Genomic DNA, 72089 nt, shown 5'->3' on the forward strand with positions numbered 1-72089 from the left:
TTACGATCCAATCGAAGGACGCAGACTGCGCTTGCTTGCACCGGCAGCACCGCGAGCTACTGGCGATGCTGCCGTGCTGTGTTTGTGAGATGTCAACTACCTCGCCTGATATACACGAGGTCGTGGATTCGAACCCGACCCTGACGCCGGTACACGTGGAGTTTGTGTGTTCTCTCTCGCCAAGGTCGTGTGGAATTTTCTCCGGGGCATCCGATTTTTCCCTCCACATTCATAGTATTTGGCTGCTATACATTTCCATATGGTAAGCCACTTAGTTGAGCTATCATTTGTGTTTCCTTTCCCGCACCTCTACTAGCATGGTTGACTACGTAGAGTGCAAAAGAAGTTGAACATACATCATAAAAAGCGCCATTCCCAACAAGTGTCGGAAATCACTTTGATAACCACGTGACAGACATCGCTAATCCACGCCCCATTGAGCTGAATCCTTCGAGCTTAATAACCAATTTCCAACCGTCGAGGGCGACAACAGCGATGCCGTTTTACATTCCGTAGGCATAGCAGACACCATCGTTGTGTCGTGCAGCTCCACATATCGGGAGCTTCTTCAGGTCTGTATGCCTGTATTTGAACTTCTTTCGCACCGTACGTAGCCAACCGCGCTAATCGGAGGTGGGGGGGGGGACAAAGTGCACCAGGTGACGTCGCTTGTGTGAGCACGAAGACACGTGAGCTCATTTACAAGATTAACATCCGCAAAAGAAATCGGAAATTGTCCTTACAAAACCCAGAAAATAAGATACTCATGTCTACTTCATTCAGAACAACAGAGCAATTTCAAAATGTATTTTATTCTTATTGGTACAGTTCCTCTCATCATATATAACACTGTTCTTATTCATAGTTAAACGGCGAACCTTGTTGATATTCTTAACTGTAGTAACACTAAAATTTCGATCTGTCATGGAATCGCTTAAAAAGAAAAATGTATAATCGACAACGTTTCAGGCAATGGCCCTTTTTTCGCGCCTCCGTCTCAGTTGTTTGCTGAATTTGGCGCGTCACAAATGTTGGCTGTATTGATAGCACGCAGATGATCTATGTGCGATAGAACATTGTCCGAAAATATCGGCCAGGATATATTTTCTCTTTTTCAGGCCACGGAGTGTCCAGTTTTTGTTGTTGTTGATTATTTGTGCTTGTGCACCACTGCCAACACAACAGTAGCAGCAGCATCAGCGCCAACATAATTTGTGGGTGGAATGGCTCAATTCTAAATCTGGCTAAGGGGGCATCGCAGAAGGAGCTGGCTTTTCATTCTCGCTGCCAACGCCTTCTGTAACTTCGAAAATGTATCACCAAATGCCACCAATTTACCCCGAGAGCTTCTCGCACTCATGGTGCACGAATGTGCATGTGTGTGTGTCGGTGTGTGTGGGTTGTTCTTCTTGCTTTCGGAGTCCCTGACCCTCTGCTCACAATAATTAAGGACCTTCATGATGGTGGGTGGGCCCGGATAAAGCTACGTGGCCGGCAGTCAGAGCAATTCCCTGTTTTCCTTGGGGTACGACAGGGATGTCCTCTGGCACCTACATTATTGAACATATTTTTTACTACATAGTTTGAAGGAATCTCCATCTGGTACAGCTACAATGGGAGAAGTTTAACATACATATGTAATGAACGACATCCGAGACACGTCGTGTAGAGGGCTTCTTGTTATTTATTTTCACACTGACCACAACACAGGCCGATACACATATATCTACGTCTCGACTTTAGCTACGCACAGCCGACCTCTCTACATAGTCCCGTCGCCTACATCCAACCACACGGCTGGCTGACTGGTGTGACGATGACGGCGATGGGAGCCGTGCAGAGGATCTTCCATGCGGCCAGACGACGGAGAGAGATGACGGCGAGCAGCAAAGCAGCCAGGACCCGGGACCCACAACAACCCTGAACCCTCGGTTCCATCCCCCTTATATACCTCTCGGCGTGGCCCGGCCCCGCCTCTGGCCACGCCTACTTCCAGAACCTTCGAGCAGGTTCCTGGAGCTTCCCGACTAACCACAACTTTTACCTTTAGCCCAGATACACCCCCTTCTGATTAGTTGTTACGTAACCTTGCCCATAGCCGCGATTACCCTTCCAGGCCGACAGGTGGCAGCCTGTCATTACACGTGTACACAGATTGCCGAGCCAAGCGACAGCCGCTTCATCATCAGCATGGAGGGTCAGCCCTCAGGCCACGCATGGTCTGTTGTTGACCACCATCCACAGAGTACGTTGTGGTGACGTTGGCCCCAGTCACCCGGCTAATTGTGGTGAACCATTCATACCAATGGCTGGACAGAGCAGTGACGGTGGATTTGAGAAGCTTTCACCCATTGTTGCAACTGCCACGCCGGAAGGAGGAATCGAACCGGTGAACGCTGGATTGCAAGTCCAGTGTGCTCACCGTAAGGACAACGACAGCATGCCAGTTTATCTTTTTTTTCAGAGTGAAGCTCCAATTATTGGTGTTCACCTGTATGCAGTGGAAAAACGATAACGTTTATCAAATTTCCGGTGAGAGTATGTGGAATGATAATGGTGACACGGGTCTGGCCAGGAGCTGATAAAAAAAATAACATTATTCTGCTGTCCACCTCGGCCAAAAATTGTGTTCGCTTCATTTTCACTGGCCAATGATGAAAACAGGTGAAGCGTAGATGTAAAGAAGCAAGTTGGGAAATTAAAGATTGCAGAAACGAATGAGACACTGGTCTGAAAAAATATATCTAATAATATTTGTAAATATATAACCTGTTATACCTGGGAATACAGGTAGAGCAGTGGAGTTTGATTCGCAACCACGGCTAACGGCAGCTGTGAGTGACACCTCAACCGCTCCAGCACCTTCCCTCTCCTCACCCCCAACCCTTCTTGCCCAACCCACACTGGACGAGCACAGCGAAGTATGGTCAAACACCCCCCTGGACAGACAGTTGAAGGGAAGGCCCCTCATCCCGCAGTGGATTGACAAACAGCTGTGAGTTGGGACAGTTAACCCTTGCTTTTCTGCGGACAGATTGTTCAGGTTACAGATGAGCAATATTCATGGAAACATAAATTACATGTCTTGATACACTCGCTGTTCACTCCAGAATCAGAATCTGTATTTAGACTGGAGGAATCCGATGGGCTAGGAAGCTCCTTTTTCTGGCCGTCGAGGATCTGCGTTATTCATTGACCAGACTCCAAACGATTTGGCAAACAAACCCATCACTTTAAGAAGCTACAGAACCAGATACAAAATTAGGAGAAATAACGATGTCAACTTTAAACACTGCGCACCACTACAGAGTCCTCGCTCACTCTCGGAGAGAGAGGACGACTCGGAGATGCGAGGAACCACAACCAAGTGAGAAGGTGGCAGCCATACGGTGAGCCCGTGCCAACAATTTCTCAAGTTCTGCAGTTTCTCTATATATTAAGGTATAATAAACCAATTAATGAGTGTTTACCGCGCACCTCATTCCTAAATCTGTCCCTCCACATGGTCATAAATACAATAAACTTGAAACTTAAAAATATATTTACACGTCTATGTTTTATTTAAAGGCCACAGTGTGTGCTCTCCAACACAAAGGCGGTGCTGGTGTAGCGGTAATAATTTGGCACGATTGTTCATCACGTGCCAACTTTATTAATTGGCCCTGTTGGGTGGAGGAGGGAATACTACACACATTTTACTCGCACGGCGATCCGACCAAAAAATCGATGACGAATCATAATAATCGTCGCGAAACTCTGTTACGCGTGAAATGTATTGACGAATGTGCTGAGTTTGTTGTTGTTGCATTACTCGTGTTATCGTTTTAGCCGCACCTCCGATGAGCACGATTAGTACGAACGGTGCGAAAGAAGTTCAACAAACATACGTACATTACCCGGGCAACCCCTTGCCTCACATTACCTCAGTTAACAGGAGAGAGTGGACTGCACTATCCTTATACAAATACAATAGACAGCGTTCTGCCAAAGCAGCTAGCCAATCAATGTATGACGAACGTTGCTGGCAGTGACACAAAGGCATTCGGTGAATGTTGGAATTGGTTTCTCCTCACTGCCCAATGCGTGCTCAACAGAGCTCAAACGCCAATAAAACCCCAACAAGGAGCTGCTAGAATATCCAAGGGCCAAACCCCAAGCAGACAGCAAGTGTAAGGATTAATTATTCACAACCGTTGTGGGAGAGCGCTATCGACATCGAAGCATCGCCAACCCAAACACATCGCCACCACTTCGGAATGCCCGGTGCGATGTTGACAAGTGCATCTCTCTGCCGATGTATCATTGTGTTTTTGTTGTTGTTGTTGTTGTTGTTGGTTTGTTTGATTACGATACAACAATGCGCATTTGCGTCTGGATATTGACTGCCGGGCAGGCAAACATTGAAAGATGTATGGTGGCTCGGATCCCGGCTATAGCACCGCAGCCAACACACAAGGGGGAGCGTGCCGGAGGCGAATGCTGACACGGCCGCGGGAGAAGTGCTCCGACCGCCGCCCACGTGCGAAGCCAGTGAATCTTTCCGCTGTCGAGACTCCCGCTGGAATGGGCACAGCAGGGAATGATGCCCTCATCCTGGACATTCCCTGCGAATGCGCGAAGTGCCATTGGCTTCTGATTTGTCTCGGAGCGGCAGGCACATTGAGAGGAGCGGCGGTGGCGGCGTGGAGGCGAACGGGCGTCTGGCTGCATGCGCGAGATTCCAAACTGCAGATGCAGCCAACTCTTAAAGCACCCCCCTCTCTCTTCGAATCATCCAGTCCCAGAACTACAGCCGCGGATTTGGTAAATCCTGCCTTGAATAATGCACGCACGCTCTTTCGAAGTTGTGAAGTTGTTCTCGGGTTTGAGAGTCTAAAACCGTGCAACCGTCCTGTGAATGGCATCCAGTGGTAGCGTGTGCATAACAATGCGCTGATTCATGGATTCATATTGATTCTCAAGCTCTCTTTACAAGCATCGAATTGCGTGCGTGTGTAGGAATCGATGTCTATCGATTTGTTGTTCAGTGCATCAAGGGTCCTAGGCTCCCCCCCTTCACCAATCCGCGCTGACTAGCGTGCTGAAGTACTGTCAAATAATTCCCAAGAGCGACGCAGTGTGTGGGAGGCCTTCATCCAGCAGTGGATTGAAAGAGGGGCTGTAAGTCATTAATTTACTAACACAGACACGAGACACACTCCACCGCCTGCATATTAATACACTTTCGCTGTGCTCTTGGGTCCATGCGTATTGCACAATATTATATTCAGGATTTTAAAAAGTGTCCTGTAATGTTAGCACACGTTATTTAAGGCATGGATGTTAAGATTTACCAAATTCATTCCAAGTGCACTGTCATTTGTAGGATTTCGTCGGAGATGCCCGGCGAGGAAGACCTCCCGCGGACGGCCGTCGGGCACATGGTGGTGGCAGTGTGCGCCGCTCCGTGAGAGTTCCTCGGGGATTCGTCTGTCTCGTGAGCTGACGCCCAGAGCACGCTTGGGATGATTCGGGGGACGGGGGAGGAAGGGGGGAGGATAACGGGACAAAATAAGATGCTGATGGGTAGCAAAAGGCGTTCAAAATAAGGGGCAGTACAGCGGCCCATTGTCACCACGCATTATTCTGTCAGAAGTTTGAATGGCAGTGGAAGGCACAAAATAACGGAAAGGTGAATGAGGTGACCTGCGGGTTTAAATTCAATGTGTTCTGAGCAATACCTGTCGTCTGCCTGTGAGGCGTTTTAATTTTTTTCTATTTTTCGTGGGTCATTTTCCTCGATTTGATCAAGATCCTTGCTCTTGGCACAATGTGACGAGACGGAGAACCCAGTTGGGAAGTTTTCGCAGAGCAGTGCGACCCTTCGTGGAAGGGAACGAGCCACGGAGGAGGATGTCAACGAGCTAGCTGAGATCCCTTCAGGCGACCTGGTCCCCAGAACTCTCCCACGTGCTGCGCCGTAGAAGAGTACAGGCAGACCTCGCTTCGCGCTCAAGATGCGCTCCTGCAGAAGTGAGTGCTCAGAATCAGCGATAAATACGGGGATGCATTCCGGGCAGCGTTATTTATTTTGTGCGAGCAATATATGAGAGCTTCATTGGGGTGTCAGTAATAGCGCTACTAATACATAATGGGACCTTATTTCATTTCTACCTACGTGACTTTACCGAAAGAACCAAAGAGTATGGATTCCTGCAGTCACGAAAGCTTCAAATCAAGATTGAACCACTTCTACGGGGAGGGTTTTCACACATCTGTTAAAGCTTTCAACAGACTATGAGACAAGAAGGCTCACATGACTGAGTCTCTCACCTTTCTGAAGAGATGCCGCGACAACAAGGTAATACCGACCACATTTCCACTCACATTTGCTTCTGTCACTTCAACTAACGCCAAACGAATCTTACTCAGAGCTAGCCTTTCTCTAATCTCAGAGAGGATAAGACTACTCCGTCTTGAACTTGATAATTTAGACAAATGTCTCCTACAATCACACTTAACATTAACAGATACAATGTCCGCATTTTATTGGAACTTTGTAGATAACATGACTGCTTCTTCTGCCGCAACAATGTCCTCCAAATGTAAGGTTACCCTTATTGCTAAATTCAATAACTTGTCAAAAAAGAAACCAGATCCACACATTAAAAAGCTGGATGTTAACAAGACTGTTATCAATCAGAGTAGCAGCACAATCTCCGATAGCCTAAAATCGGTACTAGCTAGAGGGCTGAATGTTGCTGTCACCCCCAAACACATCCCAGTGGATGATATCATTGCCCAGGTAGGTGTAGTCTTCAAAGGCTTGGGACACATCCTGACAGATGTGGCAAGATCTGAAATTGCCACCATCCTTAAAAATGCTAAGAAACCCATTAGTAACATCAGCAAAGACGAGCACTCTGAACTCGCCAAATTGAAAAAGAGAGAGGACATAGTCATCCTGTCCGCCGACAAGGGCAATGCTACTGTCATCATGGATAAAACCACATACAACAACAAAATCCAGGACCTTCTTAATGATGGCAGTTACACCAAAATCAACAAAGATCCTACCAACCGCCTCGCTACAAAAACCAAAAATATCATTACCAGTTCGACTTCTCTAATCGAACCATGAAAATGGCTCTCCCTAAAACCTTCTGCTACTAGACCACCCAGATTATATGGTCTTGCAAAAACCCATAAAGAAGGCACTCCACTTCGGCCCATCGTCTCCACTATCAACTCACCTCCCTACAAACTGGCCCGTATTCTGTCTGATACCTTGCTTCCATTCACTGGCAAGACAACCTCGGCAGTACGCAACTCAGCTCACTTGGTCTCTCTAATCAAGGGCATTTCACTGTCCCCAGATAATTTGCTCGTCAGCGTTGATGTAGTTTCTCTGTTCACCAAGGTTCCTGTACCTGACACCTTAGCAATAATTGAAGATTTAGTCCAACATGGACTGAATCCTGATGTTCCGACTCTGGTTAGGCACTGCCTTACCAATACTTACTTCACCTGGGATGGTACTTTCTAGAAACAAAATGAAGGTACCCCCATGGGTTCCCCCTTATGACCAGTGATAGCGAATGTTTTCATGGAGAAATTGGAAACAGATGCCATCCAGACATTCACCCTACGTCCTTCCTTGTGGAAGAGATATGTAGATGACACTTTCGTCATTTGGTCACATGGCCTGCCAGCATTGAACCAATTTCTCAACCACATCAATTCCATACACCCATCCATAAAATTAACCATGGAAGTGGAGAAGGATGGTAAGTTACCTTTCCTGGATGTTCTGTTTGAGAAGAGACCTGACGGCTTGTTGGGACACTCTGTCTACAGGGAAGCCACCCACACAGATTCATATCTGAAACATGATTCCCACCACCATCCGGCACAGAATAATTATCTCATCAAAACACTACACCATAGGGCCCACTGCATTTCCGACCAACACCACCTAGCCAGTGAACTGGAACACCTACACCAGGCCCTTAAGATGAATGGATACTCGGACCGCATTATTCGCAAAGCTGTTTCTCCAAACATGGAGAAACAACCTCCTGAGAAGCCGATCCAAACCATCACGTTACCATACATAGCAGGTGTTACCAAAACTATTTCCAAAATCTTAAACAAACACCAGATCCAGGTCCGATTCAACACAGTACACAAAATTCGTGATATAATCCCATCTGTGAAGGATGTCATTCCTGACATGCAATATCCTGGAGTCTACAAACTGAGTTGTACCTGCGGTAGCAGTTACATTGGGAAAACGAAACGACACGTCTCAGACCGTGTTAGCGGGAAAAAACAAAAGAGATTTGGTCAGGCGTGGTCAGTGTGACGCGTAATGTGTGTCGACCTCGTTGCAGCACTGATGGAGAGTTGGCCACGTGGTCGGTGTGACGCATAGTGTGTTTCGGCCTCGTACAGTACCGATGCAGTGTTGGCCACGCGATCAGTATGACGCGTAATGTGTGTCGACCTCGTACAGCACTGATGCAGCGTTGGCCACGTGGTCAGTGTGACGCATAATGTGTGTCGACCTCGTTGCAGCACTGATGCAGTGTTGGCCATGCAGTGTTGTGTGACGGGTACTGTGTGTCGGCCACGTATAGCACTGATTACTGCGCCGTACTTTATTGCCGGGCGCGTGAGTGCGTATGGCCCAGTCTCTTTGTCATTGACCTTGCTTATATATTCACTCTTTTTTTCTTTGAGACAGCTAGGCACTCAGACGAGATATACCACGTCATTTATCGCTCGTCCAAATCGCCCTCAAGGCCGAGGCAGGCACCCTGATGACTGCAAACACTGCCAGATTTAATTTCACATTTGTTTGCTTATTTATTTATTTCGTTCCGTCACCCTAAATAGCTTTTCTCTTAACCTTTAAACTGCACAGCACTTTGAGCGCCTGCCGAGAGTACGTTCTACGTCCTAATTGCAATGCACTCCGAACATTTAAATGAAAACACCAATGCCATAATCCCTGAAGCCTTAATGAAATATTTATACACTGCAAAGAAAAAAAGTAGTCTAAACGTTTAATGTTACGAAACTTATTAAAAGCAATAGAATGTTGCAGTGCCAATTATGTATCGCTGAGTGCTAAGTAGTAATGTACCAGGGAACACTCCATTATTAAGTCATAGGAAGTAAGTATTCATAATGTGGTAGATTGGTACATTTTTATTCATTAATTACAATCGTTTGTTTTTAACACGCATTACAGAGTTTTGCTACCTTGGTTGAATACATTATTTAGTTTGGAAATGTTTTTTTTATACTCAAAGGGAAGCATTTTCATTGTATTGCGTGCAACTGTAAATTACAATGGAAACTATCAGTTAATTATCGTTAAATAGAGGTAAGGGTATTTACGTGATCTAACCCAAAAACCTCTATTAAGGATGATATTGGTCGCGGAAGCCTACGTGTTAAACAGAGGTAATGGTAGTTTGACTGATTATTCATACCTTTGCTCAGCGATGTTCTGAATTTTAATCATTTGAAATCAAGCCTTTTTTAAATTTGAAGCTTATGTGACGGCAGGAATTCATACTCTTTGGTTCTTTCGGTAAAGTCACGTTGGTAGATAAAATAACTAATAAATCCCTTCACAACACCGCTATTAACCCCGAGTGGTGCAGTATGGCCAAATTGGCCACATGAAAAACGTGGCATGGGGAGGCCTTAATCCAGCAGTGGACTGACAAAATAGTCGAACATTTATATTTATTATCTCATGCCCTATTATATATTTAATCGGTTATGGTTATTTATTTACAGTATATTTTAGTATGCAATAGGAGGCTAAGCTTTCTGTTGGAGCTGATGCCACCGCCCATGAGAGGCGGGTTTCTTGGTTCGCTGATGATGGGGTCATTGTTGTTCTTGTTTATTATGAGACTTCAAATGTTAGGCTGGCCCTGCTCTATGAATTAAACCATCAACTTCTAGTCCGAACTTTGTAAGGACCTAAATTTGAACCATTTGGTCTAACATTGTTGTGTTTTCTTTTTAATCAAAGATTGTACGAAATGCCAGCTTTGTTGATGGCTTGGGGAGGCCTACATTCAGAAGTTGATGATGGCTGATGATGCAAATAAGCCTTTCTACTAAATTGCTCGTTTTTTTTTTTAATCAGTTACTTAGTTATGGTCGTCTCTTGACGTACTGAGATCACATCCACTGCTGGATGAGGGCCTCCCGACGCCATGTGGGCCGTGAGTGGTATTTGACCATACTTCACCACACTGGATCAGTGCCGGTTGATAAGTGAGGGGTCCGGGTTTGAGCTACAGTGGATGTATCTGCACTGCCATATACTGCCAACAGCGCCGACAGCACCCCTTGTTCAGCACGGTGGTCGACCATCCAAGCACGATCCAGGCTCAAGGCTGCTCAGCTTTTGAGGTCTAACTGGATTGGGTGCAAGCCGGGTGATTAAGTCATAGCCAATATGGATTAGGCACGCATGTTTTGGTATTTTAAAGTTGGATTTAAACAATAAACAACAAAAACTCAACATATTCGTAAATAACATGTGTGTTACCTCGAAAGGAAACAAATATTTAATCGGCAACGTGTTGAGCAATGGACCTTCGTTTCTAATGGCATGAAAAGCACATACATTATACATGTGCTATGAAGAAGGGCCATTGCCCGAAACGTCGCTTATTATATGTATTCATGTTAATGCGACTCACAGGCCTTGTGGATTACACCCGTTGGGGTGCACTCCCTCGTCGAGGAGGCCGCTCTTCTTCTAACTTACAGCTACATGCTAATTTCTCACATTAACATCACCAGCCCCGGCCACTTCTTTATGACCCTTGGGATACACCCATTTCAAACCTTTTAAAACAGTCTGCCTCAGCAGCAGACCACGCTTTCCCACCTGATGATGGACGCTTGTGTTGTGCCCAAAACGTCGTGATTTATCTTATTTTATACCTGCGTAACTCTACCGAAAGAACCAAAGAGTATGGATTCCTGCAGTCACGAAAGCTTCAAATCAAGATTGATTAATGCGTCGTTTTAGTTCTTGTTGTTTGTGCTTGTCCACCGGCCAACATAGCAGCAGCATCACCAACATATTTACGTAATGTGTTTAAATTATGGTCAACAATCCAGAACACGTTCCGAGCAGCTTGACAATTACATACACAGCGAGGCAGGGCCGTGATGATGATGATGGATACATGAAATGTCCCAATGGCTCTAACAGAGGTTTGCAATACTCGGAGAAGTGATCGCCGTTTCTTTCAATACAGGAGATGCGAACTCGCAGCTAGATCGATGCGTTAACAACTGCAATGCAAACAGGAGAAAGTGGGTGTATATGTGTGTGTACATATGTGTATGTGTGGCCTTCATAAGTTCTCGCTAACAGTACTTGCTCCAACAGTTTGTCAAGGTATTCATATTATTGGTTCTTTCGGTAAAGTCACGTAGAAGGGAAATAATAAAAATAAAACAATCACATTCTCACCACGTTTCGATTGCAACACAAGCAATCATCATCAGGTGTGAAACCCACAGCAAGAAATAAAAAAAAAGTGGCGGTTTTTTCTTAACGTCAGCACCACGGACAGCAACTGGTGGTTGTTGAGACGGCCGAGTCCATCTATGCTCGGAACGGAGGAGGGGGTAGAGAAGGAGAATGGAATGCGGTCTGAAAGTCACCGTAAGCGTGAACACAATCAATTAAGACCCTAAATGGTTTATCACATCCTTCAAATGATTGCTAAGCCAGAATCCATTTTCTCGGTTGAAATTGTCTCTGTGTTTATATATGTGGATAGCCTCATGAACGAATCTCTCATGGTAGCCAGATGGCTTGCAGAGAACCTCCGTCTTGGAGAAGTCAATGTCATGTGATCCCACTGAATTATACCCGTGATCTGCCACGGCTGAGATGTTTGTCCTACCGTGTTTCAAGTCTGCTTTGTGCTCACGGATGCGGCCCGAGACATGTCGTTTGGTTTCTCCAATGCAACTACTACCACAGAAGCAACTTAGTTTGTAGACGCCAGGGTTACTATATGTCTGAAATCACATCTTTTACAGACGGGACCAGATCACGGATTTTATGTGTTATGTTGAATCGGACCTGGATCTTGTGTTTATTCAATATTTTGGAGATCTTTTTTGTGACCCCTACAATGTAGGGTAAGGTGATGGTTTTGAATGACTCCTCAAGAGGGTCCTTCTTTATGGTTGGAGTGATGGCTTTGCGGATTGTGTAGTCGGAGTAACCATTAGCCTTGAGAGCTTGGTGTACGTGCTTGAGTTCACTGGGAATGTGTTCCTGGTCGGAGATGCATTGGGCTCTATGGTGTAGAGTCTTGATGAGGGACTTCTTCTGGGATGGATAGTGGTGGGAATTTGGTTTTAGGTAAGCATCCATATGGGTAGCTTTCCTGTAGACAGAGTGGCTCAATGAACCATCAGGTCTCTTTTTTATTAGGACATCCAAAAAAGGTAGCTTGCCATCTTTTTCGACTTCCATGGTAAATCTGATGGCTGGGTGTATGGAATTGATGTGGTCGAGAAATTGGTCTAGAGCAGGCCGGCCATGTGGCCAGATGACAAAAGTGTCATGCACGTACCTCTTCCATAAGGTCTCAAATTTCTCCATGAAAACGTTGGCTACAACCGGAGATAGGGGGGAGCCCATTGGGGTGTCCACAGTTTGTTTGTCAAGGCTATAGGGTGGAGCTTCGTTTTTGTATGTGTGGCGCGTGGTATTGTAGCGATTTGCGCGCTGCACTACGAACCCAGGGACCCAAGATCGATTCCAACTCACGGCCAACACCAGTGACAATTATCTGAACCGGTCCTGGGCCTTCACTAGGTCGACTCAGCCTCAGAATGAGTACCTGGTGCAGTGAGTAAACATTGGCACTCGGGAGACAAAGGCGGTCGAACATGGTGCTGGCCATCGACCCCCTCGTGTGCCGTACCAGCCTTCATAGGTGCTCGCGTTCAAAACACTTGCTCCAAAAATCTGTTAAGGCGACAATGGGAATCTTTTAACTTTTGTCTTGTAATCGCTTATGGCTTTGCTCCCATGGTCAAATTCCCACCTCCACAGGGGAACATATCACACAATCTGCCATGTAAAGACACATTACATGCCATATGCGTAGGTGTACGAGTGTGTGTGTGGGGAGTGGAAGTGTGTTGGTTAGTGCACTTGCACTCGAACCTAGTGACCCCAGGTTGATTCCCGCTCACGACTAACGCAGTGACGAATGTCTTTACCGGTGCTGGACCTCCCTAGGTAGATTTAGCCTTCAATGTGTACCTAGTGCAGTGTGTGAACATCGCCGCTGGGCTTTAAGGTGATATTCGTGTATCAATAGAGGGAGCAGTGGCGCAGTGGTTAGCGCATTGGGCTACAAATTCGGAAAACTGAGTTCGTTTCCCGTCTACAGCTAACATCAGTGCCGAGTGATAACTTGTAACTAATTCTAGGCCACCCATTTACTAACCCACATCGACCAAATCGGTGAAGTATGGTCAAACCATCCCCCATAACCGGCCCTCCAGGAGAACAACTCGGTGCTAAATGGTGCGGTGTGCCAAACATGGAAACTGGGGAGACAAAGGCGGCCGGGCCGTAGTGCTGGCCACAACTTCTCTTACGTGTGATGCACTTTCTGAATATGTGCTCGCTAACGATATGTGTCCCAACTGTATATGTTGGCTAAGTGCGAAGTCTTTGCATTGTATATGTATCATCATCATCATCATCGAGTCAATTTGGTTTTGTTTAACCTGCAGGTGAGAACTCAGGAGACCAGGATGAGCCTCATTAGCAAGAGTGACCACCGCTGGATGAAGGCCTCCCCAGGACGCCGCCTCCTCCCATCACCTCCCGAGATCTTGCAATGCAACAGCAATCCCCCAGCTTCCCTTGCACACCAACTGATGTGTATGTTCCGTGCGAGGAGGGATGCGTCTCCTCTTAATGCCACCATGGACGGTTGAACCAAAATGAGCACCCAGCATGACTCCTTGCAAAATGTCAGATGCCCTTTATTAGCTTGAGGTTCCTGTGTTTCCCTCAAGGGAACTGTGCAAGAGCAAAACATTAGCACACCGGTGCAGCCGAAGCACTGTGCGAGAAACACACGAGTGATGTTTTTGTTACCATATAAATATACAACCACTTGTCCCAATGGTGGTTATAAACGCCTCACCACGCCGAAACGGTCATGGAGGGTTGTTTGACCATTCCTTACCACGCTGGACTAAGATGGTGAAGAGTTGGTGGCCAATAACCGGTTCAGGTGATCGCTCGCCAATGATGTTAGCCATGGCCGGGAATTTAACTCAGGTGAGTGGGTTCATAGGTCAAGTGCACTGAGCACGTACGCCACCACTCCACCACAGCTGTACAATCATAATAATCAAAATCCCTTTCGCGTTTTTATATTATACACTTTAACATTCATAAGGCAATGTCATAATCAACAATAAATCACGGTTTATATAAATTTGCTTGGGGGCGTAAAAACGATTTGACGATGAGTGCTCGCCTTTCGTTGGCCCGAGCAGTAAGCCAGAGGACATTGAATCAATCGTCACATTTCCCAGATTAACGCCGCGACATCACTTACTCGAGCGCCGTGCTCGGCGTCTCGTTAGGGCCCCCTTGAGACTCTGCTCCCGCAAGCCTCCGTGAACCGCCGGCGTTTGGGAGCAGTGCTCTCTTAAAAAGGGCCGAGCATCAATCAAAAGGAAGGTCGCCGACCTCGTCATCTGGGCGACCGGGCTTCTCGCCTTCTGTGCCAATCAATCGCTGGAAGGCCGCGGCGGCCACTTGAACCGCCAGCCACTCGGCTCCGCCGCTCGGAGAGAAGGGATGGAAGCCTCACGGATAACGAGGAGGCCTGCCGCCGTGCCATTGCTCACGGTACAATCCGACATTCATCTTTCACGACGCGGCGATTATCGCGATATCCGCTTCCCAGTTTTTATCTAATTGAATGCACACGCATCTTTTTAAATTGTATTGCATTGTGCCAGCAACATTTTAGAATTGTACTTAAAAATAAATGCGTGTTTTTAAGTAGTAAATGCATTGTGTGATTATTGAAGGGGTTGCCTGATACGGAATAGCTCCTAGTAGGTAACTATTCATATGCCTATTTATAATCTGGTCATTAGAAAACATTTTTTTTAATGTAATTCCCATCAGGCCCCATAGTTTAAGTGCAATCTCTAACCTCTATTATGTGTTATGAAGAAGGACCATTGCCCGAAACATTGCCAATAATGTTTTTCTTTTAAGCCAACAGTGTCGTTGTTGACTGTGTTGAGTTTTGTTGTTGTTGATTGTGCTTGTGCACCACTGCCAATGCAGCAGCAGCATCTCCAAGTCATGCCATGTTGTATTTTAGTTTGTTTGTACTTCCAGTACAAAAAATATCACTTGCTTTAGTTTAAATTTTTTACAGCCTCATCGTTCATGCAAATTGCATCACACACTTGCTGAACAGCCACATCCTCTAGCTGGAAAGTAGCAGAAAGGCGATGAGCCAGCCATACCAACAATTGCCCAAGCTCTGCAGTCCTCTACATATTAAGATGCTTTCAGACAAGTCATGCGTGCTTATAGATGTGGGAGGAAAGCGGAGCACGTGGAGCATCAATAATTACGAAAATTATTAAGTCACTAGCCTTTCGCCCGTCCAAGGACGGGTGTATTTGAGTAAATCTGAAACTTGCAAGCGAAAAGCAAAGCGCGACGTGAGATATTCATTGCATAAATGCGTGTGCAATTTGTAAGGGCGCGGTAACATAGACCTATTTCATTTAAAGGTGATAATCCCTTGTTCATCACGACGTCCTTTTTACTTCTAAGTCTCAACAGCGTGACGGAGATCGCATGACGTGAGGGTTCTGCCTTTGTAGTGAGGGTTGTAAGTTGACGCTGAGGAGGGAGGAGGAGGCGCCTCGCCCCCCCCCCTTCCCCATGTGGAGTGACGTCAGCCGCTAATTATTATTAATAATGGGGGGGGGGGGTCCATTTGGAAGACGTCACCGCTTCATGATTATTAATGAGGGGGGCTGTTCGATGTGAAGTGACGTCACCTGCTCATGATTATTAATGAGGGGGGGATACATGTGGAGGACGTCACCGGTTCATGATTATTAATGAGGGGGCTGGCCGACGTGGAGTGACGTCAAGCGTGGGACACACAGACATGCTTGGCTCATTCTAGTAGTAAATATGACCAACATGCTGTTAATTACACCGGGAAATATTTTGGAAACAGTGATAGCTTTTTAAAAAAATCCAACCTAAATTATTGAGTTTGTATGATTACTTAAATGTTTCTTTAGGAAATAAATGTTTAAACAAACATAAAATGACCAACGATCATAACGACATCGATGATATTCTGCCAAAAACGAGCAATACGAGTATCGTGGACATATCGCAGCATCACCGTACCGCAGCAACCACATTGATCTGGCAGTACAGCGCTGTGCCGTGCCTTGTTTGGTTCGAATGTCTGAGCAGTACAACTTCTCCTGATTTTTCATGGGGTCCCACTGCGTGTCATTCGACACAATGTCTGACGTTTCGCTCCACGCTCTCGAGCTCCTTGGGGATCTACGATTCCGAAGTTCCAAGAATCGTCGGGGACACCCTCGTTACCGAACGACACGCAGCTCACAACGCCAGAGACCCACTTCGGAGTGCTGCACGACAGATTTGATTAGCACGGCTGGCTACGTACGGCGCGAAAGAAGTCCAACATACAATCTGATCTCCTATAATGCTGCGTGTTTTCATCACGCGAATTGGATATAACGTGATGAATGTATGAGGGGATTTTTTTTCTTTCTAACACGGTGTCGAATTGGAGAAACGCGATTGAGCGAACAGAACTACGTCCGGCGAGTAGGAGGAGTAAGGGCTTGTACGGCGGCGCCGCCTCGGCGGAGCATCACACAAGGCATTGGGATGCTGCTGGATCCTTTGAGATGCTACCCACGCGCCTTCGTCTTTGTTAAGTCTGCGCACGCATCACGCGGGTTGTTGGGGGCTGTGCTTTACCCTGTAATACATCATTAATTATCAGGTATAAAAGCGATTTTTGCACATAATGCGGTGTTATTCAGGAACGCAACAATCACGTTGTAGGAGAACCGACTGCACATTGCAATTGACTCCGTGCGCAACGTCATTAAATGCAATCGGAGCCCTCGTCAAGCCTTGTTGAGCTCGTTAGATTTTATTGTTTTGTAACTGTAAACAACACAAACACGACGACGACACCGAATGACTCCATCACGACAATCTCGCGACTCGCTTTTTATACTCAAAGGTTACGCAACGAAACGCACGCCTCTGTAAACCTTCTCGGCGCTTTGATGCACTCCGTAACAAACACGAGCGCTCGCACAACTATCCTGCAAATGGCGCAACGGCAAGCCGACTCAAATGTTTCACAGTTTTAATCAAACGTCGTCATTCCTACGGTTACAGATAACGACATTACGGCATGGTGAGTAATACGTAGAGATGGAAGTGCAAACATGAACGCACATTTGCGTCGAGTTGATTGCAGCCGTGACGTCATCGTCGCGGGTTCCGATGGCCACTTCAGCACCCCGCGTGCGGACGGTGAAATCCATGTGGATGTTTGCCAGCTCTGTGTTCGTTCTAGATGTGGTTGGAAACAACGCTTACTTGTTATTTAAGTTGAATAAGTAGTCGAATGTTTGTATAATTATATAAATCTTGCATATAATATCATAAAATAGTACAAATTTAAGGTATTAGTATCGTTACTAATATTATCATCATTATCTATATATGCACAAATTTTAATAAAGGACACGCGTCTTTCCATTTTGCTGGGTTTTGGCAACAGATGGCAAAAGTGTTGTTGTTGTTGTCTTTAAGAGACGGCGAGGACACAAGCATGTGCTGTAGTGAGATGATCAACACGGCAGCTTGGCAGCAGCAGCAGCAGCAGATCGAACGGAGCCTGTAGCGCCAGGGCACATGCCCGGGGTGTGGCCGGGGTGTGCCCGGGGTGTGCCCGGGGTGTGCCTGGGGTGTGCCCGGGGTGTGCCTGGGGTGTGCCTGGGGTGTGCCCGGGGTGTGCCTGGGGTGTGCCCGGGGTGTGTCTGGGGTGTGCCCGGGGTGTGCCTGCCGCCACCCAGCAACCAAAGGGGATCATGCATCACCGTGACTGGCTGATGGGATGTGTAAAAAAGAAGCGTATTTTCTATGTGGAGGGAGAGATATGGAGATGGTGTCTTTGTCTGCACATGGAATGTTACTTGTTTGCTCCACAACAACGGCGCTGATTATGTTTGTTAGTTGTGCAATATCCCTTAGGGTCCTGCAGTCGTTCTCTGCAAGATTGATTGATGTTTTTATATTTTGTTTTTGTTGCTACTGTTGATCCTGGGGTCACGCATCCTTGAAAAATAGCCGGGTAATGAGCGAAACGGGACCATCATCCGTGTCACAAATCGAATAATGTTCTCCCCGTGGTCGCGTTGGGTTTTCTCCGGGTCCTCCGGGGGTTTCCATCCACATTTAGAATCAACATCGCGCATTTAGAGTATTTGGCTGCTATACATTTCCACGCGATAAGCCACTTGGTTGAGCTATCGTTTGTGATCGGCAGGTTGCTTCTGAAAAGAGCTCGACAGCTCAGTGGGCCTTGCCTGGTCAAATAAAAACAACTCGAGCAACAAATGTCGTGTCAAAAAGTGGGAGCATTTCGAAGAGAAGAGACTTGCGGCAAGCAGATGTCAACACTTCCCAATTTGGACGCGGCGCCTTATAAACGGGGCTCAATATTAATAATGGTGAGAAACATTGAATATATTTACTCTGGTGACTATCAATACAATACATATAAAATACACATGTCCGTGGTCCGAAGGTGCGAGGAAGGGGATGGGGGGGGGGCAGCCCCCCTGCCACCCAATCCTACTCACCCCCCTTGGATCCACAACTAGAGGCAAGGGGAGGTTACTAAAGCTATTCAACTCGCCCAACCCTACCGTCCACAAAGCACGAAACGTGCACATCCAGCGGATTCTCGATTTTTTTGGAAATGGGGCGAGGAATGGCCCAGATAACAACAAAAAACAGATGATAAAAGGCATAAACCAATTAGAATGTACCGTACCATGTATATATTGTTTACTTGTGTAGAACGGGGATACATTGTAGACTGTATCGTAGGTGTTTAGCTTGTTAAAGTAATTTAATTATAAAAAAAGTGGAATGATTCACTTCATATAGCGTCGTTCATGCAAATCGCATCTCACAATCGCTGAGTAGGAACCACAGACAAAGCTAGGAAGCCTGGCAGGCGGTGACCCGGTGCCGCCACTTTCTCTCGACACGAAGATGTTTTCAGCCAATTATTGAGCGTTTGTACTTGTGGGAGGAATCCGGAGCACGCGGGAGAAACCCCACGCACACGAAGGGACAACACGACCCCACAGAGAGGGGACAGATCATATCAGCACCCACTTTGCTGTACTGCGTCCTGCTGGCGAGCCAGGGTATTGCACGTCGATTCTCAGAACGGAGTCTCGGAACATTTTGTAATTTGTGCAACGATTCGTCAACGCTCGCTGCTGCCTCCACAGTGCTGCTGCTGCTGTGTCCAGGCCAAGTGCGTAGCCACCACCACCGCCATCCGGCTACTGAGCCGCGAGCAGCTGATATAATCCGCGCACGTACGGGCCAAAGAGGTGCGAATGAGCATGGAACGCCACATAATTGCTAATTTCTTCACAAGCACGGTTAATCCGCAGCCCAGATAATACGCACAAGGATAATCCATGTTCACATTAAAATGTCAACATTTTTTAAAAGTCCATCAGATCGTGCCGACTTTTATGCATTGGTCGAGAAGGCTCATCGGCTGATGAGCGAATTTAGTTTTTTTCGCATTGCAGGTGAAGAGATGCATCGGCCTTAATAATGGATTGAGATTGACCATCAACGCTGCGCGAGATGATGTTGTTGTAATGTTGGCACTGAACAAGGCCACATCGCTTCAGTCGAGTGTTCTCGCCAATAACATCTGGCAATGCCAGCGGCGCTTATATAACTGGCTTGCTGATCGACACCCAGAAGGTTGAATCTTCATATGAGCACGGTTGACTACGTAGGGTGCGAAAGAAGTTCAACATACATTACATACAAACCTATCTGGCGTTTGCCTGATTTTAGAAATGCTGCTGGAAACATGTTATTCCCAAAGGCCACTCGGATGATAAACTGGAAACAAATTTTATCTTCGTGCGGAGAGTAGAATGTCTATTAAACTCACACATATTCTCCCATGATCCTCTGCAAAAAATATCCCAATTGCGCTATCAGCATCATGTTACGAGATGCAGAAACCAGTTGGAACTCTCGTGGTGAGCAGTGCATCACCTCGTGGTACGCAAGCACAAATTTAAACAAATTCAACACATTCGCCAATAACATTGTGTGGCCTTAAAATGAACAAAGAAAATAGGGGACGTTTCAGGCAATGGTCCTTCTTCATAGCACAGAGAGGCCAAATAGAGACTTCACTATCACTGCATTATTCACTCAAGACAGAAATGATCATCGCATTATAATCAAACTGATAGTTTTAATTTCCAATTCTGGAATGTATCCAATTGAAATGAAAAAAGCATGTAGGGTGATTTGAATTTATTTCAATTTTTTTACAAATGTATATATTTTTTTTCTACCAAGGCAGCTTTTGCCCTATGGTCTTCAGGGAAAAGTATAACATGATTTGTTTTTTTTCCTGAACGAGGACATCTGGCAATGAGTCACGACAATTTCGTAGATAGGTGACCTTTGTAATGACATTTGAGAGCCCACTGAGGCTAGGATACCTCGTTTTCAAAGGAGCTTTAGGTTTAAATAAGTACAGTACAGCACCACAGTACATTCGTGTCTCTATCCGGAGAATAAACGCAAAATCTCAGTTAATGTGCATCTCAGCAATCCACCGTGATGCTTTGAGGATTGATAACTCTACAAAGACGCACGCCAAATTCAGGACGCATGCACACACAAAGATCCCCCTTATCCTTTACAGACTGTTGGGGTAAGTGCTGTTAGCGAGCACCCATGAAGGATGACACGGTACACGAGGGGGTGGGTGGCCAGCATCGCGCCTGACCGCCTTTGTCTCCCCAGTGGCGCTGTTTAAACACCGCACCAGGTACTCATTTGAGGTTGATTCGACCTCGGCGATGCACCAGAACCGGTTGAAATCATCGTCACTGCTGTCGCTGCAGGCCGTGAGCGCGAATCGAACTCGGCTCGTCGGGTTTTCAGTGCAGTGCGCTAACCGCTGCACTACTGCAAAGACAAAGATCCCCCGGATAGCCTTAACAGACAGTTTAGGCAAGCGCCGTTAGCGTGCACCTATGAAGGCCGGCACGGCACACGAGAGGTTGGGTGGCCAGCACCACGCTGCACTACCGCGCGCACGCACGCGCACACGCACGGGCGCGCGCGTCAAAGCCAGCCCGTGCCACACCCACGCGTCTCGCGAGCGTTCATTAATTTTCTAAATGTAGCCACGACGCTCGGTGCGTGTGGCGATGTGGGTGTGCACACGCATACAGCAACCACCGCGAGAGTGCCTGCAAGGCAACATTTTGCTACAACTGAGTTGGTGATTCTGCTGCTGGCACTGATGGGTTGCAACGAGCACGACACGTGCTACCATCTTTGTGCAATTAAGGGCCATTGCCCAAAACGTCGCCTATTATAAACGTCTAATTGTAATGCACTATGAAGTATGTAGTCAGAAACAGAATATGTATAAAGCTCTTTTTCGCAGATGTTCAGTAGTTTTCAGAAATTCAGTAGTAGGTGCCATTGGCCGAAACGTCGCCTACAAAAGACATCTTTCCCTTGACGGCCACACACACGCAGCACTACTGACAGAAGGTGTAGATGACTATATTTTGTTGTTGAAATAAATATATAATTCTACCCACGTCAACGCATCGTAATTGAATCCACCCCCGGTCTGCACAAGCGCAGGCGTGGGGGGGATGTGTGTGGGGGGGGGGGCGTGTATGGGGGGGGGGGACGTGTATGGGGGGGGGGGGCGGGGGCTGTCCCACTGCGTGCGGCCTTCCGCTCTGGAGCGTCCCACTCACGGACCAAGCGGCACGGCCGCGCCGTTTCCCCGGCAACGACCAAACTGCGCACGGCTCCCTCGTGCCGCTGCCTCGCCCCTTATTCCCCCGCACCTCCGATTAGCACGGTTGACTACGTACGGTGCGAAAAAAGTTCAACATACACTTACCTCCAAGATCTCCCGACGTTATTCGAAACGAGTAGGCCGGTGTCACGGTCCAATTTTGCCTATTTTTGTAATATCAGTCATCGTCCCCTACTGCCAAACTAATATCCCGCTCACAGCCCAAGGTGTGAGTCACCGTGTGTATCACCGGGGCACCTGCCTCTTTCAAATGTTTGGGACGAAATGTGAAACAAAGGGAGCTGCCACGTGGTGTCGTGGTCAGCAAACAGGACGTGCGATCCAGAGGTCAGCGGTTTTATTCCATCTCCCGGCACGGCAGTTGACACAAGGGGGCAAATCCCCACCCCACCGCCTCTATCCGCCCAGCATAGGGGTCGCCAACCAACGTAACGAGAAGTTAGTTTTTTCCGAATTCGTAAAAAAAAAAATTCCAAGAGCCGCAATGCAATGTGAATAACGTCACAAAGTGGTCCTTAAAGAGCTGCAGGTTGCCGACCCCAGACCCAGCAGCATGAATGGGTAAAACCACAGTTAGTCGATCGGTAGATCACCTGTGCCGGGGAAATGTGTGGGTACAAATGTGAATTGCACAAAATATTGAAAAGCTCAAGCTGACTCGAGGCTGTGCTCTAGTTTGGTAATACTTCTAAACACACTTCCGTTTTTGTGTACCCAGACCAGGGACACGACATGTGGATTTGCTCTGCGCACACGACAAATGGGTCGGGTTTTAATTTCTTTCTTTATTCGGGGGAGGTGGAATTGACATGCGTGTTGAGCATTTTAAAGAAGATCCCATCAATATCCCTAGTCACAGACATATTACACTGTGTTATTACTTGCGTTTGTGTTTTAGGACTTGTTGAAAGTTGTTCTCGTTATACTGTACAGCGTTCTGAACCCTCGTTGTAGCTTTCTACATGTTAAAAGTAAATAATGCAACAAAGAAATGAATGTAGTAGGAACGCCACAAGAGCCCCGACTCAATGGGAAAGGTTTCTTGCATCGTAATTGGTGAGCAGGCTGGGGCCATCTCAGCGCTCTGCAAAATGGCAAACTAAAATAACGCCATCACAATTATTATTTCAATTTGCCGTAGCGTTTACCGTTATTTCTGATGTTTTTTTCCATCGTGGCCGAGCAATGAGTGTGATCTCAACACACGGCTGGACATCTGTGACAATGAGCTTCATATCTCATCGGATTTCTCCAGGATACATAAAGATTCTGATTCTGACATTCACGTGCAGGGAGGCAATGACAGCTCATCATAGAAATGTGTCTCCCCTTCTGTGGACAAACACGACGTGCTTAGGGCCGTAATGGAGACATAATAATCACGAGCGCCACGTGGACAGTGGACAGATGCAGAGCAGCATTTACCCAATTTCGGAGCCGCAAAGGGTCAAAACTCATAACCACCTCAATTATTTTTACATCAGCGGCTGTCATTGACTCCTGGGAACAATGATTGCACACATGCGCGCACTTTTTATGACTGACCGCATCACAAAAATAATACTCGTGCGTGCAATCGAAATCTCTCAGACGCAAACACCAAAATTAGCTGCATATGTCAAACACGCACGCGCACAAATTCAAGCATGTGCACTGACACACGGCATGCTGAAAACGGATGGAAATTCAAGGTCGTACAAATGTAGGTGTAAAATTGGAAGCTGGTAACGTTGGCAGATAAACATGCGATGGCACCCACACGTCAAGCTCGGGTGTTTTGGAGGCTCGAACGCACGCCCTTAATCATTTGCAAGCGATTGCCGTTTGCGAAAATTGAGTGCAACGGCTGTGCCATTAATTTTGCCGACACTTAAACCACCGATCCGAATTGCATTGTGGTTTATTTTCTGCCAGCAAGGTCTATTAACCTCCTTACCGAGTTGGCAGAGGCGTGGAGCATCGGTTGAAATGTTTGAACTCACGATAATGTGGTCACAGCGCTCCAGAGCCGCTTGTAGGAGTTTGTTGCTTTAGATGTCCACGTGATACGCCACTTCCACCGCACCTCCGATTAGCACAGTTGGCTACGTACAGTGTGAAAGAAGTTCAACATACATACACTTCGTTGAGCTATCATTTGTGGCCAGGTCGCTTCTGAAAAAGAGCTACATAGCTCAATGGGCCTTACACGCGTGCCTCATCGCAAGCAAAACAATTGCATTCCCGCCTCGGGCCGCTGTCTGTGTGGAGTTTGGAGGTCCTCCCCCCGTTCGGCATGAGTTGCCTCCAGATCCTCTGCTGATTTCCTCGCACAGATAAAATATAAAGTTACCATGTAATTGAAATTGGCCAAAAACAACCCAGGGCTGAAAAATTACGCCAACCTACTGTGAACACTTGGCAGGACCCTCCTTGAAAAGGGTCTTGAGACTCAGTGAGGCTTCTACAGGGTAAACATTCGCAATAATAATAGTTTCATTAGATGAAGATGATCACGACATCATTTTCCCTACCTTTGTAACTGTATTTCACGTCTACATTATGTAATACTGTGTCCGTAGCCAACCGATTAACATGGTTGGCTACGTAAAGTGCGAGATAAATTCAACATACATGTGCTTTTCCATACTTCCAGTAAACATAAGGACTTAAGAGTTATTCAACTGCAGTTCACTCAACACAAGCCTGCCACAAGTCGTTGTGATCATTGCAGCCTTATAACCCAGAAAGTGTGTCACGCTTGTGCTGTCAGCTACACAGCAAATAAAAAAATCGTTAAATGAACTTTACAAACGATGTCATATCGCCAGCATTCTGTCAATCACTACGGAAACCATTTTTCAAATATTGGATACCAGCTATTTATTTAGAGGTTTAATATTTTTACTTTAGTTTTTTTCATGAATGTTTTGTCAGTGATAAAACATTTTTTTTTTTTTAAATAAAACACGAATATAGTCCAGACACGACGACATTCATGAAAAGCGGACGAATACAACGATCTGGGCATTTTATATCGTACGGTAAATCGTTGAATCGCCATCATCGCGGCAACTTCTGTTGGGAACTCTGGCAGGCCCCCCATGTCACCTGCAGTTGGCAAAGATGAAAACTCGTGCTGCAAGAGCTGCGGAACAGCGTTTCGTTCAATAAAATGTGTCCGTTGGACAGAAGGTGGAAGGAAATTTACTGCGACTAGCAGTGAGAAAGGATATGACGTCACGCTTTCATGATGAACACAAGGGCAGAGGGTGGCCCAATAACGCCTACACCAAGGTGTCCTGTTTATTACCGCAGTAGACGACTGTCAAAGCCACCAGAGAGGCTTCATCTATAACAACTGGATCGAGGTGGACAGCTGGACAGTGAAGGAAAGACGCATTTTGATGATTGTTTGATTGCTTAATTCCTTTCCCATTCCGATGACGTACACGTACGTATATGTACGTCATCGGAATAGAAGCGGAACAAAATTTGATAAAACAGGTTTTACCCCTTTTTTCTGCCAACAAAACAGGTGTTAAGATGTTAAAACACCACGCCTTTTGGCGTCCTCTGGTCTAACACCGTTTGAGACGAGGCTCAAAAGAAAGCTGTTTCTGGTGTGGACCAATCAGTTTCAAGGACAATGCATATATTATCAGAGTACGTTTTTTTTTGCATACTGACCGCAGGTATTGTGGTTAATGCAGACATGATTCCTTGTAAAAGGTTTCAGTTTGGTGTTTTAACATCTTAACACCTGTTTTGTTGGCAAAAAAGGGGAAAAACGTGTTATCATATTTTGGTACTGGCAAAGGAGGTCCCATGATGATGTTTGAATTGTTGTATAACTTGTTAAATTGTTATTTGTAAAAGGGAAATGTTAAGGAAGTCACTTGACGTATGTATTACATCATTGCATTTTGTGAAGTTATTGTCTCTAAACATGGCAGACACGAGTCTGCTGTCGTCAGTTTATGAATCTAGAACAGTAGGCAGGATCATCAGTGACAATGCCAAGCGATAGCACGCTCTAAGAGGCGTGATGCTGGGAGATGCGGTGCAGTGGTTAACGCGACCGCAATGTGAACCTCCGCGGCTGAGCTCGATTCCCGGTCTCGGATAACCACATTGGCGAGTTATATCTCCCAACCTTCACTGATCTGCAATGGCCCGCGTGGTGATTTGTAGGATTTCTCCAGGATAAATAAAGATTCTGGTTCTGGAGTATGGTCAAACAACCCGACATGGTGTGGGGAGGCCTTCATCTAGCAGTGAATTGACGTGACAAAGGGCTTACTTTTAAAAAAATGTATTATACTTACTATTATTAATTGTAGGTTTAGAGAATTCCCCAGTATTGCTGGGCAGTGGATACTGGACACACCGCCGGTTTGGCCAATTTAAGGAGTTCTTTTGAAATAGTTTAATCATTCAAAGGTTTCAGTCTCGATGTTTATCCAATCTTGCCCTTTGAAATAATTACTATTACCTTGAACCTGTGCAGGGTTCAAGTAGTGTTTGAATGTCAAGTGATAAGGTTCACCTCACTGGGGATTTGTGCACGTTTGGTGGGTTGGGTGCGTCCAACACAAGGTGCAGCTGCATCACAAGTGGGTGGGCCGATTGTTCCTACGCGCTGTGGCCAAATCGCAATGGGCTTTTGCAAAAACAACTCTAAATTTCCTCCCGCGGGGGTTGAGAGAACAAAAGCTTCCTTCCCTACGAGCGAACTCTATTAAGATTAATAGCGGCGCAGAAAGAGCCTAAACGAAATAAATCACGGGAATACTGATGGCCCTGAACCGTCTCCCCGTGACTGCCAAAGGGCACCCTTATTAGCGGCGAGGATTGGAATAATAAACACGCCAAGGTCAGGGGTCAACAGGTTGTGCTTACTTCACTCTGGAAATCGCAAGGATAATTCGCATTGTAAACGCTACGTGGGAGGGACGGGTTAGCTCGATAAAAAAAATTTTTATTTAAAACTATGACTTTTTCAGACTTTTCGATCGTTTACATCATGCTCCAATTCAAAACGCCTACGTGCTAACTAGATTAATGTCACCCGATGCCACGTGAAACCAGAGGCAAAAAACTAGAGGCATGTAAGCAATGTCATGAAAGTTACGTGACTTCCTCAAACGGCATGTTTTTATTCGGATCAATCTGAAAACTAAATAAATTGCCTGAAACTTCATATCAAGGCTTGATTTTTTTGTATTTCACACGGATTCATCTGCTAATTGGAAAGCCGTCCCTAAGGAGTGCATTGTAACTGCTAAGAGCTTTCGTCCACACAAGCAAGAACTGCGACGGGTGAATCGCGAAATTCCTCCGAGTCGTGCTCGCTAATTTATGAAGGGATTTGCCTCGGAGAAGGGCAGGTCTCCGAGGGACGGCTGGGCAATGTTTTTCCCCGAGAAAAACCGTGGGGAAAAAAATCGTAGATTCCCATCAATTCCTCCGATGCGATCGCACTGCAACTGCGGAACTATTTTCATGGGCACGGTGATAAAGAAACGTTGTCATGCACACACAATCCCCAGATGGAAACAAAATAACAAACAGATCGGAATGAGACCGTTACAAATAGCTGAAATGAACCACTGCTGCAATTCCCATTTCCAGCAAACGGCTTAAACCTCAACGAGTTTCCAAACCGCTTTGATTAGGAGCTGCTTCGCTGCACTTGACATGGCATCTTATTTTCAAATGGCTTTTGGCTCTCACGCACTGTCTTTTTTTTGCACGTAACTTTAAGGGAATCTTCACCGAAAGGGATGAGCATGAGATGTCGGCATCTATATCCGGCGAGAAAATTAGGTAACTAACCAGGTGAGGAGCACAAACATGCAATGAAAACGGCAATATCTGGTGCCTTAGTACCATAACGAACGACGGTGGCAACAATTGCATTACCGCGTACAATGCGGTGCTCTCCAATCACAATCATTCACGTCCTTGTCTCCCAATAAAATTGTTCTATTTTTCAACAAAGACACCTTACATTTATAGATATACACATTTCCCGTTTTTTTTATTATGCGGTATAGTATTTTTTTTTAGCTTTCCTTTTCCCATGCGGGAAAATTTTGCAGCAAAATGTTGTGTTTGAGATGTTAAAACTTCAAGTCCTTCATGGAAATTCGGGCCACGTAAAATGGCACAATCACGGACCAGTGCCTAACGGCACAACGTCCACATCTTCAGCAGGAGACTCCACACAGGAAAAACAAATTTCTTCTGATTTCAAATCTCGGCCACTTAACAAATAATAATTTAAATGTCACCCCGTGACACTCCCCTCTCCTGTCCCCCCCCTGCCCCCCCGGCATTCGGAAACACATTTTCTTGCTCGGCCATGGCTCAAAACATAATTACCTTTATATTGAGAATTGCAGCCAGGTGAGAGGTAACAAGGATGTAAAGAGGTTAAAAAAATATCTAAAGGTTAAGGTCAGCAGAAATGGTAATACAACCCCACAACCAACCTCGAGGCGATCCAATGCATTGAAGAAATTTGATTCGATTCAGGAATCAATTGTTATTGTTTTCATATTATGAACAATGCAATGGTAGCCAGTGACTATAGGAGTCGGGTAAAGCCAATACAGTCCAGGCAACATTGAAGGTAAAAATAAAAATGTGCAACCCTGCGATTGCTCGCTGAAGCTGGCCAGACCTCTTCCAAACGGCCCGCTGGTCAACTCACTGCGGTGTTCACCCAGTCAGGCCCGCTGGTCAACTCACTGTGGTGTTCACCCAGTCAGGCCTGCTGGTCAACTCACTGCGGTGTTCACCCAGTCAGGCCCGCTGGTCAACTCACTGTGGTGTTCACCCAGTTAGGCCCGCTGGTCAACTCACTGTGGTGTTCACCCAGTTAGGCCCGCTGGTCAACTCACTGTGGTGTTCACCCAGTTAGGCCCGCTGGTCAACTCACTGTGGTGTTCACTGCTGGATTGGTGGACGGGGGAACGGGGGATTTCTGAACTCATTTTGCAATCGTTTCAACTGCCGCGCCGGGAAATCGAACCGACCCAGTGACCTCTGAATTGCCAAGTTGAGCGTGCTGACCGTCACACCGTTGTGGTAGCAGCATCCGTTACAGTCTTCCCTCGTTATTCACCAACTTGCTATCCACGATTTTGGGTACGTGTGAAGAGCATCTGGATCTCTACACGGCTGCATGGAGAGAGAGAGAGAGAGACAAAGTGATGAGATATATAATAATGAAATAAGGTGAGTTCATCTCTCTAGCACAGTTGGCAACGTACTGTGCAAAATAACTTCAACATAAGGTACATAAATGACCAAATATAATTTAATATTTTAACATTAATGTTTATTTACTTTGTTTATTATAACCAATTGCTATTGGTTTGTGTTATGATAGTTTCCATGTATTTAAAAGCATATGTACGGTTTTATTTAAGGTAATTCGTCCAAAAGAAAGTGTATTTCGCAGACCAATATAATTTTCCGCGAATTGTGCTAATCACGAGCCTCTCTGGGACGTATCCGTCGCGAATAACTTGACAACATTTTGAATGAACCAACACCAAGTCTGACGCACACCACTCGATGCTAGAAATCGACATGTATAGATATATGAATCTATGACTCATCATTATACATCCCCCGGTCAGTTGACTCAGGGAGTCACGAGAAGCCATCGCATACAAAATGTACCCAATTGAAAAACATCGATTCTCACACTTGCGATTCCGTGCGGGTATCGTGAGCTTAAGAATCAATATTAGTCAATTAATGGATGCCGACATGACACCCTCGCTAGTCGCAATAGGTGAAAGAGACAAGGAATACGCATACTCGAACCCACTGCAAGTGAGCAGCCGATTGAAAATCAATTTTAAACGGTGTGTGGTGAACATTCTGATTGGCAAGTCCAATTACGAAAATTAACAACTCCAGGTTAATTTGACCGCCTTAACTAGGCATCAAACCCATGCCCAACACCTCCGCAGGACCAACATCGCAGTACGGCACACGCACAACATAACACTTACAGGTATATGTACACAACTGACCGATTTACGAGCGTAATTGAACTTTTTTTTACACAAACTCCGATTAAAAGAAATGGGGTGCTCATTTGCCCGCGGCTTCCCGGGGTGCATTTCTCCACGAGGTTTCGCCGCGCGTCCGGGAGCGCTGCCAGACAACGGATGCCGCCGCCGGGCCCCAGGGACTTGCCCCAGATGATATTTGCGGCTCTGCGTGGGAGAGCGTCAGAGAGCACGGGGCCTGGGAGCAGATGCTGCTCTGGCGCGACCTTGCCGCTCGCGAAGATCGCGATGGGAATAAACTGTGACGGCTGCGGAGCTAGCGGTTTGCGTTATGAAAAACAAGAATAAAAATAAGAATAGGTTTGACTGAGCTCAAAATGCTCCGATAGCTGCATTGTCATTGTGCTGTTCTCCTCGTGGCGTTCTCTGGTGCGACACTGGTGAGACGAGGCTGTCGGAACGAGGCTGGCTCCGGTATAGGCCAAACCGTTTCAAAGACAATGCATACATTTATCAGAGCATGTTTGTTTGCATGCCCACCACAAGTACCTGGGGTTATTGCAGACTTGACTCCTTGAAAAAGGTCTTTATTTGGCATCGTCCTCATGCATCTCGTAAATACCGAGGAGCCACAGGCGAGATGGAAGGCAGCCTCGCGGTTGTCGTCCTCTGTATATTAAAGACGTTTCTGGCCAATTAATGAGTGATGAAGCATTATTACGCTTTGCTTATCCTGGAAAGCCTCACCGCGTCTCAAGACTCTCGGGGTGGGGGGGGCGATGTTGTATTTGTGTAATCCTAAGTGAGTATACTTGCAGGTACTTTTTCGGCACGGCGACGCTTTGGCCAACGCCAGCTCCAATGGGTTTGTTTTCTCTATCGACGGGAGGGGACCAGAGCGCCCACATGGAGCCCACGCAGAATAAGGCGAGAACGGAGAAACGCCGCACAGGAAAGCACCCGAGTTAGGAATCGAACCCAGGTTAATTTTTTCTATGAAGTGCCAGTGTTACCACCACGCCACCACTCTGCCAGCCTTCTAATGGGGCACCTCAATCCAGTCGCAGCGAATACAGGAAGAGAGGTCTACAACTTTGTTGTATTTTTTGGAAAAAAGTGGCAATTTGTGCTCTTAATTCCCACGTCAAATTCAGGGCAGGGACTGCCAGACGTGGTGACACGCTCCAGCACCGACTGCATGCCCATCGCCCTGGTTCATCCTCATCGCCACCACCACCATCACCATTTGCTTTACATTTTCAAACTAAGGTCGAATGTGTGAATGCATCAGCTCCGTCCATCCATTACCACAACTCTCGTGTGGATGATCCAAAGTGAACGAAACGTTGGTATGAAGTTTGTGCCGCGACAATTTGACTCGCCCGATTGTAAGCCGGCCAAATGTATTTAAAAAGAAAACTTGAGAGACACAAACAGGAGCGTAAATTACCGCTGTTTAGACTGCCGCTTGAAGACCTTTGAGGACAAACGTACGTTGAAACGCGTCGCATAGTCCGCAGCTTGTAAATCTTTAAAAGGAGAGCGAGCTTACGCTACTACGTTGATCTCCGATGTGCTTTTGGGCCGCGTGTTATGCAACGTGATGTCCGACGTTTCTCTGCATTTGCCGGGTGTTCATATGGTTTGAGTCTTTCGTTAAAGTCATGTAGATATGTTCTGATGACGACCGCTTGTGTTGCGATCGAAACGTGGCAGTTTTTTGTTATTTTCTTTGAACCTATCTACGTGACTTCACCGAAAGACCCAAAGAATATGAATTCCTGCAGTGACGAAAACTTTAAGTCAAGATTTGCCGCGTGCTTCTTCAAGAGCCCGTGGAGCTCCTGCAGCTTCCAGCACGTGCAGCGAAACGTCGAACATCATGCTGTACAACACGTGGTCACGTGCTCCCAGTGGTAGCGCGTTTGCCGCTTGTTGCAGAGGTTTGTGGTTCTAACGGGGCAGCTGCCTTGGTTACGACTGCGGCGTTTGTATAAGCCGTACAAATGCTATGCGCCGTCTACTTCGATCACAGTCGATAATGATCCCCTGACATGATTCGCAAGAGTAGCACCATCGTGTGCCACCGGCATTATGCTCCAAATTTAAAAAAATCGAAAGATTACACCGCAAATTACTCAAATGAGACTCCACACACACAAACACAGCGACGTGGTCCCCCTACTGGCAGACGAATGCCCGCCTGAAGGCCACCTGCCGTGTCACCTTGTGCCACGCAGGGACAGCTTCTTCCGCTCGGGGGTGCACTCCGAGCGCGTCGAGGCGAGATGCGACGCCGCGAGTCGCCGCATCTCGCCTCGTGTCGGAGCGATGCGAGCCGCCGCCCACCCCTCGGCCGTGGACGAGGGGGCAACGGCGACCGCCGCAACCCGACGGCGCCGAGCTTAGCACGGCTGCAGCGCGTGCCAGCGGGCGAACGGGCGGCCCGCCGCGTCCCCGCCGGCCCGCGCCTCCTGCCAGTGCTGGCGGGCGCGTGGGGACGCGGCGGCGGTGGCGCCCAGGACGACGCGGCCCAGCGGCGACGGCCCCGCTCCGGCGGCGGCGGCGGCGGAGTCGGAGTCGCCCTCCTCCTCCCCCGCCTCCTCCTCCTCCCCCGCCTCCTCCTCTTCCTCCTCGTCGCCGGCTCCCGCGTGCACGACGACGAGCAGCTCGAGGCTGGTGGCGCCGCCGCCGCCCGGCGCCACCTCGAAGGACTCGTTGAAGAGGGCTCCGGAGGAGGCCCGGCGCACGCGGGTCTTGCGCTTGAGCACGCGCTCGCTCCCGGCGAAGGCGCTCACCTTCACGCACGCCGCGCCTGCACCGCACCACAGCCTCCGTTGAAGGGGGGGAGAAGGGCAAAGGCGCAGCCCTGCGATTGCCTGCGGACGATGCTGCTGGTGCAAGGGCGTCCACCAGAGCGGAGCCCTGCAGGATATTTGGCCACACGTTCTACAAGAGGCAGGAGTACCCACACGCACCCTTTATAAAGGGGGGAGCATACAAACACCCAGCGGAGGACAGGACACAGTCTTAGACAAGCTCGAAACGACACGGCCAGTCTTCTAAGTCTCTAAAGGAACGCTCAAGTGAAAGAGTAGTGATGCGATCTGCTGGTGTTTGTCGTACATTCTGCTCCGGCGCTCGTGTCTATGAGCAAAGGCTGCACCGGCATTGTTTGACTTGGCGACAGCCACTCAGAAATGGGGGACTGAGCCTTGAGCAGGAAGCGGGGGGCGGGGGGGGGGTCTGCCCCCTCCAGCCCCTTCCAGCCCCCTTCCCCAAAGCCACTTGGTTCTTGGTTGGAACTGCCACGCCTTTGCCAGTAGCTTTAGCTAATCGGGGTTAATTGACCGTTACGCAAAAAGTGAGGTTTTTAACGAATTGGAATTCGCAAGGCATGTTACCGTCGGAACATTATGACACGCAGTAGCAATTGCAGGGGAATGTTTAATGAGGATCGAGATTACTTGAAATATCCTCGCAGCCAAAACTTAATTGGGAGCGCTAATTGGTTCCATTGGCTCCAGCCTTGCAGTCTTCTTCTATGAGGTCTCGAAATTTTGAATTCCGTGGCTGGTCTGGACAAGAATTGTATGCCCCTGGGAGATGACGTGAGCAGCTTTTACGCCGCTGATTGCTAGATCAAAAAAGAAATAACAATTTATGCTGGACTTTGTGAGTAGCTATGATTGCCCTGGAAGTCATGCTGATAGAAATATTTATGGCAAACCTTTTTGTTTGACTCTCACAGAAAAAAAAAACCCCTCCGGCTTACGAGACAATGATTCGTGCAAATCCAATTCCAGATTCAAGATTACCTGATTAATTCCGTGAAATAATTGTTTTGTTGTTTGAAATAATTAACTTGTTCAGACCACAGACCACACCGACACGCCACAGCACCACTTGTACGTGTGTGGGCGTCTGAATGCCAATGAGGCTCGAAACGCCGCGCACGGAACAAAGAGTGGGACGCACGCATCACGTGGATGAGACCAGAGTGGTTCCGTTTGTCAAGCGAGGGGCACCATCGCAACACCTCGACAGGAGAAGGGGACAGCCACGGGCAGAGGAGATAACGGAGGTGGTGAAGCCTTTCTAAACATTCCACTCGAATTTTTTTTTACTTCACCAGTTCAACCTATACTCAGTTGTTTTTTTCGGTAAAGTCACGTATGTGGAAATAAAATATAAATAAAGAAAATAAAATTAGATTTAAATAAATCACGACGTTTCGAACGCAACACAAGCGCTCATCGGGTGTAATGGGGTAAAACACATAGCGAGGGCACACACAGAGGGACATCACGCACATAGCACACAGGGAACGCCAAACTGCACGGAGGCAAATACAGCAGGAAGATGGGAGACGCGAACTCAACAAACCTTAGAAACATCATGTGATGCAAACCAGTCGGCCAACGACACAGTTAGACACTAACCTGGTTGACCACGTATTTCAAAAGACTGCTAAATCTTTTGTTCACATCCTCTGGGCTGAACAGACCAACGTAAGTAGAGGACACGGACTCGTGAACAGACACGTGGTACAAGAGCTACATACACAGAGAAGACACACAGGGAGAGATGTTTTGAGCAGCACAGAGGGGCAACCAGAGCAACACCACACCAAGAGACGTGCACACATGGAGAGGCACACACAGACAGACGCTGGAGGAATAACGTACAGAGACTTATATCGGATTGTAAAGGTGGAGGAGGGGAGGGGGGGCGGAGAGGGCAACAGAGGAAACGTGGGTAAACGACGACGGAGGGATGACATAGGAAAAAACGAAAACGAAAACACAGACCACGGTAAACAAAACACCGAAGCAAAATAGCAACAAGTAGAGATACACACGTAGAGAAGACAACACAGGGAAAGATGCTTTGGACAGAATTGTAAAGGTACCTCCCCGTAGAGGTGAATTCATCTAGAATTGAAGCTTTTGTGACTGCAGAAATTACTATACTCATTGTTTTTTTCGGTAAAGTCACGTATGTGGAAATAAAATATAAATCAAATAAAATCATATTAAAATAACGCAACACAAGCGCTCATCATCATGTGTAATTGGGGTAAATCACATAGCAAGGGCACACACAAACCTCACTGAGCTATGTCGCTCTTTTTCAGAAGTGACCTGGCCACAAAGGAGAGCTCGTCGGAGTGCATTATCATCGTGGACACTTACAGCAACAAATAGACTCCTCGTCCTCATCAACCACACTCGATCCACAGCTGAACGAAGGCTTCCCCAAAGCCACGACCACCTCCCGCTATCTTGCGATGTAACAATTCACCCAGGTGCCTGAGCACGACCTGATTTCGTCAGTAATAAAGTTTTTTTTTGGTTTATATAGTGTAAATATAGATGTGTCGGTAAACCCACCACCACCCAACACAGCCGATTAGTAAGGTTTGTCAAGTAAACAAAATGTGCAAATTAGTTACTGGTTCAGCACACCGGTGTGTTGGAGGGTAAATCCACGACATGCAAAATGGGGTTCACGGAAATGGGGGCAGGACAATGTGTCACACTGATGTCGTCGCTCCGTCTGCTCAGCGGAGGCATTCCAGAACGCGTTCCACTCCCTTGGATTGCCGCCACTCGCTCATTATTCTTGACCGTTGGCCAGCGTGCCGTCCAGCCGTGCCACATCCTGCCCAAGCCCACCCTGGGCTTTCTTCAGTTAAACGTGATCGCGTGCACCTCTCCATCCGTAAAGAAGCGTGGAGGGATGCACACTTGGAATTATGGATCAGATACATTGCACTATATACATCACATCACAGTTTCTGTTAACTTGCCTATTAATGAGTATATATGCCAGGAATGATTGTTTTTTTTCAACAGATGCGAAATATAGTTGCAGTCTACTCATGCTGTCATTATGCCAAAGCCAATTAATTTACCCCCCCCCCATCGCCCCCTATGAACGCGCACACGCACACGCACACACGCGCACACATGCACACACACATACACACACACGCGCACACAAAGATAACAAAGATCCCCCATATAGCCTTAACAGATTGTAGGGGCAAGTGCTGTTAGCGAGCACCTATGAAAGCCGGAACGGTACACGAGGGGGTGGGTGGCCAGCACCACGCCCGACCGCCTTTGTCTCCTTAGTGGCAATGTTTACACACTGCACCAGGTACTCATTTGAGGCTGAGTCGCACACACGCACACACACACGCGCACACACACGCGCACACACACGCGCGCACACGCACACACACGCGTGCACACACACATACACACACGCTGCTCCGTGCAGCTCACTTCTGCTCGTTTCTTCTTTCTCTCTTCTCCGTCTCTTCCTCCCTTCTCATCATCACTGCCACCCTCACATCATCCCCGACATCTTGGCCCAGTCACCACCCTCCCCACCGCCCCTTCCTGTTCCTATCATTTGCAGTCCTGCAGTGTTGTTGTTTTGTGTAACTCTCTGACCCGCCTCTACTGAACTGCTTTTTTTAAGAATTGCTTGTTGTGTTTAGTTTGTTGTCCTACCCCAGCGCACCTGCGATTAGCTCGGTTGGCTACGTACGGTGCGAAAGAAGTTCAACATGTATAGATACATGTTAGACATCTGTGACAAAGAGCTTCACAGCTCATCGGATTTCCCCAGGAAATAAAGATTCCGACTGCTGCTCGTCTCGAACCGTGCCCTCCTCTTTGTCCGCCTCGGGGACTTCCTTCCCAGCCTCACTTCACTCTCCCCCTAATCTTGCTGCCCCGTGCCTGCTGCCCCGTGCCTGCTGCCCCGTGCCTGCTGCCCCGTGCCTGCTGCCCCGTGCCTGCTGCCCCGTGCCTGCTGCCCTTTAAACACAGATCCTGGAGCAGTAGATTCGTGCTGAATACAGTCACACTTGCAAATGTGATTTGTAACGTTGACCATTACCTGCTCGTCGATTGTTCAATGTCAATGTGCCATTGTATTGAGGGCTACTGCTGTGTGGCGCTGTCTTGGTGTGGTCTGCAACTGTGTTGTGCTTTCTGCTGCCTTGTCTAATGTCGATAAGTCAAACTTCGATAACTCACTAATTAATACATTAATTATATTGTACCACTTGCTTACCCTGTTTCTCCATGTCGCACTGATGTCGTGTTTGTGTTTTGTTTGTTGTTGTAACTTGCCGACACGCCCGCACTAGGCATCAATGAAAAAGAGCTTCATAGCTTATTGGATTCCTTCCCAAGTTATAAATAAATATTCTGACTCTTTTGCGGAATTGACTCGACTCCCGGTCCCATCGTGTGCCACAAGCACAAAGCTTCAGAGCGCTCAATACGGCGTTTGAGGTTTGTGCTTTCATCCCATAGTTCGGGAAACGCAGCCGTTATTATCATTCACGCCACGTCCGTGCTCAATTATCGTTTCTAATTGAGGTTTAACTTTAACTCTATAAGTAAATTAACATAATTCAAACGTAACTTATCTGTTTGGACAAATCACGTCTACGAAAATGTAAAACGACCATAAGAGATTCTCTCTTCCACAATACAGGTCGTTGTCGGGGGTTAGATCACGTAAATATATAAATATACGATCTAACCTCGTAGATATTTATGTATATTTATATAAATATATATTTACGCGATATAACCCCAAAAAATAACTGTATTATGGATGATATTGGTCGCAAAAGCCTACGTGTTAAACGGATACTCTCTTCAATCTTGATTTGTTTTATCCGTGCAGATAATGGTACTTTATTGCATATTTACATTTTCGTTTTTTGGAATTGTTGCATCTTTGCGTTTTTATTCTGAGGTTAATTGTGTATTTGTCTGAATGTGTGATCCAAGCCTCCCTTGAAAAATATAAAAAAAACACGTGAAACTCATTGGGCTCTTAGGGTCATCATCGTTATCATCGTCAGCTCCGATCATCGTCAGCCCTTCTGGATGAAGGCCTCCCCACACTGTCACCACCCATCTGCCCTCTGCACTTCAGAGCTCCATCTCCGCCGTGGACGCCCTGTTGGGTGTGTTCTCACCGGCCACGTTCGTCAGCCGTATTCCCTTCTATGGATCTGTCCTGCCCAAGTCCACTGACTTTCCTTTGCAGCCGTTGCGATCCCTGACCTGACTTGGTTTTCTGCTGCGTGTGTCCCTCTGTGCGTCTCCCTGAATAGGTCCAGGCACATATCGCTCCGCGCTTCCCCGCCATACATTCCTGCTCTTGTTCCATTTTCCGTCAGAGTCCATGCATCTGACACGTGTCGATGAGCTCACACTTGGTCAATAATACATATTTTTTCCCTTTCCCATTCCGATGACGTACGTGTCCGTCCTAAATTTGTCTTCGGATACCGTTCAGATGATGTACGTGTGCGTTATTGTAAAGGAACCGGATGAAAAACCAAATAAAATAACTTTATCGGTACCGAGGCTCCCGCGAGGCCATGCAGGAGGGCATGTGGCACAGTTTGGCGAGAGCTATCATAGAATGCGGTCATGTCACTACGGTTCTCTGAGGTTAGTACAACGTCTTTCAAAGCAACGGCGCGCTCTAAATGGAATTAATGTTAACAGCTTGCACGTTCTGAGAGTCAGAGGGACCCACCCTGCAACTTGCAGACGTCTCGGAACAGGAAAGGGTTAATACTGGTAAGAACCTCCTGGTTACACCAGCCCACAGGGGATCATTGGGTTAATTTGGTGGCAGAGTGGTCCAGAGGTAACACTCGTGCCCCACAGCAACAAGCACCTGGGTTCCATTCCTGACTCGGGTGCTCTTCTGTGGCGGCTTCGTGCGTTCTTCCCCTTTTCCACATGGAGTTTCTCTGGGTTCTCTGGTTTTGTCCCATAGCTAAAAAAACATCAAATGTAACTGGTGTTGACCGGCCATTCCAATACTTACAAAACAACCATTCAAATGACTCCATTTGGACTACACAGCAACATCGAACGCTGCCCCCCCCCCCCTGTGAATAACTAGGCAGGACTCATTGAGGCTTGCCTGGGTAAACAATGGAATACATGATAATAATAATAATCACGCCTTGAGTTGTACCCTCAAGAATCCAGCACTCATTCATACGCACACAGACGCTGCAGACACACGAACAAAAACACAGAGAGACCGCAGGGGCGCATCTGAGAGCAGCAGTGTGGGACAATCCACTTTGCCCTCCCCTACATACCGAGCGACGAGCCAGTGTCCCTCTTGTGGAGACCCCGGGCCTTCAAGATGACCACGGTCAGGCGGCTGTCGGCCTGCGTGAAACTCAGAGAGACCAAAAGCTCTCCAACCCCGGCAGGTTTCTGCAAGAACAAGATAACATGAAAAACATTAACAATATTAATAATAAAGATAAAAGCATAATATCCCACACAACCGCGACACATAACGTGGTGTAATCCACACCTCCGATTAGCACGGTTGGCTGCGTACTGTGCGAAAGAAGTTCAACATACATACATTCTGGCTTCCTGGATTTTATTTGTGATATTCCTGGAATTTCTGAGTTGATCTTACCGAGGAATGGCTCATTGAATCTCAACAATCCTTTGTCAGGGAGGTCCTGCATTGGGGGGTGTTTGGCTGCCTCTCCTCTTAGTTTTGTTTAATTTCGTATAACCCAAGGAGAACTCAAGAGACCAGGATATGATCTCATTTTGCAAGAGTGACCTGGGTCACTGAAATTACCAAAAGTGAGATCACGAACACGAGCACTGCGACGACGACGAGGAGAATAGCAACCGGAGCAAAAATCAACCACGTAAGGAAGAAGTGAACAATAGGGCACGAACACAAATCAATATTCAATGAAATACATTTATATTATCGAAAGTTAGCTTGGAAAAAAATAAATTCATAATAATTAATCCAATGGAAAATTGTGTTACGTGAACATAAAACTAATTTAGGGTTATTATTGATGGATAAAATTGATGTGAGTTCAAGTGAAAGGTCGCGAATCTAATTGCTGCTAAAATCTGGTTTTGAGAACTTGCCAGTGAACGAGCCGAAACGATCTTAATGGGCCCGATAAGCACCCGTACATGTGACGATTTAATTTTTTTGGCTGTGCTGGGTGGTGGAGGGCCTTAAAACAGAATATTAGTCAGATCACTTTGTGGCCTAACCCAAACATCAATTATGAATTACGTAACGTGTTGTAAAATTATTAATGTACACCCATTCATTTACACGTATCAAAGGTCAAAAGGAGCAGCGCTGCAATTCTGTGCTCACGCCACCGCTGGCAGAAGGGGCCCCTGTTAGAGAGAATTCTAGAGTGCCTTTCTGGAGGGTGTTCACCAAACGTCTAAACTGTGGTTAGGAGTAATCACACTTAACCGTACCACACGCGATGGACTGTGGAGCACCCAATTCAACTGCTGGATGGACAGAAGCAGAAGGATTTCTTCAAGTTTCTATTTCAAAAATAATATTTAAAAAAAGAAGTTTCCTATGAAAGATGGAATCTAACCAGCGACCTCTGGAAACAGCAGGGCCAGTGCGCTAACCATTACACCATGGCATCATCAATTAGCATATATCTATGTGTGTGTACATACACATATATGTGTGTATGTACACATACATGCCTTACCGCGATGTGAAAATTAAATGTATCTGTTTTTGAATCTTTCTTTGGAAACTTGCCGATATAAAAATAAATGTTCTACTCATGGTTATTTAAAGTACGATTAATGTTTCATGCACAGTGCAGACGGAAACGTGACATTTTGATGTGCAGGTCGCAGTTCATGAAATTTAATAACAGCCAATCTTTCATTTGCTAGTCATATTGTAGTTTTTTTTCTATTCTCTCACACATTCAACTGCCACGACAAAAGTCGCCCGCCACAGGAACTGACTTTGTAGTCAGGCGCCGACTGACAAATAAAACGCAAAGCCTTTTTATCGCACGCATTCCTCAACCCTGATTGTCAAGGCACCTGTAATCCACATTTAAAGGGTGCTGACGAAGGTGAGCGCCTATGTGGAAGTGGGTGGTGGGTGAGCTGGGGGCTGAACATATCTCTGCTGCCTCCATGGATATTGGCAATATCTCTTAAAGGAGGGGAGAAGGAATAAAGGATTTACAGCCATAGCAGGGGGTTCACTAATATTGTAGAGAAGGTCAGGCAGGCGACACTCCGATGGTTTTGGCACGCGTTGAGAAGAGACAAAGACGATGTGATGAGAAGGGATTCCGGACATGCCACCGGTGCAGGTGCAGAGTTAGGGCCGTGGTCCCCATACTTCACCGTCGTGGTCAGTCCGATTTGGTGAAGTGGGCAAAGAGTGGGATCAGTTAAGATGTCACCCCACCTACTGGACATCTTTGAAAAAGAGCTTCATAGCTCATCAGATTACTCCAGTATAAACATTCTTATTCTGATTCACGGATGTTATCCGTGGCGGGGAATATAACTCGGGTCACAGGGTTCAGAGCGCTGCGTGAAAACTACTGTACAATCAGTTCTTTTCAAAGTACGTCTAAAATAGCATTACGTGTAAAATAAAATTATGTGTAAAAAATTGTTTGCACGATGTGAACACAGAATGTAACGTTTGAAGTGTAAATGCGACGAGAATGAGTACAATGATTGCCTTAGTCGTGACCAAACGTTCAAGTTGTTTGAAAAATTAAGCAAAAGCATGCTAAGGTTAGAAATGTACATCACAGGCATATGTTATGTACATCGACAGGTGGCTGTGGCACGTGCTGGTAAGCGATAAAGGGGAGGCAATGAGAATGGCTCTGGAGCTGCCGCTGGTGCGGGGCAGGAGGAGTGGACCAATGGCTCCCATCACGTGGTGCCGAGGCCCCTGGTGGTGGTCTCCACAGGCCCGTGGGCAGTGGTAGCGGAACTGTTGGGGACACTGATTTTCTTTTACCACAAAACACAGTGTTCTTTTTACCATTGCGTGACTATTTAAATTGGTTAATAAAGAGCAAGTCACCTATTATATACTTTTGCTGTTAAAGCCACACTCGGCATTATTATTGACGAGTGCGTTTGATTTGTTATTCATTGTGCTTGTGTACCAATGCCAACAGCAGCAGAAGCAGCATCGCCGGATAATTTGCTTAACCGTGCAGCCATGAGGCTTCTGGGTCGCGGGAAGAAGGGAAGGTGGCCTCGGTTAGGAGTGGGCGGTAGGTAGCGCGTACACACTGGGGGTGCCCGGACTGCCTCCAGCATATTCATGTATTTTTTATCCGATGCTTTACATTTTTTATGCTGTACTGTTTTGTGGCAGTGAGCTGAAAAAGTACAGAAAAAAATTGCAGCTCTATTTCTTGCAAAGCAGCGGCTCGTTCCGTGAAAAAATTGTGTTTTATTGATAAATCAAACATAATAAATTCCAGTTATTCTCCATCCACCAATGAATTAAGGTCTCGTGGTGTTTTTTTAAACCATACTTCACCACGCTCGTCAGCTCGAGTTGATGAAGGGGCGTAGGAGAGGGCAAAATCTGTGGAAAAAAACTTCATAGCTCATCGCATTTCTCCAGGATAAATAAATATTCTGATTCTGGATCGGTTCTGATGGAACTCGCCACCGACATGAGCCGTGACCGGGAATCGAACTCGGGTCACAGGGTACGTGGCGCGTGCGGTAATCGCCCCGCGGGACAATGATGTCTCGTTTGTGTGTGTGCGCACAACTGCAGTTTGCGGGCTGCGAGCTCAGACCGTAGGCACTGTGTGAACGGGAAACAGGAGAGGAAATACTTCAGCGATTTTCCAGTCGTGACTCCACATTTGAATTGTCTGAAATGTGCATCGCAAAGCAAAAAAAAAACACGAGAAGAAGGGCACAAGGGGTGGATTTACTCGGCGCTTTCACAAATCCGATTCTCGGAGAGTGTGAGTGAACTAGGGTCATAAAAAACACACTTTGCAGGCGGGTGGCCCACAGTGCTGCTTGCTCTGCCAGAGCCAACACGAGTGCCACCCCACTGTGATCCCATCCATTCAAGGTAGGGTGCGACTTGGATTTATTTCCAGTTGATTTTCTTGAGCCGGGTGAGAACTCAAGAGGCCATGATAGGCGTCTCGTTTTGAAAGAGAGGTCTGGGTCTCGCCAACGCGACCAAAGCAAACCAAATCCAATTCACGGCAATGAAGCCAACAGAAACCTGCACAAAAAGAACCGCGTCAACACAAAGGAGATCTTAAGATGGTGCTTGAACATAAATCAGCGTTAAACAATACAATTCCCTGAAGCGTCAGTCGTTTGTATATAGCTCAGCAGGCCTTACCTGCTAAATAAAAAATAGTTTATAGTTTAAAATAGTGTACAGTTTTTCGAAGGCGACTTGCGCGTTGACGTGACCGCAGCTACGGAGCGTCGCGATGCTGCTGTGTAAGTCGGCGCGTTGGGCCGGGGATCCAGAGGTCACCGGTTCAATTCAGTCTCCCGGCGTGGCGGTCGAAAAACGATGCTTCTCAAATCACTCCACGCCACCGCCTCTGTCCAATAACCAGTGTGGGGAAAAAGCGAAAGCACCCTCTGGAGAGTCTCTCTCTCGTGGAAGCCCCTTCTGTCAGCGGTGGCAGTGTGGCCCTGCAATTGCTTGCTCACTATAAAAACCGGCCCCGCCGAATCTGACGGCGCTTGGTGGGGGGAGCGACCCATGGGCAATAGCGGGGAGTCGATATGAACTACCGGACATCTGTGAAAACTGCTGGACCATTTGTGAAAACGAGCTTCATAGCTCATCGGATTTCTCCAGGCTAAATAAAGATTAGGATTCCGAACTGCACTCGACTCCACTTGCGCGGCCGTTTCGTCACCTGCATCCCACGTGGGACGATGTGGCGACAGAAGGCGACCGCCTCGGGCCCCGCGGCGATGCCTGCCAGCGGCACGGTCACCTCCCCGATCACCTCCTCGCGGGACAAGCGCCCGAAGCTGAGCACGGCGAATGTGATCTCGGAGCCCTCCATCTGCATGGCGCTCAGGCCGTAGAAGGCGAACGTCTCGTCGAACACCGGGTCCCGAGTGCCACGCAGCACCCGCGTCTGCCCCCTGTAGCGCCGCTCGGGGAGGATCAGCAGCTTTACGCAGGGGTCGGTGGCGGCGGCGGCCAGATCGTCGGCCGGAGGCAAGCCCCGTGCCTCCTGGACGTGGACGAGAAGCACTTCCTTCCTTTCGTCGCGCCGGAGCGAGAAGGACAGCGTCCCCAGTTCCGGCGCCTCGAGCGGAGCGCCGACCGCCTTGGCCGGGACGGCGCCACCATCCAGCCGCGTCGGCGGCTTGAGGGTGGCGAGCGGGTGGCGGCGCTCGCCCAGCGTCTCGGGGTAGATGTGGGCGCTCTTGAGCATGTGCACGAAGCGGTAGGGGGTGCGGGAGCGAGCGCCCGTGGAGGACGAGGAGCAGGAGGAGAAGGAGCGCCGCGGCGGTGGCGGCGCGCGTTGGCAGCACACCCACACGAAGGCGGTGAGCGACAGCACCAGCACCAGCGCCAGCACGCCAAGCACCCCGAAGAGCACAGAGGGGGTGTCGGCTGCACGCGGGCCCAGGGGGGCGGTAGGCACAGGGGGGTGGGCACGCGAGGGGGTGGGCACGGGAGGGGGTGGGCACGGGAGGGGGTGGGCACGGGAGGTGGTGGGCACAGAGGGGTGGGCACAGAGGGGTGGGCACAGAGGGGTGGGCACGGGATGGGGTGGGCACGGAATGGGGTGGGCACGGGAGGTGGTGGGCACAGAGGGGTGGGCACAGAGGGGTGGGCACGGGATGGAGTGGGCACGGGATGGGGTGGGCACAGAGGGGTGGGCACGGGAGGGGGTGGGCACGGAAGGAGGTGGACACAGGAGGTGGTGGGCACAGGAGGTGGTGGGCACAGAGGGGTGGGCACAGAGGGGTGGGCACAGAGGGGTGGGCACGGGATGGGGTGGGCACGGGAGGCGGTGGGCACAGAGGGGTGGGGTGGTGTGCAGTTGCTGGGTGTTAAACAAGCAAAGGCAGAAAGCTCACGGGGGGCACGCAAAGTACCCCGAGGGCTCACCCGACTCCAAGAGAAATAGTGCAGCAAGTTGTCGGCTCAAATTCAAATCCCAATTAAGATATATATAATTAACATACATTGTAATACACAAACACCCAAGCTATGTAATCTCTCTCATTCTCATCTTGTGTGTGGCTCTCTTCACTCTTCTCCCTACATCTGTCTCTCTCTCTTGCCCGCATCTCTCACACCTGACTACTTCTCTGTCTCATCCGTTTCGGTCTTCTCTCATCTCAAGACTCTTTCGCACACATGTACTGTATGTATGTTGAACTTCTTTCGAATCAAACGTTGCCAACCGTGCTAGTCGAAGGTGCGGGGGAAGAACAACAAACTAAACACAAAAGCAGTTCTAAAGAAATTAGTTTTCAATCTAGATGATTTAAAAGACATCTCGCTTCATCTCCATTTCTTGTCAATATCTCTTCTGCCATCGCACCGGGAGTTTATCAAAATTGGGTTGGGGGGGGAGGTAGGGAGGGGTTCTCAAAAATAATCTCTGCTTCGGGTCCCCAATGGGCAGAACCCCCAACTGATTTATTGGTAAAAGAGACAGAATAGAATAACAATGTTTACTGGGACACCAATCATCCATTAGAAATCCACAAACATTCCTCCCGCCTGCTCGTAATTGATATTGAAATTAAAAATAACAAAAAGATCGTAAATAAATCAATCTTCTTTGCTTCCACTTTGTACTTTTTTTCGTATCCAATTTAACGTTTTGAAGTGTCACCCGGGGCTGGTAAATATTATTGTGGCTCATTAAGTAAAGATGCGGAGAGAAGGGAGGGGGGTAGATCCATTACGCGAAGCATCTGCAAATAATGCAAAATCATTAATCAAGTCTCACGTCACATAACGCAAGGCGCTATCAACATTCCACACGGCTGCGTGCTCAGGCGGCAGAGAGAAACGGCTCACAAACGGAAGGTTGCAAGTTCAAATCCGGGGTGGGTCGGGTTTACTCAGCCCACCCCGGTAAATGTGGAACGTTATTCCGACGTTGGTCCAATGGTTCTCAACACAGTGTTTGGCTTCTTTAGATTTCCACGTGATAAGCCACTTCTTTGAGACGTTACAAATAAATGTACATTATTATTCTTATTACCATTTGTGGCCAGGTCGCGTCTGAAAAAGAGCGACATCGCTCAGTGGGCCTTACCCGGTAAAGTAAAAACAAATTATTGTATAAATAATAAAATAAAAACAAATTGTATAAACAATAATACTACTGGGATCATCCCTCCGGGGTCAGGTGACGAGCACCACATGGTGGACATGTCTGCAGCGGTTGTCGTATGGCTAGACTCGCTCCCGCCATAGGAATGTCGAATTTACACTACTGACTGTCAACAGGAGATGAACACCAATGCCTCAATTGAACAGGTCACTGTGACTATAGAATATATAATCTCCTATTGTATGTTTTTCTACCAAGCGTTCACACAGGTACACTTTCATAAATATGTGTTGGCAAAATCTAAATGCGCGAGGCGAGTAGTCTGTGAGAGATAAGGAAAGGAAAAATGAACTGCAACAAGAACAAAAAACCTCTTGGTTATGATTGTGAACTGTATCCATTACTCAGATGCAGGGATTTAACTGCCAGATGTCTCACGCCTGCCAGAGCCATGCCCGCTAATGGTTTCCCATCCAAGTTTGGCGATGGACGAGCGGCTGTCGCAATAGCGCGGCACGCGCCCACGGCTCCGCGTGAGCGACACCGGCGCCTCGCGCTCCTCTGTCGTCACGGCCATCAAGGGGTAGGGATCGAGTGGAGGAAACAGGAGTTTAGGGTTATAGTTCAGGTTAATGTTGTCAGTGATCAGCTTAGGGAATAATGGCTTAATTTTGATTGTGTGTGCGTTTACCTTGGCTTTTTAACCCCCCCCCTCCTTCCCCAAATGTTGTCTCCCCTGTTCCTGTCTGCGTCAGCCCGTGAGACTGTTGCGGAGTAGCTGTGCGCCAATCCGTGCAGAAGAGAGTGGCACTCAGAAGAAACGATTGTAGAACTACTTCTGAAATGTCTTCAAGTGATCTCTTATCCATACTTAGGGGTGGAAATGTTTTCATCTCACGGCAGTGAAGCTGCTATTTTTTTATTCTCAGTGCTGAAACTTAGCAATAACATGTACCGGACGCAATTGATGAGGAAGCGGTGGGGGTGGGGGGGGTGTTTTTAGGTGGTGGTGCTGCCGTTGGTGCCTGAGGCCATCAACTCGCCACACTGACGATGGTGACAATCACGGGCGGCAGCCTGGGTTCACATTCAGGATCTCAGCGGTGGCGACCCAGAGCTCTGACCTCTGAGCCAGCTCGCGACGTCCGGGGTAGTGGTGAGGTTAAGTAAAGACTTGGGCGAAGCATCGTTAGCGTCGGCAATGACGTTTTACATGGAGGGTTATAGGAGCCAGGGATTGGGATTGACATTAATGAGCAGACCTTGCTGCGTGTTGTACCATCACAGAGTTTTGTGAATCTCTCAAACCCGCTTGAGTGCAGTGTGGCCAGGAGATGGCAGCACAGCTAAACGGGGTTCCCCAACACGTTTATTATTCAGAGGCCTTCCTGTTGATCTCCTCGTTGGAGTGCGGTTTCTCCAGGTACCATGGTTTACTCCCACAGGCAGAACGACTCACGAATAACAGGGCTGGCCAAACATGCCAATTCAGGACCCTGCTGAAAAAAAATATCTTGAAACTGAATGCGGCTCTTCCTGTAGGGGCGGGTTTAGACATTTAAAACTAAAGCTATTTTTATTTTACGAGGTAAGGTCCACTGAGCTCTGTATCTCTTTTTCAGAAGCGACCTGGACACAAATGAGAGCTAACGAAGTGGCTTATCACGTGGACATCTATAGCAGCGAAATACTCTAAACGCGTGATGTTGATTCTAAAAAATTTGGAGGGAAAAACCAGAGGACCCGGAGAAAAATCCAAGCGACCACGAGGAGCGAGACACGCAAACTCCAAATATACAGCAGGTCGGGATCGAACCCACGACCCCCTTTATACCAGGCGAGGTATTTAACATTTCACCACCGTGACACGGTCCAGAAATGTCAACCTTTTCAACTAGGGCGCTGTGTTAATAATAATAATAACAATGCAATCAATGTATTTTTGCTGATAACAAAAAAACGTGGTCTTACGGGGAAGGGGATATGATTACCCCCAAATCTAAATTTGTAATGCTAAATTGTGATGAGCTTATTTAGTTATTCACTTCAGATAAAATGTTAGAAATTGTTGGTGGTTAGTGTTGTTATACTGGTTGGTGACCCACCAACAAAGTTACTCACCATGGTTGCCATTTATGGTTGTGGTGATATAACACGATAACAATTATAACGATTATAACACGATAACAATTATAACGATAATCATTTACAGCCCTTTGTCAATCCACCGCTCAATGAAGGCCTCACAGCGCCATGCAGGTCGTGCCTGGGTTATTTGACCATACTTCACCACACTGGGTCATTGCGGGTGGGTGAAGGTGGGTGGCGAATAGATGTAGGAGCATAGAAGTGCAGTGCAACAATTGCCATTGCTGAACATGCCCGCTATGCGTGGTGGCCACCCTTCCACGCACTGTCTAGGCTCAAGTCTGCTTAGCTTCCGAGATGTTGACAGGATTAAGTGGAATCCGAGCAATTTGTTCTAAGGCCAATGATCATCATTCTGTATCCCCAGATGGACAGCGTGCAATAGCTCTATTGGCATGACACATCGTCACTTTGCTCTCATGCCAAGCAGCAGCATCTGGTTCAACAAACAACCTTTGGACGACTCTCCACCTTTGGGGTCTCATCAGCAGTGAAGTCATACCTGTTACATATTTGTTGCTGGTTTGCCAGATATTGTTGGTACGCGCGCCGCATCTACACGGTGGGGTTCACCAGACAGAAGAGGTCAGCTATATAAAGCGCAGTATATATATATTTACTTTAGCCTGCTTCCAGGCATGAATTGTTTCAGCAGTTCACAACATCGTAGCTGACGCATGTCGGCGGTCTCTTGTTTTGAATGTTACTCGTCTGATGGGGTAGAAGGGTAATTCAACAGTGCCCACCCCCGCCCCCCCCCCCCCCCATGTACGAAGAAGACAGTTCCCACTGCTGTTGATGAAATGTTAACATTGGTGGAAGTTAATAAAATATATAAATCCTTTTTTTGGAACTCAAAATGAAATTTGGGTCTGTCTGCAGATGAAACTGATATCTCATTGCCCTTCCCCGAGAGATAAATGGAACACCCGCGCCATCGAGATCGCGACTTTAATTTGATTTCGGTTTACCCTGTTTCTTCACGTCGATAATTTACACAATAAATAAGACGTCTGCAGCTCGAACATTACGACACCCGTGGCAACGCTGGGACAGTGCTGCCCGCTGGTGTCATCTGTACACGGGCAGCACCCTGCGCTGGCGATCACGAGGTCGCCGGCATGGCAGTTGAAGTGACGGACAAGTTCCTTACATCAGCCCATCACCTCTGTTCAGCCACGAGTATGAATAAGTAACAACCGCAGTTGGTTGATCGGCAAGTCACGTGTGGCGGTGGGGTAAAGTGTGGGTACGTCCCAATACCCACGAGAAAGGCTCTCTCGAGTTCCCCGCAGGGGAGGGAGATTTCGCCAACAGTGACGTGAGCAAGCAATTGCAGGGCTGCCACCATTGACTTGTTTTACTTTACGGAAGATCAACTGCAATGCTAATTCTTTTTTTATAACAATTGGTGACCATCATCTACCAACCTGTAAACGAAATAAAAATAAATTAGCAGAAAATTCGTCTCCTTCACAAAGCCGTCTCTTTGCACAGACAAAAAAAAATCTAACACAACCCATCAGCCCCATGGCCTTCTTGGAGTGCATAGTTACAGCAGCAATGTTTCAAGACCAGCAAAGTCTAGACCGGTTTCGACACACAGTGCCTCATCAGCAGAGTCAGGCTTGCTTGGTTTTACGACACGGGATCTCATCGCTTCTTGACAGAAGCGACGCAGGGTTTGAACCTCGTCAGTACTTGGATGGGAGACTGCATGTCAATGGCACCTGTTCATAGCCTTGGGCTGCACGGTGGACATAATGTTGCAATGCAGCAAATGGATTTTTATTTCTCTCCGTGTGGAGTTTTCAGTGTTACCACCGACCTTAAGTCGTGGTTATGTCCGGATTCTCCGGTTCCCTCCGATGCGAAGCCAAAGTCTTAACGAACAACAGAACCGGACAAACATCCCAGCGTAGCACGACCCTCCTGAAAAGGAGTCTTGAGACTCACTATTAAATGCATCTGCATGGGGTGTTGGTCATGAAGACTGAAATAATCTCCAGTTAATATATCTTCAGGTGCATCCTTGCGGTGGATTTTGGCTGCTAACCATCGAACAAAGACGGCCACTGCATCACGCGCTTTCAGATGCGCTTCTGCGGCCTTTTGGAATTCTCTTCTTTCTGATATTAGGAAGCGACTGGAGAAATGCACTTAGAAACCTCGATTTAAAACTAATTTATCTTGAACTATTTTTGTGTTCGGTTGTTGTCCTTCCCCCGAACATCCAATTAGCACAGTTGACTATGTAAGGCGTGAAATAAGTTCTACATACACACTTCACCGCCAGTATTCACTACGCAATCCTCTTGCACAAGGAGCTCGATGACACGATATGGAGTGTGTATTTTTGATACCGACTAATCATACGCATGATAGCAACAACTCTGGCGACAACAACAACCTCGCAGATAACCGCCTTGGACACGAGAAGGGTTGCAGACGCACTAATGCGTCTCCAACAACGTCACTGGAAATGAAACCTGTGGTCCTTCTGAGTCAATGCAGGATACACGTGGCTATCGACTTGCTTGCGGCCTACACACGAGACGCAACTTAAACAACGTTAACGTGGGAATGTTTCCAGATCACAACATATCCAGCCGCAGCTTTTGTATTATTCTATTTGAGCAGGTAAGGCACACTGAGCTGTATTGCTCTTTTTCATAAGCGACCTGGCCACAAATGATGACTCAACGAAGTGGCTTATCACGTGCGAATCTATAGTAGCCAAATACCCTAAAGTGTGATATCGATTCTAAATGTGGAGGAAAAAATCCACGCGACCACGGAGAGAAAGACACGCAAACTAAACTCCACATATACAGGGTGGGGATGGAACCCACGATCTCCTGTATACCAGGCGAGGTAATTAACATCTCGCCCCCGTGACACCCAAACGGAGGTGGAGGGCCGTGCTGAGCTTGTGCCACTGTCGGCGGGAGGAGGCTTCGCTTCACCGCCAGTCGACGGCTCTCGCTCGCGGGAGCCTCGCTGTCCGTGCGCTGCCGCTCGAGACTCATCCCCTTGTTACTGCCCCGAGACTGGGAGGAGCCTTCAACGCACGCAGAGCACCTGGGGGCAGGTGTTTCTCTTCTATTAATTATATCGGCGTCAATTGCACGAGCAGTAAATCATTACACCCGAGCATGAGCCAGAATTAAATATTCGGAGTATTAAATACATATTATGGTCCCGATCGATGCACATTGCGCTCGAGCGAGCGGGAGCGACTCTGCCTTAGCATCCTTCCCGGGTCGCTAAACGAGTGCTACTTGACGATGAAGGCCCAGCGTTGGTTGTTCTATATCACGATTTCCCCCCTGCCATAGGAATGTGGAATTCCCACCACTGACTCTGCACCACTGGCTCTGAGTAGGCATACTGTATACCACTTCGACCTTTGAATCTATGACTGACTACTTATTGGTGGTTGGCTATGTACGGTGCGAAAGAAGTTGAACATAGATACAAATTGCCGACGGCGTGATTCGCTGGACTAAGTTTGTAACTTTCCATCCAATTCCTCTGGGCGACCGCGCAGACTCGAGCGAGTGTTGCGCAACACATGGCCCGGCACAAATCTCATCACCGAGGAGGGAGCGAACTGCAGTATAATTCCCTTCACACCTCCGTAAATGAGTCTTGCCAATGCTCACCACAAATCCCCCGGACAGCCGGTAATCGACTGTCGGGGCAAGAGCTCGGAGGCCGGCACGGCCCACGAGGAGGTGGGTGGTCAACACCACGCCCGACCGCCTTTGTCTCCCCAGTACTAATGTTTACACAGGGCAACCAGGTTACTAATTTCAGACCAAGTAGATCTAGAAGAGGCCCAGGACCGGTTCCAATATTAAACACACACACACATGTACAAGCTATGCAGGATAGCACGTGAGTGATGTGCATCAAATATGTATTAAAACTGCACACATTAAACAGACAAAAAAATAATTTGTGTGCGCACGCGCACGCGCACACACAAAGCAATGTACACTAGTGATCGTGCACATTCATTCATTAAACACAGACTCAACTAGAATGCATTCCTTCATTATACAAACATTCAATATAATTCATTCATTATACATTCAATTATAATTCATTCATTATACATTCAATTATAATTCATTCATTATACAAACTCATTTCTAATTCATTCATTATACACACATTCAATTAGAATTCATTAATTATACAGACTCAATTAGAATTCTATCTACACACATTAAATTTCAATGTATTCATCATACTCTTTGGTTTTTTCGGTAAAGTCACGTAGGTAAAAAATGTAACTAAATTAAGTCACGACGTTTCGGGCGCAACACAAGCGTCCTTCTTCAGGTGGGGACAACTTAGCGAAAGCTTCAGTGTGTCTCAGAGGTGGCTGTGACGAGTCATTATATAGTCGCGGGGGGATGGGGGGGGGCAAATGCCATTATTAGACCGTTCATAATAGAGGTGTTTGGGTTAGATCGCTTTATTATAAATGTGTCGCCACCCTCCACCACCCGACACGGCCAATCAGTAATAAATATGTCACGTTAACAAAACGCCAATTAGTTACTTCTTCAGCCCACTGGTCTGTTTGAAGAGTGAATCCACAACATATAGCATTTGAGTAGCACGACGTTTCGCTGGTAATTACATCCAGCATCTTCGGGCGATTTGCCAGGGTTGCGACACATCTATAATACGGCGATCTAAGCCATTATTATTATAGTGAGACCGCATGAAAGCCACTGGTGCGCACAACACAGAGGCAAGGATTCCCCGGTAGCCTTCACAGACTGTTGGGGCAAGTGCTCTTAGCGAGCACCTCTGAAGACCGGGACAGCGCACGAGGAGGTGGGTGGCCGCATTTGTCTCCCCAATTTTGAAGCTTACTAATTTTTGGCCGAGTCGAGCTAGAGGAGGTCCAGAATTGGTTCAGATAATCGTCACTGATGTGGGCCGTGAGCGCGAATCGAACTCGAGTCACCGGGTTTGGAGACTCCACACACGCGAATAGACAAATATTCCCCGTAGAGCTTTAAACAGACTCTTGGGGCATGTTCCGTTAGCGAGCAGCATCTCCACACGCACGACGCCGAGACCTCCTAGAAAAACAAACACCAACAGCAAGCTCCACAATGTTTCACTCGGAACATCAACAAGAATTCCAAACTAAAGTGTGCACCCACACGACAGACACCCAAACACAGACACACACACAGAGACCTCCTCCCTCTTACCGAAGACGGAAGATGCCAGCGGAATGACAGCCATGGCTAAGACGAGACGGGCGTCCGAATCTGCTGCACAGCTCCCGAACGGCGTCAGCGCTGCTGCTGCTGCTGCCCGCTCGCTCGCAGCGTCACGCCCGCCCGCCCAGCGCTCCCCCACCACTCCCGCGATCCGTTCTGGTCTCGCCGTGCCGAGCGGCCTGCCTCTTTACAACGTGACGTCACTGAAGGAGTGTGGGGGGTCGGGGGGGGGTCGATGCTGTCCACACATCTCTCTCGGATTCTTCATTTTTTCTAGCAATTTTATTACTTAAAAAAATGGCACTTGCTGGTTTTTTTTAATCTGTTTATTTGTTCCAGCATGACATATTTGTTCGTTATTTAATTTAAGTGAATTCGTGCTCAAATCAGCATTCATCTTCCGTTTACAGCCCTGCACAGCCAAGCTGGCGGGGCGTCGCGGTGGCGAGGTGTCATCTCCCTCGCCTGGTGCACAGGAGGTCGTGGTGGCGAGGTGTCATCTCCCTCGCTTGGTACACAGGAGGTCGCGGTGGCGAGGTGTCATCTCCCTCGCTTGGTACACAGGAGGTCGCGGTGGCGAGGTGTCATCTCCCTCGCTTGGTACACAGGAGGTCGCGGTGGCGAGGTGTCATCTCCCTCGCCTGGTGCACAGGAGGTCGCGGTGGCGAGGTGTCATCTCCCTCGCTTGGTACACAGGAGGTCGCGGTGGCGAGGTGTCATCTCCCTCGCTTGGTACACAGGAGGTCGCGGTGGCGAGGTGTCATCTCCCTCGCCTGGTGCACAGGAGGTCGCGGTGGCGAGGTGTCATCTCCCTCGCCTGGTACACAGGAGGTCGCGGTGGCGAGGTGTCATCTCCCTCGCTTGGTACACAGGAGGTCGCGGTGGCGAGGTGTCATCTCCCTCGTCTGGTGCACAGGAGGTCGCGGTGGCGAGGTGTCATCTCCCTCGCCTGGTACACAGGAGGTCGTGGTGGCGAGGTGTCATCTCCCTCGCTTGGTACACAGGAGGTCGCGGTGGCGAGGTGTCATCTCCCTCGCTTGGTACACAGGAGGTCGCGGTGGCGAGGTGTCATCTCCCTCGCTTGGTACACAGGAGGTCGCGGTGGCGAGGTGTCATCTCCCTCGCCTGGTACACAGGAGGTCGCGGTGGCGAGGTGTCATCTCCCTCGCCTGGTACACAGGAGGTCGCGGTGGCGAGGTGTCATCTCCCTCGCCTGGTGCACAGGAGGTCGCGGTGGCGAGGTGTCATCTCCCTCGCCTGGTGCACAGGAGGTCGCGGTGGCGAGGTGTCATCTCCCTCGCCTGGTACACAGGAGGTCGCGGTGGCGAGGATAACCCTGACGCCTGCTTTAATTTGTGGAGTTTCAATGTTTCCCCGTGGTCGCGTGGATTTTTCTCGGGATCCTCCGGGTTTTTCCTCCAAATTTAGAATCAACGTCACGCGTTTAGAGTATTTGGCTGCTATACGTTTCCACACGAGCCACTACGTTCAGCTATGATTTGTGGCCAGGTCGCTTCTGGAAATATCTATATAGCTCAGTGAGCCTTATCTGGTAAAATAAAATAAAAATCCACGTTGCTATGGCAGGGGCGAGTCTCTGCACAGGCCAGCCACTGCTGACGCGTGGCACCCACCCGGCAGTGCTGACGGGACGAGTCTCGTCCCACGACGGGATGATTTGAACCGGCAACCATCCGCTTGCGAGCCCCTAGCTCCACGACTCAGCCGCCTGGACTCTCATTGTTTTTTGTTTGTTATTCCATGTAACCCAAAGGAGCTGGAGTTATCATCTCCTATGCAGGAACATGCATTTCATGAAAAACTAAAACCATAATTTGCTATTTTATAATAAAATAAAGGTAATACAGTACAATCATCAAAACGTAATCACCAGATATTTAATTATATTTGTTCCTGAATGGATTCATGACAGCAAATACACTTAATAGAATCAGAGCAATCTTCTGAAATAAGGGTTTTTTGTTTAAAATGTAATTGCATTTTCATACATTTGAGATAAATTACAGACATCACTGTGAATATTTATTGTATTTCAAGCAATCATTAAAAAAGGAACGTTAACAGAAATAATTGAATATCACAAAAACAACACAGATTTCTGGCTGCCATGCAGAGACCTGTCCATCACGGAGGGACATCCCGAACCCTCGCGCTCCTCTCAGCCAGGTGTGGCCATCACTCAGAGCCAATGCATTATTTATAAGCTGAGAGTGCGCGAATATTCCTCTTGTTTTTGGACGTAATGTGATTTGTTTTGATAAATGAGCCAAAAGCTGGCATGAACCATTTTTGTCGAGGATGCAGCATCGTGCCGAGGCGGCCCCGATTTGAATTCCCCGCTAGGTGCGCCGCGCCGCTGCATTAGTTGTTGACGCTGCCAACTTTGAACATCGCATCGGCTCTTAGAAGAGGCGCAAAGTTAGTCGAGCACCAGTACCCGAGTGACACCACCGCTACGCGTATTGTGTGGACTTCTTTCGCACCATACATTGTCAACCGTGCTAATTGGAGATGCGATCGCATTCCAACCCCGCTGGCCCTCCTCTCCTTAGCGGTAGGCACCCGTGCCTCGATATTCATCCTAAATAACGCAGAGGGTGCATGATAAAGGCGCAGCCCTGCAAGATTCTTGTTCACACTACCGCTGGCAGAAGGTCCACCCCCAGAGGGAGTTCGACAGAGCCCCTTGTACGGGGCATTGGCCTAACTCTATCCATGTTGGGCACACGTCTCTCAAGAGGAGGCAGTATCCACACTTCACCCCAGCGCGCGCGATCTGCAGATCGACTGAAATGTGGTGCACCCATTAATGCTGCTGGGTGCAGTGCCGAAAGAACCTCGTGCGGGGCCTGTAGCAGATGTTATCAAGGAGCCCTAAATAAAAGAAATACACGTAAATATTACACACACAAATTTTAAACTTGCATAGTATAGCAATTTTATGTTTTCATTTGCTATACAGCCAGATAATACGACAAATCGCTAACCTTAAACACCCAGTCGTTCATAAAAGTTGAAGGCAGTATAGTCCTATAGTAATATAGCAAGTGCAGAATCACTGAACCGGAATTGATAGCTTGAAATCAATTAGCGCGGGGCCCTTGAAAGTGCGGGGCCCGTAGCTACATCTGTAGAAGCTACTACACGTGTAGAAGCTACTACACGTGTAGAAGCTACTACACGTGTAGTAGCTACTACACGTGTAGTATCTACTACACGGGATAATCCGGCACTATAGAAGCTACTACATTTGCAGATACTTTTGTAGTAGCTACTACACGTGTAGTAGCTACTACAGATGTAGCTACTACACGTGTAGTAGCTACTACATTTGCAGATACTTTTGTAGTAGCTACTACACGTGCAGTAGCTACTACATTTGCAGATACTTTTGTAGTAGCTACTACACGTGTAGTAGCTACTACACGTGTAGTAGCTACTACATTTGCAGATACTTTTGCTGCCGGGATAATCCGGCACTGGTTGGCTGGATGCGCCCGGGACATGGAGTCGAGCCGGTGACACCTCTGGGGTTGCAAGTCCAACGCGCAAACCATTACACCGCTGTGGCAGCACCATCCCATTGGGTGAATAACTCTTTGTTATATGAGATCATTTAAAAGGCCTGGCTGTAAAAATACAAAATACATATACCACACATCATTGAAAACAGTGGGTTGATATTTCCACATGAACCGGTAAAAGTGGGGCGTAATAGCAGGAAAGTAATTATGGCTATAAATCAAACCTCATCGGCGAAGTGTTTGCAGGGGCAGGAGGACTCGGAGCACAATGACTGCTCATCTCCCTGCCGCACGTGACCGCACCGCAGCAGCCCGCATCAAGGGTAGTGATTGCTTATTAAATAATGAGAGGACATTACGCAGCCTTCTCAGGTGAGTGCTCCATATTTAAAATATCAGTATAAATTGACCGCACTGTACGCCAGTGTTTGCTTACGACGTTGCTGCATTGCGGTAATGCTTCGAGTGTAACGCATTGCATTGAGTCGTCACGTGCGTTTCATTTATTCAGATTATTTAGATGCTTTTGGATTTGGCTGCTATACATTTCCACATTGTTCAGACACTTCGTTGAGCTATAATTTGTGGCCAGTCGCTTCTGAATAGTAACTGTAGCTCAGTGGACTTTACCTAAAGAAAATGTTGCTTCGTTGTATTTGTTTATTTGTAAAGTGCTATGTTTTCCTTCCCTCAAGTCTGCACTCCTGCCGTGTTTTCGGAGTGGTTGTGGTCACGTGCTAACCCGCCCCTACTGGACATCTGTGAAAAATAGCTTAATAGCTCATCTGATTCCTCCGGTATAAATAAAGATTATGAGTTTGATTAATGTGTATCCATACATATTGTACGTGATTGTTGCTTCCAGACACTCGTGGCTGCTAAACTCACCACAATGTATTTAAAAACATTGATTCCTGAATCGAATTGCACCCCCCTCAACAACAACCACCACCACCACGCCCCCGAATCTCGACAGTGCATTGAATTGTGAGAGGGGTCCACGCAGTTGTTGTGTAGAACACTATGCCATGATTACACCGAGACAGAGAGAGAGAGAGGAACACGCGCAGGTTGATGGGCTCGGGCAGGACGCGTCACGGCCACAAGGGGACGATGGTCGATGGCCAAACACAATGACGGAGCGGCAGTCGAGGGACGGAACGCGTACGAGAGGACGTCCACCGGGGAGATGGAGCGATCAGATGAGTTCGTGTGCAACTGCTGGATGGATTGTTGCATCGAAGGATCGTGCGACGTTGGTGGCAGCGGCATGCGCAGGCTTTCATCCAGCAGTGGGTCGATCGTAACTTATGATGATGATGAGACACCAGAGTTCGATACCCATCAGTGGCTAACAACAGTGGCGAGCGACATCTAAACTGGTCCGACCCCCTCCCCTCTCTCTCTTCTCACCAACCCACACTGACCGGCGTGGTGAAGTATGGTCAAACAACTGCCATGACGAACACCTCCTTTGGGGGTACTCGAAACACGACTGAGAGATTGCTGAACCAACTGGATGGCATCACCGGGTTAAAACAGAAACACGTCCTCCATGATCATGCCTGCGTGGTGCTTTGTTCCTCTGAACCCTGAAGTGACAACGCGCGCTGTTGTGCACGGAAGCGGCGCGTTCCACGCATCGGAATGCCCCCCCCCTTCCCCCTCGCCGCCCCCTCTCCCGTTCGAAGGCCGCCACTGGAGGTGACAAAGTCGCTAATGAACATCCTCTCGCGGCCGTCGTGCATCACTCAGCGAGCCACGCGCCACGCGCGCCCCGCTGCATCATCTCGGGCGCCGGGCGCGGTGACGCAGTTCATCACGAAGAGACGCACATCAGCAGCAGCAGCGGCAGCACGGCGCGCCTTGCCGTGACTTTGCGTGCACATTTGGAGGTGACGTGCCGTCAAGAGTCCGCCGTCTGTGGCACCGCCAATCGAAATAAGTTTGGGCTGGGAGTGTCATCGAGACGAGACGAAGCGAGTCCCTGATCCGGTGGGCATTGAAGCATTGGCCCTCATCTCCCTGGTGTATTACAGCCCCGAGTTCACTGCTGTCAATTCTACATTCCTATGGCAGGGGTGAGTCTCTCCATAGGACAAGCACTGTTGTCTTCCCCCACTCCCCTCAAAGTGGTATGTATTTTATCGTCCCCAGAAGGATGATGAGTTCCACTCCCAAACAGAACTCGCAACTGTCTGATTGTGAGCCGCTTGCTCTCCTGTTGAGTCACATGGTTGGCTTTTGTTGGTGATTGTTATTCCATGGACCCTATTGGAGCTGGAGTCACAAAACCCTCTGCAATAAGACGCATTTCATGAAAAAAGCCACGATTGGCCATTTTTATAATTAAGAGATATTAAGAGATATTGAACTTTGTTCTTCAATTAATACATCACAGCATACGAAATGAACATCATCACAGTCGTGACAATAGTTATTTTACCCTTTTATCTGGCAACACAAGGAGTCATGTTACAAAGAGTCATGTTTGCAATGACCATAATACCTGCGGTCGGAATGCAAACAAAAACACAACTCTGATAATGTATGCACTGTCCTCGCAAACAAAAAAACACAACTCTGATAATGTATGCACTGTCCTCGAAATTTGTATGCACTGTCCTCGAAATTTCGAGGACAGTGCATACATTATCAGAGTTGTGTTTTTTGTTTGCATTCCGACCGCAGGTATTGTGGTCAATGCAAACATGACTCCTTGTAAAAAAAGGTGTCAGTTTTGTTGCCAGATAAAAGGGTAAAAAACAATTATCATATTTTCTACTGGCAAAGGAGGTTCCAATGGTGAGCATCACAGTCGTCGGATTTAATTAGGGATATTTGTTTAGATATGGCTGAATATAAATAATATAGATTATATAGCTCAATCAAATACATCTCAGTAGCGATTTGACCAAGCCCATCACCATACTTTCAAGGTCAATAAAATGAGTATTACCCCGACAGATCAAGTGGCCATCCCATTTGAGGACAGGATTCCACCAAAGGAATTGTTGAAAGTCCGCCACTGACTCGGACCAGATCGGCCATGAGTGAACACCTGTCTTTCGTGCGAGAGCATTTGGGACTCATCGCCGGACGCATTGTTCAGAATATGTGATACCCCCCCCCGCCAGTCTCGGGGGAATCGAGGCGCGGGTGAACTTCTATCGGAGAGTCGCGGAGAAACTATTGGCTCCAAGGGTCTTTACATCTGCCGGAGTATGTGCTAGACGTGTCAAGCCAACGTAATTCCATTTCACGCACAATTGCCCCACCAGTCCCAGGAAGAAAATGGAATTTGGCCCCAATTATGACCAGTCCGCCCATGGCATACTCATTCTGAACGTGTCAAGTACACACAAACACCACTGGAGGCGAACGCCGGATCAGCGGCGGCGCGCAACTCCAAGTTGCCTTCGGTTGTGTGAGCCACATTCCAGTTCATTGTCACTTGAGGACGTTTTTATTGCCGTTAAAAGGGCAATACAAATTTTAATTAAAAAACCCTCCGACACCAAGCGCTGATTTTGTTCGACGGGACGACGAAGACGATGCGAGGCAATCGACAGGTGCAGTTGATACAAAAATCGAATTCCACCGCTCAAGCGCCACATTGTTCGCTCGCTCTCTTAATGAGAGGGAAGGACTCAGAGGTGCGAGGAGGAACCACGGGCGAGACGGAGCCCTCCACATCCCCCCCCTCTCCCCCAAGCTCTGCGGTCCTCTATATGCTAAGGTGTTATTGGTTAATTAATTAATGTTCATATATCCGGGAGGAAACCAGAGGTACGGGAGAAAATCCATGGCGAACGGGGAGAAAAACCCACAAACTCAGAATGAGAATATTTATTTAGACTACAGGAAGAGGAATCCGATGAGCTGTGAAGCTCTTTTTCGTAGATGTCCAGTAGTGGGGGGAGGGGGGTTAACACTCTATCCGCTACAGAAAGAACAGACGGAGTCCACGTCTTGCTGTACCGCCAGGGGCACGGCTAACACCTGGTGGAAGACCGAACGCAGAAGACCCTGGGTTGATCTTCCACGAAGCTCATGGGCCACCATGAATCGCATCCACTGCACACACCATGGCAGCAGATGCAAATACCTGATGGACAAACGGAAACTTAAAAACTCTGCAGTAGTAGTGTGCGACTGTGGTCATCCAGAACAGACCGTGCAATGTATAACGAAGCAATGCCGGATCCACAAAAACGAAGGAGGCATCACAGCGATGATCCACTCCGCTGGCTCCTGACGCGGTTGTCTGACTTGACCACCTGAATGTGAAATTGCAGCTGTTGCTCCGCATATACATCAGCAGACATTCGACAGAAGAAGACGAATAAGGGGTATGGCTCCTCCATGACGCCAACGGGCTAAAGGGGAGTTTCTCATCAACGTCTGGGTGCGGTGATGCACCACACCTCGCTGCTGCTGCTGCCTCCACAGTGATGCCGGATCACAGGCAGCAGCCACCTGCAGCGGCCTGTTGGCCTGACTGGCCGGCTGGACAAAAACAACCTCATAACTTGAGACAGAACGTTGCAGTTTAATTTCCTCGACTAAAAATAAACGGCGAACGCCTCCAGGTGACATTGGGGCGCGGGATTTCGCGCGCGGTCTGCGTGGGGTGCGCCGCCTCTCGTTGTCGCTGCGTCCTGAGCCTCGCAATCAGCCCCCGGGTCGCCCCCTGAAGCTCACCCCGAAATGTCGCGACTGAGAAATGGAAGAGAAAACAAACCCGGCCAAAGTCAACGATGCCTCGCCAATAATCCATCGGCAAAATATGTTGCAGGCTGGGGTGGCATTGCTGATCTGTCGATTAATCCGACCACAAATGGGTTCAACACCTCACGTCGTTTTTGTTCAATTGTGCCGACAAGATAATGATAATTATAATCAATGACACTTCTAAAGCGCCTTTCGCCCGGAGGTGCTCCGTCGAAGGACCATTGGCGAAACGTCGCCTCTTGTTATTCTTCTAGCGCCACACGCGTCGTGTCGTTGACGACTGCGATGGCATTTGGCAACAATCACTGTCCATCCACGTAGATTTTAGCATTTCCGGGTCGTCCCGATCGGCGTTCGGCGTGACGTCCGACGTTTCGCTCGGCGTGCTGGGAGCTTCTTCAGGAATTGAAGTCGCGTTCCAGGAACGTTGTTTAAGCTTGATTCAGAAGAAGCCGCCGAAGCCGTCCTGGTGGCACGCGCAACATTGCAGCGGTGGCGAAACACTCACTATCGCCAAATTCGAATCAAGTTGTTTTGCTTCTTCCCTCTTCTCTTGGTAAAGAAAGAGAATGACTAACGCAATAACACGAGCGAGCGAGCGAGCGCATGTAGTGCGTCGCCACAGCTAATTTCCCCGCAGCGCGCGGGCTGAGAATGCGTGATGCGCGTGGTCGCGCGCCAGTGTGCAAATCTAAAATCTGAAACCCATTCCATTTGTCAAGACCATTCCACCCAAAAGCGTTTTCACTCGGCAGCACAGAAATGACAAACAACTCAGGTGCTGCTGAAGAACCGAGCGGAAAGACTAAAGCACCCCCCTCGCACATTGTCAGCGATGCCGTGGTAGTCACCCCCCCACTCCCGCTATCAATCCACTGCTGGATGAAGGCCTCCCCAAGATGCCGCCTCCTCTCGCGATAGTGCGCAATGCAATGATCTACCCGGCACCCTGCACACGAGCCGAACTGATCGCTACATCTCCCCGGTGGATGACTTCTTGGACGCATTCCATTCCTGCCACTCCGTTGTGATGATTTACCGTCGACCATCGGTCCCCCGTGACGCGTCCTGCACAAGCTCCACACTCACTGCCCGTAACAGCTTCAGGGTTGTCATTAAACATGCGTGTGCTCTCTCATCCACGTGTTCCTCTCTTTGTCTCTCAGTGTCATTCCGAGGACGTAACTCCCCATGCTTTAGTGCGCACTTTTCAGTTTTTGTTCTATATGTCTTTGTTAATGACGATGTTCCTAAATTATTTAAACTATAAACTATTTTTGTTTTGCCCGGTAAGGCCCATTGAGTTACTGTATATATATCTTTTTCATAAGCGACCTGGCCACAAATGATAGCTCAACGAAGTGGCGTATTACGTGGAAATATATAGCTGCCAGATTCTCTAAAGGCATTTTATTCTAAATGTGGAGGGAAAAATTGGAGGACTCGGTGAAATATCCACGCGACCACGGGGAGAGAAACACGCGAGCTCCAAACATACAGCAGCAGGCGTCAGGGTCGTGTACCAGGCGCGGCAGTCAACATCTCGCCACGGTGGCATCAACATGGCACAGCAGGTGCGCCGATGGCGGTACAGGAATCACTAGCGGCTGTCGGGTTCACAGTGCAGCACGCTGACCACTGCTCCGCCACGCCACCCCGATGCCTGTGCGCGTGTCAGTCTCAAACAACACTGGACTCACGTGGTCACACTTCTGGGCTCCATCATGGGACCTCCCTTGCCTGTATCAAAATATACGAATAGGTTTTACCCTTTGTGGTAGCTGCTCGCCCCGAGCTGTCAATGTCCTGCTAGTGCGTTGTCTCTGTGCTGTTCGCCATTTGGCGTCCTCTGGTCGAACACTGTTTGAGACGAGGCTCTAAAGAAAGCTGTCCCTGGTGTGGACCAATCAGTTTCAAAGACAATGCATCATCATATACTAACAGAGCAAGTTTGTTTTGTTTGCATGTTCACCACAAGTATATGTGGTTAATGCAGACATGATTCCTTGCAAAAGGTTTCAGTTTGGTGTTTTAACATGTTAACACAACTGTTTTGTTGCCAGAAAGGGTAAAACCTGTTCTTGTACTTCTGGGCTCATTCGACCTGTCGGAGAGGTGGGCGAGGAGGGTGGGCTGCGGGGAGAGGTGTAGGGGGGTTCGGATATCACCCGCCACTGATGTTAGCAGTGAACGGGAATCGAAATCGTATCGTTGGGTTCAGCGGTTCACTTCACTAACCGCTGCAGCGCTCCCTTCCCGTGGAGTAAAGCACAAGAGAGATATTTATTTTTTTATAGAAAGTCATTATTTTTATAGAAAGTCATTATTTTTATAGAAAGTCATTATTTTCAAATCGGCAACATAAATAAATATATAAAACGCCGAGGCGAGAGTAGCACCAAGGCAGCGCTTCCACACAGATGACGCGGTCGTAAAATGATTCTCCGGCACCGAGCTAGACCCCCGCGCGGTTCCATTTCACACTCGGCCCCCATGGAGTCGAACCCAGGAGGAGTGACGGTGCCGTGGGCTCACCGCAGAGCCCCGTTGACTCGCGGGGGGGGCACCGACCGCGGGTCGTGCATGCGTCGCGCTTCCCGGAGATCCGAGGGAAACCAATTACAGCCGCATCCCGATCATCACCGGCGTCACCACCATCGTCATGGAGCAGTGGTGATGCAGTGAGGCTATTCTCAGCAAGGCCGTAGCCATGGAGTCAACATCTTCCAGGGGGTCTGGGGGTCCCCCCCCTTCCCAGAAAAAAAAAATCTAAGTTTGAAAACGAATTTCCTGCCTAAAATAAAAAAAAAATTCACTAACACAGAGGATGGACTTTTTATTTATTTTTTTAAAATAATATCTAATAGTGTTTTGTATTACATTGCTCTGTTTTTTTTCTTTTTTACCTTTTCTTGTTTCATTGTATGTAATGGCAGAGATTAGGGATTGATAAAGTACAATCATAATCACAATCATATAAACAAGAAATCTATTTTATTTTGTATATATAAACACCCAGCTCTGTCATTCTGTCATTCTGTGACTGTGATTAATGCGGGACGGATTGGTTGAAGTGCGTCACGTGACCGCGAGCAAGCAGCCAACCAGAGGTGCGCCGCTCCCAAACATGTACGCCCCCAGATTGGTTGAAGTGCATCACATGACCGCGAGCAAGAGACAGCTGAGTGAGTGCTGCCGTGAGGGAGCCAGACGCGCTCTCTCCACTGCTGCCCTGAGGCAAGAGCCGTGCTCTGTCCACTGCTGGCCTGGGGGAGAGCCGCGCTCTCTCCGCTGCTGCCCTAGAGTTCTGTTTCAACCCCTGTGCACCAGTGGTTGCTAGTAACACTTCATCAACCCGCCCTGACCAGCGTGGTGAAGTATGGTTAAACAAAGCCCATGGCCAATGCGGCATGGAGAGGCCTTCATCCAGCAATGGATTAATAAAGAGGTGAAGATGTTTTAGAAAGAAACAGAACTGCAGTGTCCTGATGTTCAACGCTCTTTTTAAGCCGATTCAAGTCCAGAATTGTCATAATCACCATCGTCAACCATGATCAGTCCACTGCTGGATGAAGGCCTCCACAAGCCGTCTCTGTCACTCGCAATCCTGCGATATAATAATTCACCTATCACGTGCACGCGAGCTGATTCCATCGCTCCATCTCCTCGGTGCGCACGCTGTCGGGATGCATTCCGCTCCGAATGTCTGAACCATGATATTAAATGTGGCTTAATACACCTATTTTTTTTCTTTTTTCCTGGCAGACAGAGGCATTGGCACGAGGCCCAGTAACCAACAGATCCAATTTGAATATTTCATTCGGAGCAGGCACAGAAATCCCATGCATTCGAGTGAGATTTATTGAAAAACTCCTATAGCCGGCATTTAAGGAAAAATTTCCCTACTTTACGACGTTATTATTGCGGTGTGTTCCTATGCGTGATTGCTATTCAATGGCACAGTTGCACCTCAATCCGTCATGGCATGCTTTTTCTACTGCCGTGTCATAAAAACGCGCTGCACCTTCGTCTTGCGATGATGCCCCTGGGTGAACGGCGTGATTGCCTAAAGCCTCCATGTAGGGGACTCGTTAAAATAATTTTCTTCCAGAGCTGGCCGGGTGGCTCACGGGTCAGGGCGCTGAGCCAGTCCCCGTCGAGGACCTGGGTTGGAACCCAGGTCGTTCGGAATGCTAATTGTTTTCTTAACCCTTTTCCGTTCCGAGACGACTACATGTTGCAGGGTGGGTACTATTCACCGCTGACTCTCAGAACGTGCAAGTGGTTGGCGTTTATTTTATGTAGAGAGGCTTAAATATACGCTCCAAGCTTGGTGGTGTTTCATTCTTCACCTGAGGACGGCTGCTTGCGTTGTAGCCGAAACGTTGTGAGAATTATTTTATTATGTTTTATTTTTATTATTTTATTATTTTCCTTCTACGTGACTTTACCGAAAGAACCAAGAAGAGGCGTAGCGCTGTTGTTTTTAAAGACGTTGTACTCACCGCAGAGAACTGTAGCGACACGACCGCACTCTACGATAGCTGGCGCCAAACTGTGCCACACGCCCTCCCGCATGGGCTTGCGGGAGCCTCGGTGCCGATAAAGTTTTTATTTTATTTTTTATTCCACTTCAATTTTGATGACGTTGGCATACATACGTTCACGTCATTGGAATGGAATTGTAAGAAAAACTGATGACGTACACGTACGTCAATGAAATGGGAAAAGGTTAACATGACTTGTGAAAAATATTTATTCCTAATACATTTGTATTCATACATTATTTCAACCCACAGTCAACCTTTGTTTCGTGGGAGGTCGCTTTTTCTCGGCTTCTGCGCCTCCTGTCTGGAGTTACCTTCCTCTTCAACTTCGTGCGGTTGAGACTCTGCTGCTGCCGCCGCCGCCACGCCTGTCCTAGTCAAGACTTAAGACCCCATTTGTTTTCGTGTGCGTGGAGATAATTTCACACCACCCACCTCCCATGTGAAGCATCTGGAGACACCGTTGCATTTAGACGCTATATAAATGTAAATTGCACTGTATTGTATTATGTTTAGGTGATCAGTGGAGTGTCACATCGCAGAATTGTATGCGGTGCGGGTGGCTTGGGGAGGTCTTCATGCAGCAGTGGATTGCCCATGTCTGATGAAGATTACTTAAAAAGAAGAGTGTCTTGGAGGTGGTGAGGTGGCTCAAAGATCTGAACGCTGAGCTGGCCCCGCTCGTATTGCTGGGTTGTAATCCAGTGGGCACCCTGCACTCTCCGAAGCAGTGCTTTGCGAACCGGTGTTCATTCACTCACTCATCGCGCATAGTCGGCGAAGGGCCGCTGCGCCAAACGTGTGACCTCTTGCGACGGCATGCGCATAAACTGCTCTTGCTGCCATACGCCGGCGTCTCGAGTGATTTGTTTGATTCACAGATCACGGGGGGGGGGGGGGCGACCACGGGGATGGCGGCGCTATTCCTTTGAGGGAGGTCGCAGCCAAGCACGGTTCCGTCGTGACAAACTCCCAGGATTGCCGCGGCATTTTCAGAATGATGGGAATGAGACGAACCTCGCTGTTCACGAGCTGGGAGAGACGGACCCTCCGTGCAGCTCAGCGGTCGATCCAGCCCCCTCCACCACCCCCACCTCCCGCCCCGACCTCTCCGTTGGCGGCCACTCCGGGCCCCCTCAACTCGCTCGGTCGTGCGTGGTGCTCAGTTGGGATTGGTCGGTTTTGGTGCTTCGCAAAGATCGAGCGAGCTCGGCACTGCGTGTCGTGGCGCGACAAGAGCCGAGAAGCACTGCGCTAAAGTACCGAGTTGGTGTTGTCAGCCCGGTCAACAATGCGTGCATACAAACACGGACATCACGCACCTCCAACTAGCACGGTCCGACTACGTACGGTGCGAAAGAAGTTGAACATACATCACGTACAAATGTTTTTTGTTGTTGCCAATTTAGCCCTCATTTCCGGCAGGAGGCGTCATTTCTGAGAAGAGAGGATGCTCGGTGGGGAGAGGGGGGGCATGTGGAGGGGAACACGCCCGAGAGTAGCTCGCGTGCGTGGCAGGCTGTGAACAGGGGTGGCCACGTGCCTGCAGCTTGTGCGACTCGCAATGCCGTGGACGAGGAGAAGGGAGCATGCAAGGCTACGGCATTAGCACAATCTTTTATTCACAGAGTTATATACAAAAAGGTCAGATGCAGAATTCCCCAGTGAAATAGTTCCATGCATTTTTAACAAACACCTAAAATTGGCGTGCATAGACTATTCATTGTTGACATTTATACTCGCTGCTCAGACAATCCCAATCTCATTAGGCCTGACTAAGCGGACATATTAGAGCCGATGCAATTTGTCCAGTCAATCATATGCTTTCGTGTATGTACATAGATTGTCAAAGAATTAATTTTAATGTTCTCTTTCCTTAAAATTCCCAAAATAATTCGAATGCGAGTATAAAATGTAAACTATACAGGCGGCCAGTTGGCTCAGAGGTGCGAGCGCTGAGCCGGCAATGCAGAGATTATGGGTTTACATTTGGGTTTCACACAGAGGTCTCATCGACTCACACAGTGACCCATTGACTGACACAGAGATACATACACTCACATATAGACTGAGTTGGAATTAAACCAGGTTCTCAAGTGTAGCAAGTTGATGTTCTCAGCGCCGTCACTAATGATTCACGTAGAGATCCACAGACTTACATAACAACCCATATACTAACATCGAGACCCATAGATCAACAGAAACCCACCGACTCAGTTGGGATTAAAACGGGGTTTTAAGTGTAATGAGTCGATGGTCTCAGCTCGCTGACCTGTTGATGGGACAGGCACACTCTCGTATAAAATGTTATTTTGTGATTGGGCTAAATTCCAGCTCTGAGAATTAAAACTATTGTTTTGACTGTCATGGGATAAACAATCTCATAGCAATCTTAATTTTAGAACTTTCGTGACTGCAGGAATTATTATTTGGTTCTTTCGGTTAAGTCACGTCTAAAGATAAAATAATAAATTAAATTAAATAATAGAATACGACGTTTCGATTGCAACACAAGCAATCATCATCAGGTATAATGAAATAGCGACATAATATCTAACCAGAAAACTATAGACAGACATATTAGCAGACAGATATCACAAGATACATACATAGCGAGAGCAACACAGGTGACAGAGAGGGGTGATCGTCTCTGTGGGGTGGCCTTAAATAGACAGAGGGGGGGCGGAGGCAGAGAGAGGGAGGGGGGTTAGAAAAAATTAGCATATCAATGAGTGGTCCAAAAGAAAACGTGGTGCTGCGAGTACGATGGCACAGCAAGCAAGCCTGAAAATCAGGAGAAAGACACACTAAAATTAAATAACCTAGTAAAATATCGAAATGTAATGTAATACAACACAGAGGGTCGGTCAACACACAATTAACGCATAGCCTGGTTGATTACGTATTTCAAAGATTGCTAAGTTAGAATTTAAGTGTGAACATTCTAAAGAGGACACAGGCAGAGAAAACAAGTCGCCAGAGAGAGAGAAAAAAGATAAGCTTAAAACTTCCCCGTAGAAGTGGTTCAATCTTAATTTTAGAACTTTCGTGACTGCAGGAATTATTATTTGGTTCTTTCGGTTAAGTCACGTCTAAAGATAAAATAATAAATTAAATTAAATAATAGAATACATTCTGTATTCTATTATTTAAGGCCACCCCACAGAGACGATCACCCCTCTCTGTCACCTGTGTTGCTCTCGCTATGTATGTATCTTGTGATATCTGTCTGCTAATATGTCTGTCTATAGTTTTCTGGTTAGATATTATGTCGCTATTTCATTATACCTGATGATGATTGCTTGTGTTGCAATCGAAACGTCGTATTCTATTATTTAATTTAATTTATTATTTTATCTTTAGACGTGACTTAACCGAAAGAACCAAATAATAATCTCATAGCAGTGCTCACGTGAATGTGTGCCCCTCGTGGGGACAAATAGAAAAGGTGGCTTGCGGGAATTTTAGAGTAAAGTCCTGTGAATATTCTCTGCTGCGGTCCGTTCTCTGACACATGGGGAATGCTTCTTGGCAACATTCCACGGGGAATCTTCATCACGTCACATCATGCCGAGAGCACAATGATGATGAATTGGGGAAACGACACGCGCAAACATTATTATGCGGCTGCGCTTCAAGAAATTGAAAGTTAATTTCATTTTTAGAACAAAACTAGATTGTTCACATGATCCATGTTGAGTGAATTCCTCATTTCAGAATCGAGTATATTTTTTGTTGAAATGAAAATGACCCCATCATTAAACAATTCCGTGTTTAATTTTCAAGAAGAGCTGAGTACTTACACTGAAACCATTATAAACGTTTTCTCCAAAATGAAGACAATGATTTTTTCAAATTTGCAAATGATTCTATAAGCGCATTACAGGGAGCTGCCAGTGGTTTGAAGGTTAGCGCACTGGACTTGCAATCCAGAGGTCCCCCCTTCAATTCCATCTCCCAGTGCCGCAGTTGAAGCAGTGGGCAATTTCCCTCGTCTCTCCACCCAGCGGTCTAAATGGGTGCAACAGTTTAAAACTATTTAAACTCAACTGTAAACTCTTTGTATTTTAGCAGGTAAGGTCCACTGAGCTTTTGGCTCTTTTTAAAAAGCAAACTGACTACAGATGATAGCTCAATTAAGTGGCTTATGTGGAAATGTAAACGCATGTTGATTCTAAATGTGGAGGGAAAAACCGGAGGACTCAGGGACAAATCCATGCGACCACGGAGAGAGAGACATGCAAACTCCAAATTTACAAGCGTCGGGGTCGGGATAAAACCCACCAACCTCCTGTATACCAGGCGAAGTAATTACCATCTAGCCACCGTGGCGCCCCCACGGTGTTAGTTGATTGTGGTGGGGTAAAGCATGGGTAATCCCACTTCTTCCGAAATGTCTGGCCAATGTGGAAGAGTAGGCAGAATGCCCTCGAAGGGTTCCTTCGAGTGGAGGCCACAAGATGGCTTCTGTAGGATTGGAAGGATGCCCTGGTGGTTCCCATTTTTTAAAATGGGGACTGCACAGACTGCAACAACTCCCAGGGCATCTCCCTCCACAGTGTGCTGGGGAATGTTCTGACAAGGATTGTTTTTTAACATCGCCTGGCCAGGCAGCACGCCGAGGAGAGTATTGGTCTTGCGGAGCCCCAATGTTGTTTCAGTACCGGTCGGTCCTGAACAAACGCCATATTCTCTGTCCGTCTGCTCCTGCAAAAGTGTAGGGAATTTCAATAGAACCTACTTACAACTCTGTTTTATTGACCTGGTCAAGGCCTATGATACCATCAGTAGGCCTGGGCTCTGGGTTGTTCTTCGTGCTTTCGGAGTCCCTGACCCTCTGCTCACAATCATTAAGGCTCTTCATGATGATGGGCAGGCCCGGATAAAGCTGCATGGCAGGCAGTCGAAGCCATTTCCAGGTGCGACAGGGATGTCCTCTGGATCCTACACTATTTAACTTCTTATTTTATTACGTAGTTCGATACGCTTTCCATGGCTGCACTGGAGGAATTGCCATCGGGTACAGACACTTCGGGAGGCTGATTGATACCCGGGTGCGGTCAAGGGATGGATCCCTATTTGTCAACCATGTTACGTACACTGATGATCTAGTAAATCCTGTTCACTCTGAGGAGTTGAGTTGGATACTCTGCCACATAACCTGGAGAGTCCTAAGAGAAGGGGCCTTACCATCAATCCCACAAAAAGTACGTGCCTGGGTATGTTATGTAATAAAACAGCCCACCCCCTTCATTCCCCATGAGTCATGGGGCAGTTGTGGAGAAAGCTGAGATGTTTCCGTACCTGGGCAGTGTGTTTATTCCTGACACGGTTTGGCAGCAGAGGTCTCAATTCGAATCAGTAAAGCAGCATTGTATTTTAATTACCTATTCTACGATGTGTGGAAACTACCTGGCCGAT

At 47.8% G+C, this 72089-nt stretch overlaps 1 protein-coding gene across 1 annotated transcript; it reads right to left on the reverse strand.

The window, feature by feature from the left end:
- Positions 1–22124: 22124 nt before the first annotated feature.
- Positions 22125–53986, reverse strand: LOC144949220 (synaptotagmin-11-like). Its single transcript, XM_078879109.1, has 4 exons — positions 53831–53986; positions 44046–44758; positions 39429–39549; positions 22125–33080 (listed from the first exon to the last, which is right to left on the reverse strand). The coding sequence occupies exons 1-4, from the start codon at positions 53862–53864 to the stop codon at positions 32671–32673; spliced, it is 1278 nt and encodes a 425-aa protein (XP_078735235.1). The 5' UTR covers positions 53865–53986; the 3' UTR covers positions 22125–32670.
- Positions 53987–72089: the final 18103 nt, after the last annotated feature.

Source organism: Lampetra fluviatilis, chromosome 53, assembly GCF_964198595.1.
Source record: "Lampetra fluviatilis chromosome 53, kcLamFluv1.1, whole genome shotgun sequence".
Classification (NCBI taxonomy): Eukaryota; Metazoa; Chordata; class Hyperoartia; order Petromyzontiformes; family Petromyzontidae; genus Lampetra; species Lampetra fluviatilis.

Excerpts from the sequence above, each read along its gene's own strand:
- LOC144949220 (XM_078879109.1), bottom strand. The coding sequence starts at position 53,864 with ATGGCTGTCATTCCGCTGGCATCTTCCGTCTTCG. Across the intron at positions 39,550-44,045 it reads TCGTCCCACGTGGGATGCAG|AAACCTGCCGGGGTTGGAGA; the intron begins GTGACGAAACGG and ends TTGTTCTTGCAG. Across the intron at positions 33,081-39,428 it reads GGACACTGGCTCGTCGCTCG|GCGCGGCGTGCGTGAAGGTG; the intron begins GTATGTAGGGGA and ends GGTGCGGTGCAG.